This window comes from Pipistrellus hanaki (genome assembly GCF_964339955.1).
Source record: "Pipistrellus hanaki genome assembly, chromosome: 8".
Lineage (NCBI taxonomy): Eukaryota > Metazoa > Chordata > Mammalia > Chiroptera > Vespertilionidae > Pipistrellus > Pipistrellus hanaki.
This window is the reverse complement of record NC_140510.1, coordinates 67,755,368-67,827,456: the sequence shown is the minus strand read 5'-3', so window position 1 is coordinate 67,827,456 and position 72,089 is coordinate 67,755,368. Positions and strand designations below refer to the sequence as shown.

At 43.8% G+C, this 72,089-nt stretch overlaps 1 protein-coding gene across 4 annotated transcripts; it reads right to left on the bottom strand.

Annotated features, from left to right (window-relative positions):
- Positions 1 to 15,786: 15,786 nt before the first annotated feature.
- Positions 15,787 to 53,454, bottom strand: NAB1 (NGFI-A binding protein 1). Of its 4 annotated transcripts, XM_084892164.1 has the most exons (9): positions 53,146 to 53,454; positions 44,384 to 44,474; positions 42,808 to 43,645; positions 36,289 to 36,422; positions 32,722 to 32,773; positions 25,449 to 25,538; positions 23,501 to 23,663; positions 20,657 to 20,773; positions 15,787 to 18,304 (listed from the first exon to the last, which is right to left on the bottom strand). In XM_084892164.1, exons 3-9 carry the CDS (start codon positions 43,624 to 43,626, stop codon positions 18,216 to 18,218), a joined length of 1,464 nt encoding a protein of 487 aa, XP_084748290.1. In that variant the 5' UTR covers positions 43,627 to 43,645; positions 44,384 to 44,474; positions 53,146 to 53,454; the 3' UTR covers positions 15,787 to 18,215. The 4 variants fall into 4 exon arrangements, with proteins under 4 accessions (XP_084748290.1, XP_084748289.1, XP_084748292.1 ...); XM_084892163.1 differs by lacking the exon at positions 44,384 to 44,474; XM_084892166.1 differs by lacking the exon at positions 44,384 to 44,474 and having other exon boundaries at positions 23,501 to 23,660.
- Between the last annotated feature and the right edge of the window lie 18,635 nt (positions 53,455 to 72,089).

Genomic DNA, 72,089 nt, shown 5'->3' with positions numbered 1-72,089 from the left:
CTGAGACTGGGAAAGTCTCAGTGTTAAAAAATTAACATTGAAGCATTCCATTTTGTTTTATTTGGGGCCAAAGTGCCAGAATTAGAGACTAAATAGACACAAACATAATGAACCAGGAGAAGGTGGAGGTCTGCCAGGACCCATTCCTGCTTTGGGAATTCCAATACCCTGCTGTATGAGAGATTCTGTTGGTTTTGGAAATACTGAGAGGAAGCACAATCGTGGGAGTTTTTCATCCCAAGTTTCTAGGAAGGGTTGTCTGAAGGAAGTATAGACTAAGAATGCCCAGCCATGCATAGAGGCCTTTGCCATGCCCGGTCAGGGTCGGCCCCTTCCTCTTGAGCAAGCATTTAGCTGCTCACTGACTGCGGCCTTTTCCTCCCAAGCGAGCGAGCATGTGGCTAAGGGAGAAGACTCATTTCTCTTGTTCTCACGGGCTATACTGGTCAGGAAACCCTACTTAGATGGTCGGTGAGAGTTATCAGAGCCCGGAGACCCAAAATGTTAGGAAGGGTCCTTTCACCAGGGAATTTCCAGTGAGGTCAGCACATCTGTGGTCTCTCTCATTGATAAGCCCACAGAAACTCAGAAGTGAAAGATAGGTGTTTGCATCTGCGAGATGTAAGTGAGCAGATGCTTGTCAGCACCGCTGAAGGGAGAGAGCCGTCAGCATTTCCCCTTCCAGCCTCTCAGGTCCCCGTAGTCTCCAGCCCTTTGTAAGTCAACCATCAACCTTCACCACAAGGAGCAATTTGAGGCATTTCTTTAAGGGCTGAGAACATGTATTTTTTCAAATGATAGAGTTCAGACCAAAGTGACCTTTCCCAGAGAGCAGCAGAGAAGGGGTGTGGCTCTGAGATACACAGCACAATAAACGATTCTGTTTCCAACGCTGAAACTGGGTAGGGATGGTGTCCCTCAGGGACCATCTTTTTGAATTTCACTCAGATGATACAGAAAATTATGGGGATTCTGTAAAGCCCAGAATGTCGTTCCCCCGAGGCCCTGGAGCGGGGTAGAAGCAGGTAGCAGGGGACAAGAGCCCTGGGTTTAGTTGTCAGAGACTCCCCGATTTCTGTCACATGGCCTTTGCAGATGATCATGGCCTTTGTTGGCTTTCTCAGTGTGACTCATTATCTGCGTTTCTACGCTATCTTCTTTTTGGGGAAAAGGCAAAAGTTCAAGCTGTAATGATTACATGTGGCATGAACCCTTTTGAACGGTTTGAATGGTTTCTTAGACACTGTTGGGATCTTGGCTTTTTTTTTTTTTTTTAACAGAACAGCAATCTGTAGCGGGTTACTGTGACAAGAAGTCATGGCCTCTCCCAGGCCAGCTGTTCGAAGGTAAAAACGTCCTGCAGTGCTCGGTGTGCTTTCTCTCCAGAGCCTGGTTCAGGTGACTTGTTATGGTGGGAGTGGTTACCCGTGCCTCATACACCAGGAAGGCGGCGAGGAGAGGATGCATAGAATCGGGGGAAGCTTCTCACGGTTTCTACAGACACCGAAGATGCCGCTCTTGCTGGTGGGGCTGTCAGAGTCCTCCCACTAAGCTTCTTGCCGGCACCCTTACAGCCAAGTAGGCCATCCGTTTCTTATGGTAACACATATGTGAGCTTGATCAGTTGCATGCAGGCCAGTGAACTGGATCTATATGTTTTCATTGCACTAAGTTCTGGGGTGTTATGGCCACAAACAAACATTCTGTCCACACAGCACAAAACCAAAATGCTTAATTGCAAAAATAAAGGCTCTGATGGTAACTCCCTGGCAGTGTATTTGTGAAAGCTGAGTGAAATAGCAAGTTTTAATGAGGCAACCAGCTTTGCTATAATAATACTAAAGCATTTCACAAACTCATTCATTTCAAGAAAGGCCAAGTAATTACTAGAACCAGAGGTGCTTAGGGTTGTGAGGAATCTGCTTGGCCTCAGGTGTTGGGACATTCTTTGAACTCCAATGACCTTCACCACCTGCTGGGTGCAGCCAACTCTTCAGTGACTCCATTCATTTTCTCATCATTTGGAAGTGCTCCGCAGCAGAACTCTTAGATTCCAAAGTCTTGGAAAACAACCTCCAAACATTTCCTCTCCACAGCTGCTGCGGCTTTTTATTTATGTTTTTTAAACCATTTGGCTCGTGACCTTCCATGATATCTGCAGCCTCACTGGCACGCCTTACCTTTCCTTTTGCATCCCACGCTGACATGCCTGCAGTCTCCCACCTAGTGTGTCTTCAGGGACTTCGTCCATGCTGTCATTCAACTACTAAACAAATATTGATGTGTCCTGCTGTGGGTGTTGCTTCTTGGTCCCTCTATCTGGAATGTCAGCCTCCTCTCAACCACCTATCTTCTGATTATCCCCTCCACTTTACTCTTCTCCTTCCATTATGCTAAGTCACGTGCCCATAACAGTCTGTGCATATCTGCATCAGTGAATTATTCTATAACTACAGGCCCAGTGCATGAAAATTCATGCACTAGAAGGGGGAGGAGGGTCTCTCAGCCAAGCCTGCCCCCTCTCACAGTACAGGGGCCGGAGGCAACCCAGCAATGAGGGAAAAGTGACACTCCATCACACCTCTGCTGCTGCCACTGCCAGCAGCGCAAGCCTCGGCCAGGCCTGATTACCTGAGCCTTGGGCAGCCCTGGGCATCTGGGCAGTCGCCATCCAAGGCTTGCCTGTGTCTTGGGCCAGACCTGGGTGGCTGGGGGACTGAGGGGACTGGGCACTGCCATCTGGTGGCTGTGAGGGCGTGACAGTCAATTAGCATATTCCCTCCTTATTGGCTGTGGGTGCCGCCACCTTTGAGGGAGGGGCAGCAATTAGCATATTCCCTTCTTATTAGCTGTGGGTGCCACCATCTTTGCAATGACACGAGGGTCAATTAGCATATCCCTCTTTATTAGATAGGATTTCTCAGCCTTCCTGACTAGATTAGTGTGCTCAACTAGTCTACTCACTTTTGGAGGAGTACAGGTAGTGTTTAGAGTTAGACAATCTATCTCTACTGCTTAGTAGCTGTTAAGACCTCCAGCAACTTATTTAACTTCTAAGCAGCAGGTTCTCCATCTATAGAACTTGTTATTAAGCACTTAGTATAACTTTCTATTCAGTAAATGCAAAATAAATACATGTTGAATAAATAAATGTCACAGAAACACCCTTAGAAGACTCCCTAAATGGAAAATATTTATACTTTAAACACTTATAGTGACAAGAGCTCCTTCCATTGTTGAATAATTCTAATTATGGTTTAACTCAAACTATATGGCATGACTCCCACTAGTTTCATTGACATAAATTACACCCTACCCCCTCAGTGTCCTTTGCTATGCTTGGGAATCTTGGTAATCTCTCAGGGTTCCCTGTCATGTGTATCAGAGGCCAGTCCCTCGAGTATCTGGTTGCGGTGGAATGGTCACTCCTAGGCAAAGCTCATTTCACTAGAGCTGCTGCCCCCACCACTGCGGCCTTAGAACAGGAGTCACACCCTCCTCTCTACTGCTTTTCCCAGAGTGTGGTTGATGACTTTTTTCCCACAATCCCTCAGGGCAGTAGGAGTCAAAATTTGTGAGGCATTGATCAAATCTTAGTGAAGGCAGAGGGACAGCAAATGGGAAAGAGCACAGCATGAGTCAGTGCCTGGGACAGGCTCCCTCCCCTGCAGCAGGAAGCCTGCTATTCCTGGCAGCTCCCAGCCCCAGGGGGCACCTTGGGGCCTCAGGGTGCCCCCTTCCTGGGAGATCTAGGAAGCCAGACTCCAGGGCCCAGAATGCTCATTTCCTGCCCCAGCACTGACCTCTGCTGAGGACAGCCGGCAGGGAGCCTTTCCGTTCTTCAGGGGAAACCCCACCCTCATAATCACAGTGATTCATGACCAGTGCATTCCCCCAAAGCTCCATCATTCGGTCTTGCCCCTTGCTACTTGGTTGTTAATGAAAACAGTAGCTACCGCATCTGGTTTATCAAACAAGCCCAGTTCACAGAAGAGTCAAATACGAAATGCTTTTATTTTCCTACAGTCACTGCCCACAACTCTGCTGTGTTCACAATCTCCCTGTGTGTCCTCTGACAACATCTTGGGCAGGTCTCTAAAGTCCCCGTCACGTTGCGGGGTAAAAATCTGAATCCAGTCTAGTCTAATTTAAAACTTCAGTCTTGCCCAGCCAGCATGGCTCAGAGGTTGAGCATTGACCTATGAACCAGGAGGTCACAGTTCGATTCTGGTTAGGGAACATGCCTGGGTTGCAGGCTCAATCCCCAGTGTGGGGTGTACAGGAGGCAGCCAGTCAATGATTCTCTCTTATCATGGATGTTTCGATCTCTCTCCCTCTCCTTTAAAAACAATAAATCAATCTTCAGTCTTACTGTAATACACTGAGTATGTCCCCTTTTCCAGGCGTGGCCAGTTTCCTCACAGGAGGGACTTAGAGTGCCTAGGGACTTTCTTGCTTCTTGGGCATCTTCCTCTTCTACCTGCTATCTTCCTTTCTGTGTAGGGCTAGGAGAGACAGACAGGTTATGTGCCTGGGTGTTAAAGGCTCCTCTGGCCAGTGATGGCTGGTTGCTGGCTCCCTCTTTGTGTTAGGCATCCAAATCTGGATCCCTTGTTGGTGAATTTCCCAAAACCCCAAGGGGGGCCTCCCACATCACCATTTCCACCATCTGTTCCCACTCTCGGTGATTCACGCCAGTGTTTCTTATTATCAGAATTCCTGTTCCTGGAGGCAAGTTCTCTTGGGTGGAATACCAGTGAGAGAGCCCCAGGCTTGACTGTCTTCCACCGTGTCCCTCTGATCCTGGTGAGAAAATTCACTTGGCCATGACCAAATGCTAGCTGCTGGGCATGGAAGCTGCACTCTCCTACTTCTCTTCGCTCTGCCTCCTCCTTCTAATTGTCTTCCACATATCAGATTGGACAGAGGGAGACCAGCCTCTCTAGGGTATAAGGAAACACCCAGTTTGTGAGTGAGAAGGGAGCAGGAAAAGCATCTTTCACAATGTGGCACCTCAAGAATACAGGCGACTTCCTGGAATTCTTTCCTCCTGGCTTTTGTCTGCTTCTAGGGACTGGAAGCAGGTGACAGAGATGAAGGCTGTGGAGGCAGAGCCAGTTCAACCCACTTTTTGATAAGTCCTGAAAGGGATGTCTGATCCCTGTTGATGGATTATTATTTGTTTGATACCAACTTTGCCCTCAGCGTTGGTTTCCCAGAAAACTTCCTTAGAATGTTGTGTTATCATTACAATACCAGACATTGTTTTGGGGCCATGATATATATGATCTTCTGTGAGCCTTAAATCCCAATATATTATTACTTACTAGGGGCCCAGTGCACGAATTCATGCACCTTGAAAGGAACTGTGGGCTGTGAGGCTTCGGCGGGCACAGGGGCACGTCTCGGCCCACCCTCCACATCCCACCCGGCCTCTCCCCTAGGGCCCCGGTCCCCTTTCTGCCGGCAGCCCCGCTCCCACCACCACTCCCATGTGCTGACAGCGCTGGCCCCACTCACACCCACGAACAGCATGGAGAAATTGGGGCCAGGGCCAGCTGTGGGTGTGTGGGGTCAACACTGTCAGTGGGTGCTAGTGGTGGCTGCTGCCCCAATCGCCCCTCAGGAGCAGGAGGAGGTGGAGAAGCCCTTGGGATTGGGGCCAGCAGCTACCATTTGCACCTGCTGATGATGCTGAGCAATCAGGACCGGAACCAGGTGCTGGCAGCAGGTGCCAGTGCCCAGTGGGACCACGGCGCACAGGATCCAAGAATTTTCAGTATCCACCAGAGGCTTGCCCTGATGATAGTGACCGGTGACCCATCTTGTTCTGGTGCCCCTGCTCACCTATTCCACCATCCTTCTGTGGCCAATGCCAGCCATGTTCTGCTCTTTGCCACCTGCTGCCAATGCCTGCTATGTTCCACGTGAGCCCCCTGGTGGTCAGCATACGTCATAGCAACCGGTTGTTGGGTTCTGCCATTCGGTCAATTTGCATATTAAGTTTTATATATATAGATATTTTATTGGTGAGAGGAGGAGTGTTGAGGAGTAGATGAATTAAAAACACACACCTCATAGTCACAGAAAAATATTCTTTTAAAGAGACCCAACTCATCCACCCAGGCTCTTCTGGATTCTTGGTTTTTGATTCTGCTCTATTTTAGTCCTATACCTTCACTCTTGGTCTCCCCATAGACTGGCATCCCAATTTCAGGTTTAACATCTCAGAAGCCTCTTCAGAACAAGTTCCTTGGTACTGCCACCTGGTCTCCACTATCCCAGCCACAGGTAAGAAGACATGCTTTGCCCTGAGCATGGCCACAGCCTGTGGGACCTGCCAGCCTTTGCCCACTTCCCACCTGCTAGGGAAAGGATACTGCACAGGTGTGATCAGTAGGGAAGGGACACCCATAAGCACTCCCAGTTCTTTTTCAGTCTGTTCCAGGGAGAGTCCTTGACATGGCTGATTAATGCAAGGCAGATTCTTATCCCTCTGGAAGGCTGGATCCAGTCTAGTTTGGGGGGAAAAAATTGCACTAGACTAAGATTTATTCCCATCTGGTGATTCCATAACCCTTTCTTGTCAGTGTTTGCAATGACAGAACAAAGTTATTTTGGGCAAGGGTTTGTCGTTTACAGCTCAGTTCCTTCAGTTTGAACAAGCATGGTTATTTATAGTTATCTAATTTCATGGCTTAGTTTATGTATCTGAAAGGATCTGCACTAATTGTGGGCAATTATCCGGAGGAAAGTGTGAGCTCCTGCCCCTCAGGAGATCTGCTTGTGGGCCGATGGTTCTAAAAAGCCCACGTATTACCTAGTGGGTAGAAAATCAGTTTTATGGATCTTTAAACATGCATAGTAACCATTGAATAACACAGTTAAATATTAAAGTGGTAGTAGCACACTTTACATTTTTCTAGCCATACACAGTTACCTGTGTTCCTACTGTATATTTCCAAGGGTATTTCTAATGTTACACAATACCAATAAGGGCTTCGACTCTTTGCATAGATTACTAGGAGTAATCAAGAGTGGTCAGTGGCACAGCTGGGGGACGCAGGCCTTAGCCACAGAGAAGAACTTGTAAGGCATAGAAAGGATAGGACTGGATTCGCTGAGATGCAGATGGAATGAAAAAGGCATGCTATGCCCAAGCAAAGCTCACCGTCCCTTCAGGTATCTGATATGTATCTTTCTAATCCTACTCATTGGAACAGAGTTCCATTTCTTTATCAAAAGCTAGATGAAGATTCTTCTAAAAAACGGGAGTGCATTTTTGTTGCTAATAGAATACAGTTGGAAATTACTAGCTGCATTCCTTCCCCACTCTATTCCCCCCAGGATGCCACTTCCTCTAACATTGGGGGCCTGGGTTCCTTTTGAGACTTGAGCAGGTGATCTCAAAATCCTACACTCTTTCAGTAGAAAAGGTTCCTCTGATTCTTCCATCAATATGTGTACCACAGCCCAAGTGGTGACATTAACTCATGGGATGCTGGTACCCCATCTGCAGACAGACGGGCAAGAAATGGACATTTTGTGAGAGACTTGGAGAGAAGGAAGTTAATTTTGAAAACTACTTTTACTAAGTTAAAAACAGCACATTACAAAGAATAAGGCTAATTAGCCTAATTTCTTTTACTGAAGTTTTTAAAAATAAGTTAATTACCTTGCACTTGAGCTCAGGAATTGTCGGTTACTAGAATTTTAATTTTTGTAGCTCTTTACTTTTAATTCCTATGTTCTTTGAGTTTGGGCAGATTCTATCCTCCCAAACTGTACTATTCCTTTTAGACTATACAGTCACTCTTTTTGGAGCAGAAGCAAAGAACAGTTGTATTAAGTTTACTTTCATGGAATTAAAGTCATCAAAGTTCGTCAGTTCTGTAAGATGAGGGAGAATATGTTTAGGTCAAACTACAGCTACTAGGTAGGGTGTTCTAATCATATCTAATCAAAGTCACCCTTAACACAGCATGAAGAAAACAGGTGCATTTCAGAAGTTAAAACATACTTTAAATCTTTAAAAAATATATTCATTGCTAAATTCTTATTGTTTTCTTCTAAACATTCTTGATTTTTAATATATATATATATTTATTGATTTTTTACAGAGAGGAAGGGAGAGAAATAGAGAGCTAGAAATGTCGATGAGAGAGAAACATCGACCAGCTGCCTCTTGCACACCCCCTACCAGGGATGTGCCCGCAACCAAGGTACATGCCCTTTGACTGGAATCGAACCCGGGACCTTTCAGTCCGCAGACCGATACTCTACCACTGAGCCAAACCGGTTTCGGCTAAACATTCTTGATTTTTGCTACCTATTTTTGAAGTCATAAAAACTGGAAATTAGCAATGATCAAATAAATGTAGTATTTGAAAACAAAGAAAACCAAGTTATAAACAGATGTTTATCAGGGTGGCTGGGCCAGCATGGGTCAAGAATCATCAGTATTTTCTAACTGAAATATGTAGAAAAACAAAGAAAAGAAAAGAAAACAAAAGCCCCACAAATGTTCTGTTTTACACAGATCTGCTGTGGTCTGCTATGGATTCTACTCCAGCCCTTGGAGACACAGATGTGAGAGGGTGGGAGGAGGCACTCAAGGTTTCTAGGTGCATTGAATTCTGCTTCCCTAGTGAGCGTGGGCGTGCCAAACAGCTCTCAGCAAATCTGTCTAACCTTCCATGATGAACAAGGGATGCGGTGTTTAGCAAGGAACAGGCAATCCTTTGATCTCAATAAGAGGTGCAGATCCATTACTAATTTTCATACTCTTTTTGTTTACTTTTATCAGCAAATCGCATTTAAAAAGCACATTAACTCTTCTTCCCAATTACTGTGTTTGGTAGCACTCTCTTAAAGGTTAACAATGTCCTCCTTAATGTCACAGTCCGACAGCCAGCTCCCATCCTACTGGCTCTTACTGACATTACTGATGACCTCTACTCAGTGCTTCAGAGAGAGGATATCTCTCTCTCTCCCCCCCCCCCCACTCTAAACCCCTCTCCCTCCCTCTTCCTCCCTCTCCTTTCCTCTTTCTCCCTTTCCTTCTCCCTCCCTCCCCCTCTCTCCCTCTTTCTCCCTTTCCATCTCTCTCTCCATCTCCCTCTCCCTCCCTCTCTCCCCTCTCATTTTCCTTTCTTAGTATCTTTGGCAGCACTTGTCATTTTGCCTGCTCCATGAGTTAATATTTCCCAGGAGGCCATCTTTAACTGTCTTCTATTTTTTACCATTCTCATTCACTCTCTTGGCTTCAACCACAATTTATGAGGCACCCATAATTCCCAAATCTGTGACCCCATCTTGACCTGAGCACCAGGCTTTCCCCGATCTCCAGACTCCAGTTTTCAAGTAAATCCTACCCAGCCCCACTGAGATTACCTCAACAAGCCAAGTTCCTCGTCCACACTCAGCGTGGAGCACCTCCTCCAGGATGGCTGCTGAGGGACCCTGTCCCGAATGTGCACCCCTGAGAGAGGCAGAGACTAAGTCTGGGGGGTGGCACAGGTGGTAGTTCCTTCTCTTGTTGGCATTTGTTCGGAATATCATACAATTTTATATGACAAATGTCTCAAGTGCAAGGATCAGCCCTTAATTTGCCTGTGATTACCTTGTTTTCCGGTGAGCCTAAAAATGTTAGTGATGGTAATTTTTGTTGTATCAGAAAACCCTTGAATAAAAAATGTTTTAACTGCCGAAGCCGGTTTGGCTCAGTGGTAGAGCGTTGGTCTGCGGACTGAAAGGTCCCAGGTTCGATTCCGGTCAAGGGCATGTACCTTGGTTGCGGGCGCATCCCCGGTGGGGGACGTTTCTAGCTCTCTATCTCTCTCCCTTCCTCTCTGTAAAAAAATCAATAAAATATATTTAAAAAATATGTTTTAACAGAACAACATGTGATTTCTCCATCTTAAAAAAGACCTGCATTTAAGAACCAGATAAAGCACAATAATTACATTTGTTTTTGAATGTATCTGCAGCTATCAGTGCTCCTGCTGCTGCTTCCTCAGCCTTCCACAGCCGTCTCCCAGAGCCCTCACAATGGCCCACTCAAAGGAGCTGGTACAACCTATGTTTTTAAATGTACATAGGTTGATTTGTCCTTCCACAGCAAGGACAGAAACCAAAGCTGAAACCATTATCACCTGCAAACTAACTCCTTCTATGGGTATCCGATCAGTGAGTTCCTACATCGGTGCTGTTTTTCTCTTTTCTAAAATGAGAAAAATAAAGCCAAATATGCTGGTTTGTGAAAAGGATTAATTAGGTCAGTAACAGTAAAGATAACCTTGAGAACTTTAATGACAGGTGCTTTTTCTAGAAATTTTCTCAGTTCAGGAAAGCAGAACAGACTAGATCGCAAAATTAGGCTTTTCCCGCCTTAATTAATAAATAATTTGTGGGTAAAATGTGAAGATGCAATTGAAGGTAAATGACCCATGGTTTGAAATCAAGCTAATTTGTTTCCTTCACTGAATACTTTCTCCCTTTCAACAACACACATAAAACTCGCCTCATCCTTTAATCAGGGGATTCATTAAGGTTTATTTATGGATTATCAATTTATCTGCAACTCCTTCAGGGAGATGATTTCAAATTCTCAAGAACCCCAATTCCAGCTTCGACCTTTTACATTGTCACTGGTTCAATCTTTCTTGCTGGACAACTCTACTCATATAAACCAACAAGCCCCCAAAATGAACTTTTCTGAAACCAAGTATTATTGAATATCAAGCTCTCTCCTCCCAAGTTCTCTTTTTGGAGAGTGTTGCTAGTATTCGATATTCCCTCTTTTACCCAAAGGTCACAGCATGGGTGAAGTTTATCTCATTGGTCCTTCTGTTCCTTTCCCATGAGCCAGACACATACTTTACCTGTTATCAACTCCTGCCACTTCATCATCAACAGTCACTGACTTCCTATTAGACAGTGGCCCTTGAGGACAGGGATGATATCTTTGTATCTCCAGTTCGTCGTGCCTGGATATTTTCAAGCAGGTGGTTTAGCAAATGTTTGCTGAAGGAATGAATGAATGAATGAACGAACGAACGACCAGCCTTCATTCTTATTCCCCATGGTCCTTATTGTCACAGCTCTAGTTCAGATTGACCACCTGAAGGCTGGGCACTGCAACTGTCTCTACTCACTTTTAAATCGTCCCAATGCTTCTTCCTCCTTCATAGCCAGAATCAAGCCCCTTGGGAGCTGCTGGGAACCTCGTATATTAAGGATCCAATTTGTATTACTTGGTCCTCACATTCCAAATGTTTTTGGACTGTTTCACTACCCTCCTCAAAAGCTTCTAATTGCTTCCCAAATTAAATGAGAACTTTGCGTTTCAAAAGATTTCCTCTGGTGGGCATTCTCTTCTTGATGTTTCATCTCCAATTCACTTACCTGAAATCTCTGCTCTAGTCCATTCAACTTCCCAGCAGTACCTACAAGTGGCCTTTCTGCTCTCTTACCTGGGCCTTTCACACACGCTTCTCCTCAGGCAGTGCCACATTCTTGCACTGCCTGCGCACAGACCTGCCCTGGCCATGGCCATGGAACGGTCCTCACTTCTTTGAGGAGCATCGGCTGGAATCTAGACACCACTATCAACTAACCGGTGATCAAGACTCACAGAGCCTTGTGGTTTCTATGTTGGGCTATTGTGAGGCTTTATGTGCCTGTTCAAGTGTTCACCATGTTCAAGTGTACTAGTAAATGTCCACATGGTGCAGGCAACTTGGTTCAAAGGCAATCTTACAGGACAGGGTGCACGTGGACCTTGGCATCAAACAAGTGGACTGGACATCACTACCTGCTGGCAGTGTGTTCCTCACTGCCCAGCCGGAGCCTCGTCTTCTCTTCGGCAACACGGGGTGAGAATTACCCCCTGGGGCTGCAGAGGAGGAAATGTCAGCCGTTTGAGAAAGGGAGGTTGGACAGTTAGCCTCTCTACATTCACTCCTACGGGAAGAGGGTAAGCCTCCACTGGAGGCCATCCGCTTTACAAAGAACTAGTTCTCATCTTAAATAAGGGAGCGGAGAAGGACTTATTTCTCCTATAAACTACAATCTTAAAATCTTGGGAAGTGAGATCCTTATTTCTTCTCACTTTTAAGTATATTTTTTTCTTTTCTTTGAATAAATTAGGTAACCACAAATTATTTCACTTTGAAATGCTTATTTTTTTTAAAGTGTAAGTTGCTTTTTTAAGTACCCAGAGCTAAGTGCTGTCTCTTCATGATATGAGCTGTCTTGTCTTCTCATCATTATAAGTCATAAAGACATGGTCTAATTTGAGTTAGCCACTGCATGCAAGAGAAATTCACTCAATCAATACATGAGCATGTTCTTTCTGATAGAAAAACTGGCTGAACTCGAAAAGGAAGAGGATATCCAATCCAATTTAACTTGATAGGAAACATCCCTCCAATATGTTGTCAGGGATCCGAGGGTAGAAAGTGTGTACAGTTGGCCCTTGAACAAAATGGTGGCTAGGGGCACTGACCCCTGTCATCAGAAATCCACATAGAACTTTTGACTCCTCAAAAACTTTACTAATAGCATACTGTTGACTGGAAATCTTATTGATATGATAGTTGATTAGCACATATTTTGTGTTGCATGCATTATATACTGAATTCTTACAATAAAAGTAGGGAGAAGAAAATTGTAAGAAAATACATTTAGTATTTATTGACAAAAAAAAAATGTGTATAAGTGGACCCACATAGTTCAAACTAGTGTTGTTCAGGGTCAACTGTATTTTTTTGGAAAGAACTAAAATGAGATCTGGAGGGCCTCCAGTCTGAGAACATGATACCAAACCAATCACTGTGTCTTCTGGGAAGGATAACAGATAGCAGGGCCTGGGTCTAGACCATAGATGCTTGGTTTAACCGTTCACACTGAGGGCGGCAGGCAGTCTCAGAAAATTATAAATTGCCTCTGCTGAGCCAGTTACCGGTAAGATCCCACCCACGTGTGTGCTACTTACACGTCTGCCCACAGACTGGAGCCTGAGTGACCCGCCAGCAGGGGTGTCTGTGACAGTTACGCGAGAACGCCGTGCTTGCTTAGCGTTGTGTGTGGGCGTGAACCTGGTACTTCAACACAAATTTATGAGGTGCAAACTTGCAATGCAAAGATGACTCACAAGGTTTCAGAATGTGTCAATCTGAAGCAGAGGTTAACTTACCCCGTCATTGGTGCTCACCCACAGCAACACTAGCCTGGGTTGATGCCAAATGGTTTGGACTACCAGGAAATTCACAAAACCTGTTGATGAGAACAATTCTGGGGCGATTTTAACAGTCGTGTGCACACTACCATCTTGAGGCAGTGTTATATGTACTTAACCTGCATTCTGCGACACTGTTTGATGGCGGCATTCAACTAACTGCTTCTCCCAGAATGTGAAGTCAATTCTTTTAAGACATAACATTGAAAAATTTACAAGCAGCAATTGTATAATAAAAAAAACTAGACAGAGGCACTTTCTCACTCAAGGGTCTTGAAAAGGCAATAAAACAAACAAACAAAAAACATTTTATTTGAAGGTTGCAGTAAAATCAGGATGAGGACTTGGTGCGATTCACTGCCAGTGTCCCTGTTTGACTCTCCTTCACCTGAGAGGAAGTGCGAAGATGAAACCGTCGGCACTGCTGAAGTGATCTGGTGGAAGGTCATTGGTTAGCTATTGGAGGGATAACCTGGGGAGCTGTGGCCACACAGACACAGCCAGGAGACCCAGAATTCCACAGGATATTTTAATAATTAAAAACTTCCTGGCCCTTAAAACTGGAAGAATATGAAAGAATAAAGAAAGGAGCTTAATTAACCAATTTTGTAAATGGAACAAATCATTATTCATTGTTCCCATAAAAGTAGTAGATAAAATCTGCTAAACTTATAGGTTTGTAAGTTGAGCTTGAAGAATAAATTTCTGAATTTTTTCTAAACAAAAAAAATAAAACACCTTTGAGGTGGTTTTTATTTTTTTGTTTTCCTAGGTCAGCAGAAACAGATGCCAGAAAAGAGGTTTTAAAATTGCACCTGCTGCATACTCAAAATAATGAATTTTAAAAACCTTAGCCCTACCATTCAGCCTTTGACTTCTGGGTAGAATAAGGGTCACCCCACAGAGTCCTACATGTAACAGCAAGGTTTTTGAGACTGAATGTATTTACAATAAAAATAAATTTCTGGACATTATTCTTTTATTAATGTTGCAGGCCCACTTGAGAATCTCATTTACGAAGACACCCTAAGAATAAATAAACTTGGACTCCCTGAACCACCACCCATGCACACAGCTGGACCATTTGGTGGTTTTGAGTTAAATAGCAGCTACCATATTTGGTCATATGCTTCACACTGTTACACACACAGAACACTTGTGCAATTCACTAACTGAATTCATTTCCCATAAGAGATAGACCTCCAAGTTTCATTAGGTTAGTACCCTGGTTCATCTTCTCTTCAAGACTCAGTATTAAGTAGTCATAAGCAAAATGGGCATCGTGTCAATAATGCTTAAACATTTGAGTAGCCAACCCGCAGGCAACAGGCTAGGAAATTCCATGCATGCATAGTTAGGTTTTAAATCTTTAGTACCATCCTATCCTATATAAAAGGTTAATATGCAAATTGTTCCCTTGACCAGGAGTTCAACTGGGGGGTGGGGCCAGCCGGACAACCATCTGTGGCCCCACCCCCTGGCCCAATCGCCTCTGATCAGGGCAGGCCAGCCAGACCCCACCTGTGCATGAATTTGTGCACTGGGCCTCTAGTCAACTATAATTGTAAAGGTCTGCTAGGTGCTAGCATTCTTAAGCTAGTGGTTTCACTAATTAAGGACAGGAAAAAGCCCATTTTTTCCCCCCATCTTGTGACAGGTTCAGTGAGACGATCAAAATAATTACTATCCTGATATGAAGATCTAACATTCAGCTTCAAAATAAAACAGCAATGATTTTCTCTTAAGTGGCCTCCAAGTGAAATGCACAACCACTATGGATTTAAATCATACCCTACAGCCTTGTGTTAACTATTTCCATCCTGATTCCTCTTTTCCAAGTCTCACTCACTCACTGTGCTTTCTTTCACCTGCAAAGTGCCCAGACACATCGAATGCACTGATGTGTCAGCTCCTATCCATCCCAAGCCCAGGGCACACAAACATCGGTAGTTTCATCTGAGTGGTACTGGTTACAATCCTACCAGGTAGAGTTGTCAGAGGGCAAACATCATGTCTTATGTTTCTTTGATGGCCCCACCCTCACGACACAGCACCTAGCACAGTGTTTGACACACTGCAGCTCTTTAATCTATGAAGCGCATCAATTAAATCTTCGGTGCAAAGCTTTTGCTAATTTCCCAGCACAGGTTAGCTCAATTTCATAGAAGTAGCCTGTAATACTGAAGCCAAGCCACAGTAACTCTTTCAACAGTAGTATATCATAAATGTTAAATCCTAGTGTTCCTCTCGCTTATTAAATACTTAGTTGGTTAAATACAGTATAGTTTTTTTTTTTTTAATGCCTTTATAAACTTCTTGTGAGAACAAACCGAATTCTCCCTGACAGCCCAGAGCCGACTGAGCACCTATTGGCCACATTACTTTCTGGCCGTGTCAGGCAGTGGAGAATGACCTTTAGTCTTGACTGAGACACAGCCCCTGATCCCTACGTCCCAAGCCCAGACCAAGTACCCAGAGAGGGAGGCAGAAGAGCCAATACACCTGCTGGGGACAGTGCTGTGCAGAAAGTTCTAGAAACATACATGTGTGAGGCACAAGACCTTTATTGCCACGGGAAGCGGGGGCACTCACCCTGCCTCACCAACAGCTGAGAGTCACAGACACGCAGACTTCACATAATAAAGTACAACGCAACGGAGGGAGAAATGGCCCCTTGGACCGTATTGGCTGTAATACCGAGGTAACCAATTGACCTTGTTCAGTGAAAATACCTCTAACACAATGGGGAAAAAAACAAACACCAAACTGTTATAACATCCAATTCATATATACAATTCAAATAAAAATATATATTATTTGCTTCAATGTATAGCAAATTTAATATATTAGTGTTTATACAATAAAAACTGTATTCTACTGAAATTTTTCTTGTGCTTCCCTCTTATCACTAAGCTTGAAAGACCAGAAACGTCTAATACTTAAGGAAACTTACTTATGGACTTAAAGATGCAGTTTGCTTGGCCATGAAAGATAAATATTAGTTGGAAGATTACAGCATCTTTAAAAATTGTTGCTTATTAAAATGTACAAACTTCAACTGTAAGACACAATTTTTAAAAAAACCTACACAATTTCTCCAAATAGATTAGAATACAGGAAACGTTTCATGAAACTACTGAGATACTAACCAGTTCTATGGCTAATATTAAAAACGGAATAACCTATTTAAATCGTACTCGTACTATTTCTACACACAGTGAACAAGACAAGCACAGCACTCAACCTCCAGCTAGCATCGGAGCTGCCAGGTCCACGAGAAGCTCTTCAGGGGGGAAATGCTCTGGTTCAATGAACTCATGGGAGGGGCAGCTTCGGATAGGACAGGCGCTGTTCACTGGTGTTTCTGTAGAAAGCCAGTCTACAAACCAAAGTGAAAAAGCAGCTGTACATGTGACAGTGACCACAACTCCAGCACAGACATTTCATCTAGCATTGGGCTGAGGAGTTGTAGTATAACGGATTATGCCTTAATATAATATTTTTATGCAGTTATGACCTAGAGCAGAACTGAAACAAAAACCACACCTATTCCAAGTCAATCTGCTCTTCTTAGCAATATCGGGGTTTACATGAATCTGGAGGAAGCAGGTAAAGCTGTCTAATACCTTCTCCTCCTAAACCAACAGAAAAAAATGTAAATTTCTTACAGTATTTGTTTTCTTAGTATAAGCTCCAATGTGAAATTCTCGTAAGTGTGCAGGTACATTATAAACATGGAAGCACATCTCCCCCCTGCCCCCACGCATATACACACAGCCCATTAATTAAATAGGGGGAATTAAAACAGAATTTCAAGTGAAAATGAATTTTAAAGAAAAAAACCTGCATTCACAAATCTGAAAGTTGTACAAAAATGAAATTATAAAATAAATAATTAATCGACTAAACCGCCACAGAAACATGCCTGCACACGTGGATGTAGTGACTCTGCCCTCCTGGGAGGGGCTGGGTGGGGAGACCTCCCAGGGAGAGTCTAGTTTCCCCAACTGCAGAGTGTCGAGAAGAGCTTCTGGACATAAGACAGTACTTCCTTTATTATGTTACAGCCTTTGTTAACAGTCACCATCCGGGTCACATTTAGGGTTAACTTACTATGTCTTAATCTATTTCACACGCTCAGAAACAGCAATGTTTAAATTGAGGCTTGTACCCATCGTCAGCTTGTTTCAAGGTCTCTGTCCCAGTAACAGCTTCCTATGTCTGCCACAGTTTAAGTAGCGATCATACAATGCAATCTGGCAACAAGGCTAAGAAAGATTGCCTTCTGTGCTTCTCGTCTTTTTAACTTTACTCCAGTACTGATTATGTGTGTACATGTGCCTGATTAAGCCAGCAAAAAATGACACTTTACTACTCTAAATGACAGTTCCTACTAAACAAAATCAGTTTCATCAAATATTAAATCCGCAATATTTTCCTTGGTTTAAACCAGGTGCTTGCTAAATTCCATTTCTCCAAAGTCACTGCTACCCTGCCAATAACTACATTACTTAAACTTTCTTTATGACTGCAAAGATTCTAAACTCTGACATATAAAATTTACGCTAAGTACGCTTAAAGTAGACAATGAAATTTCAAGTAAAATAAACTGTATCCATATCTACTGGACCGAACAGGTCTCAACATCTACATTTTACTTCTATAAATTACACAAACACATTGTACATTCTTAAATAAATGCTTACAATATTACTTTGTAAGCCTTTCCACATAAAATGAATTACACAGGAATGTGAATGGATCGATATTTCTATTACAACATTCTCTCTATTTTCTCTGTTGTGGCTGTTGCTTTGTCTTCCTGGCTTCCAGAGCACTGTGTCAGTCCTTACGCTTTGGCTATGAAATCTGTTTGAGCTGAATGAGGCAACATTGGTTATTAAGGCTTATTTCTATGATGGAGCATTATCCTTAAAACTGATGCCGTTTCCAGAGAACAGTGGGGAAATCACAGCTATCTTGAATCTTCAGGCTCTGTTTTGATGACTTTCTTCTCTAAAGTAAAAGCGGAGTGAGGGTAGTCTTTTAAAATCCCCAGGCTCTCTGCATAAAGAGGGAAACACCAAGTGTAAGAGACTTTAAATCAGTGGATCACAAAACAAACTCAAACAAACGTGCAAAACAAGCCCCCAAAGTCCACAGCAAACAGTATTAATAATTCATAATTCTGCAATTCCATAAAACTTTAATGTTTACAGGGAGCTGTGAAGAGCTTGGACTCTATATTTAAATTCCATCTCTGCCATCTCAGGGCAGTCACCCCTCTCTCTAAGCCAGGGGTCCTCAAACTTTTTAAAGTGGGGGCCAGATCACGGTCCCTCAGAGAGCTGGAGGGCCGGACTATATGAACTACTAATTCCTACTGTAACACCTCGGCTGCGCTCACTGCCCAAAAAACCTGGCGGGCCGGATCAGACTCCTCTGCGGGCCGCATGTGGCCCGCGGGCCGTAGTTTGAAGACCCCTGCTCTAAGCCTTAGTGTCTTCATCTACAAACTGGGGATAATACCTCTATTGGGCAATGTGAGAGTTAAGTCAGCAAGTGCACGTAACGCATTTATCATACAGAACATACTGGCTTTCGTTTAATGCTTGGTCCAATGTGGTAAGTAAAATATATAAAATAAAACCAGTCACTCATACACAACTAAGTTAATAGCCAAAATATTTACTGTCAATGAAAAAAAAAAATGAAACAGAAAAACATCTTTTGTGTTTAAACATGAAACTATTTTTAAAAGTTTCTCTAGCCATGAAACATTTAAGTGGGAGAAACAGGAATAAAAGAATGAAAACGCATTCATAAGAAATAATTCCTTAGAGTTAAGTGTGTACAGTTATTTGAATCTCACACAAACACTACAGAATGACAATAAAATGTAACAGTTATACAAAGTACTAATACTGGGGGCTATATATACACACACACACACACACACACACACACACACACACATCTGGAAAGGTAACCAATACTCATAGTTTATCTGAAATTAGGTGGTTCCATTTATGAATTTACCCTCCCTATACAAAGAAGTGGATTTTAAATTCAGCAAAGAGAGTGATAAAAATAGTAGCTACCATTTGTCGAATTCCTATCAGCCAGGCAGTTCATGTAACTGTCTTGTCTGTCCTCATAACCATTCTATGAGGTGAAAGAATTTCTGTTTTACAGATGAAGCACCTGACTTCAAGTGACTCTTAATGTTACTTTACCTCAGAGACTGAATGATTCCTTTGCATGGTATCATCTCTAGCAATATAACTCTGCCCAACTCACTTCACTTGGGCAAGAATATGTAAACATCTACACTAATAATAGGGTAATATGCTAATTAGACCAGACGTCCTTCCGGACAAAGCCATTTTGGCGGGGCCAAGCCAGAGGCAGTTAGAGGTGATCAGGTAGACAGGGAAGAGCAGTTAGGGGGATCAGGCCGGCAGGAGAGATCAGTTAGAGGAATCAGGCTGGCAGGCAGGTGAGTGATTAGGAGCCAGAGGTCCCGGATTGTGAGAGGGATGTCCAACTGCCGGTTTAGGGGACCAGGCATCCCCTGAGGGGTCCCGGAGTAGAGAGGTTGCAGGCCGGGCTGAGGGACACCCTCCTCCCATGCATGAATTTTGTGTACCAGGCCCCTAGTCTAACTATAAATAAGGAACAGCTCATCCTTTTAAGGAGTTCAGTTTACTTCCAAACTACGAACGCCATCCCCACGATGTATCTGCATGGCAAGTTTAGCTTCTGATACACAAATTTTCTCAGCGAAGAGCAAACATGGAATCCATCAACTTCATATTGTGAAAAGCCAGAAAAAAGACAGTTATGAAACTCAAACCAGCCATTTATAATTCGGTATAAAATTTTGTATTAGAGTCACCATTCATGTGATAGCTAATCAAAATTATATCAAGCCCTGACTCAAGCCCAAACTGGTTTGGCTCAGTGGATAGAGTGTCGGCCTGTGGACCCAAGAATCCTAGGTTCGATTCCGGTCAAGGGCATGTACCTTGGTTGTGGGCACACTCCCAGTAGGGAGTGTGTAGGAGGCAGCTGATCGATGTTTCTCTCATCAATGTTTCTAACTCTCTATCCTTCTCCCTTCCTCTTTGTAAAAATCAATAAAATATATATTTTTTTAAAAATCTCAACCTTCCTGAGTGTAAAAATCAATAAAATATATATTTTTTTAAAAATCTCAACCTTCCTGAGTTGTTCCCTGTCAACTCTTTGGAAGACCATGGCCTCAAGAAGACTGGCCATTATTATGGCCATCTCTTACTCCCAAGGGGAGAAAAACTGACTAGTCACATTGTTAGGGCTCGCCAGTGGGAGGTGAAGAATAGAATTTAAAGATGCTGTATTCAGTGTTTCTCTCTAATCATATCCTGTTCTCACCTGACGAGTGGGACTTGGCCTCACTGGGGTAAAGTCTACTCAGCTCCCCATCCATCACAAAATGCTGGGGCTGTCTGTTCTGTAGGTTAGGTATTCGGAGATTCAAGGGTCTTTCTCCTAATGGGAAGAAAAAGAAAGCAGCATGAGTAATATTAAAAACACACCATGGTTTTTCTTAAAAATAACTTCCACAAACTGCCTCAACACTCCTTCAGAAAGGAGTAAGGAAAAGTCCACAGGCAGGCACAGAAGAATCCAGTAACAGTAGATATAGTCTGTGAAAGAATAGGGGAGGAAAATGGTAATTCTTACTAGTCCCAAGTTTACAATTCTGCCAGACATTTTTAAGAACCAATCACAAACTAAACAAAAGACTGAGATTCTGAGTAAGCGCTCACCTCTGGTATATAATACATCCCCTGTCAGGCATTTTCTTACTAGTGTGACCATTCTGCCATGGCCTATCGTGAACTACATAATAAATACTAGAGAGACAGAGATGGCTCTAGCCAACTGTTTATAATTAAAAACAATAACAGGAAAACCTATTGCAAATCTGTGAAAAAATAGAATTATCACAGACATGGTGAAAATGCCTTATATAACAAATATATCCTATATAATAAAACCTTAATATGCAAATTGACTGAACAGCGGAATGGCCGGTTGCCATGACACGCACTGACCATCAGGGGGGCAGATGCTCAATACAGGAGCTGCCCCCTGGTGGTCAGTGCACTCCCATGCTTAGCCAGAAGCTGGCAAGTGCAGTGGCAGTGGTAGGAGCCTTTCCTGCCTCTGCTAAGGACCCCTTGGGGGGGTGTCTGCCAGCGGGCCTAAGCCAGCAGTTGGACATCTCCCAGGGTCCCAGACTGCGAGGAGGCACATGCCAGGCTGAGGGGATCCACTGCCCCCCCCCCCCAGTGCACAAATTTAGAGCACCAGGCTTCTAATCCTGTCATAAACCTAAATCTATCACACTTAGCAAACTGCCACCCCCACTGAATTATCCTGGTGTGACAAATTAGTCATCAAAATCTTTCATGAATGCTTTTGCTTCTTAACTCTGAAGTCTTCACTGTCACGGATGACTGGAGAGGTTAAACAAGACCTCAACTAGAAAGTTTCTGTAACATTTAAAAGGGGAAGAGCATTCTCCTCACCATTGTGACCTGCTGACACGGTAATATTTTATTCAACAGTGAGATGGTGCTTCACATGGCTTTCCCACTCAGAAGGAAATCTTATCTTCCTGACAATAGTAACCACTCTCCAGAAAAGTATAACAGTAACATATAAAAAAGAAGGTCCTAGCCCTAGCCAGTCTGACTCAGTGGAGAGAGCACTTGCCTGCAAACCAAAAGGTCCCAGGTTCGATTCCAGTCAAGGGCATGTACCTCTGTTGCAGGCTCCTCCCTGGCCCTGACCCTGGTTGGGGCTCGTGCGGGAGGCAACCAATCGATGTGTTTCTCTCACGTAGATATTTCTCTCTGTCTTTCCCTCTCTTTTCCACTCTCTCTGAAAATCAATGGAAAAATATCCTCGGGAGAGGATTTAAAAAAAATAAGGCCCTAGAAAATTACCGTTTCTGCTCACGCACTACCGCCATTTGAAAGTAGGGGCCCTAGACCCGCACTTTCGTCCCGTGATCTCCCTCCACTGGTTCGATCCCCGAGCAGCAGGCCTTCCTTGCTCCCCGCTGCCGCTCAGTGCCTAGGAGCGTGCCTGGCACAGGGGAGACACTAACACACATGTTGAATGAGTGGGTGACAGTGACCTGAGATTTTCTTCATGTGCCAATAAGAAAAGAGTGAAGTAGTTTTAAAAATGGTAGCTATACTCATAAACCGTAGCTTCCTAGGCCTAAACGATGAAAAGGACACTTCCCAGAGGGCACACCCCACACGGCTCCCAGCGGGCCTGCGGGACAGGGTGGCACGAAGAGTGGCAGGACGTCTTCTAGTCTCTCCATTCTCATCCCGTTTCCTCAGCGCTCGGGGCTCTGTCCCCTTTAGGAAGCATTCACCACATTCTCTTAGGAACCCAACGTCACACATTCCACAGACAAATCTGCTCTTCAGCCATAAGAAACAGGAAGTTGTCATCTTTAAAAAGTGATAGAAACCCCCCATGGAATCCACTTCTTTGAGAACAATGGTCAACGCAATCAGTCCTCTGCACCCAGGGGTTCCGCATCTGCGGACCCATAGCAGGTCACAAATATTTGGAAGGGAAAGGTGACGCTGTTGCTGACGTGAAGTATGTAGTTCGATTTACATGGATGCATCTGTACTGCACACATGAAGCCTTTTCATCATGTCATCATCCCCTAAACATTAGCGTGTGACAACTATTTACATAGCATTTCCATCATATTAGGTATTATCAGTAACCTAGAGATGACTAAAAGTAGACGGGAGGGAGGGTGCACGTAGGTTATATGCCAATACTGCGCTGTTTTATCTAAGGGACTTGAGCATCCAGACTCTGGTGTCTGCAGGGGGACCTGAAGCCAATCCCCCTGTGGGTACCCAAGCTACTGCACTATTCACATCTCCCATTCACACCACCCTTCACAAAATACAGATCAACTCTACGTGCAGCTGTTATTTAGGGATGATAAGGTTAAAAAAAAACAAAAAACCCACACAACTTTAAAAATTAGATTTGCAGAGTGAATTCCTTCCCTTTTTGAAAAAAGGGGCAATTGGTAAATTAATTTTGGTAGAGAATCTATACGATGATCTCTTAAAAATATCAAGATTTAAAAACCAGCAAGGTTTTGTCTCTCTTTGAAGTGCACCAATAGCAGGGTCTGAAGGTGTGGCCGGGCTAAGCAAGCACCTTGTCCGTCGGAGCTGTCGGAGGCCAGGCCGTTGGGGCTGTGCTCCTCTGAGCTCTGCCGGTACAGCCCCGCGGACAGCCGTCTCTCGGCCTGCTGCAGCCGCTCGTAGCCGGCCTGCGTGCACAGGAACTCCATCTGCTTCGTCACTCCCTTCTCAGGCTGCTAGTAAGAAAGCAAAAATAAAATCAGTAACCAAAACATTCTAGATTTTTTTAATGGTCTGAAGATGCCAATTTCAGACTCCCGCAGATATATTTAGAATTCATTAAAATTAGTTCACACTTCATGTGGCATACATGTTCCATAAGTATGCAAAAGAAGAAAACCTTCTTGCTCAATCCAACAGAGAGATTTCCAGTTCAGCTCAAAAGCAAAATAACCTCAGCTCTGTTTTCCCAAGTGCCGAGTTCTCTGGAAGGGCTTTTGAGAAAGGAACCTCAGTGCAGCGGCAGCGTCTGCTAGAAGCTGCTTCTAACGGGTGGAATCTTGGCATTTTTATTTTAGGATTTGGCGCTACACAGACTCTGGAATGATGACAGTATTTTGGGGGAGAAAGTGTAAAACGGCTGTCTAGAAAAAGAAGATGCTTCCCCTAAAATTCACAATGCGGATTCTGCAGAAAAGCATCAGTGCCAACGAGGACCTTCACCTTCGTCATGGAATGAAATGGCAGTGTTTTCCAACTAATCATAAAATACATGTTTTCAAACTCGCAATTAGTTGGCTAAAATAAAAGTTTATCTCTGTGTGTGTTTTATAAGTTCCTTCTCTTTGTACTGCTCTAAATTATATAAATGTGATATTCAGAACAGTGTATTGATGATATTTTGCTAAAGAGTAATAGTCAAAATATAGACTTAAGCCAGGCGAGTGTTGCTCAGTGATTAAGCATCAACCCATGAACTAGGAGGTCATGGTTCAATTCCCAGTCAGGGCACATGCCCAGGTTTTGGGCTTGATCCCCAGTAGGGGGCCTGCAGGAGGCAATCAATGATTCTCTCTCATCATTAGTGTGTGTGTCTCTCTCTCCCTGCCCTCTCTCCTTCCTATATGAAATCAATTCATGTCTAAAAATTATAGACATGAATCATTACTATGCTATATAAAAGAGTAATATAAGGAAACTGCTGTATAAAATAATTTACAAACAATCCTGATTCGCAATGGTAAAAATCAATAGGTGAAATATATTAATTCATAGAATAGGATACAAGTTTTTCCTATTTTTCTGAATGCTCATAAATCAGATCAAAGGAAATCATAACTTCAATTCGTTTGAACTTGTTATTAATTAACTGATAAAATTTCAAAAGAATTCTGAGTAGGAAATGTATTTTTCATGCTCTTAATGTGAAAAACAAAACTTGGCACCACTAAATCTGACCAGAAGCAGTCATTGGGGAGAAGATCAGCAGGAATAAAACTCACAGTACTTTCCAAAAGGTGCTGTCTGCAGAAATGACGTTTTAAAATGTTAATTTCCGTGTACAGAATGAAACAATAGCAAAAGTACCTGAAGCTGCATATTAATTTAACAACTTTTATTACCCATTAATTGAAATGACTTAACAAAAGCTACAAAGTCGACTATTAATATTTTATTGAAAACTAGTACTATTTTATCTCACACATAATCAGCATGGCTGTTTTACTGGTATCAAATTACTTCTTTTGGGTTTTCTTAGGTAGAAAATCTATTTTACTTCCTACAAAACTACAAAGAAGAATAAATAAGTATCACTGTATCGGATTCTGCTCAAAAAGATTCTGCTCATAACCCAAAGCAAACCAAGTTGTTATTGCTATCTTGTTGACACAGCTGTGATTGGATGACATTTTAAGAACCAGAAATTAATTCAGTCCTTGGATGCTTAAAACTGGAGCCAGTTGAAGCAGCCGTTTACTTTCCAACCCACAGCTCTTCTTACGAGTGTTAACGTACGTTACCTGGGAACCGAGCGCAGCGAGCTCTTCGCCCTTAGCTCTGGCCTGCTGGAAGAGGGTTTGCACGGAGTCCTGGAAATCCGGAAACCCATCCTGTAGATCAAAGAATGAGTCCATTCTTACTTAGGATTTGTAAATAAATAAACATATGATCTAAAGCTCAGAAAATAAAGCAAAGACAACCATCTTAAGTAAGATTTCAATGTACAATGTTTCGTCTCAGTCTTGTGTGGTAGAACTACCAAAATTCTTTTTGTAACCCAAAAAAAAGCATACATGAAAAAAAAGATTTATACATCCACATCATTTTACATTGGAAGGCAGAATTCATGACCAATGATGATAATGGTTATCTAACTCTTCATATAACATTTCATCTAGCAATCTGCTTGCTTAACCACTATCCCCATATTGGACATTTAGATTATTTTCCTTATTTTTGGTTTGAAAAACACTGCAAAAACCTTCCCATGGAAATAGCATTTCACATAGTTCAGAGATTCCCACAAGTGGAATTACTGCAGAGATGAGCATTTTTATGTTTTCCACATACTTTCTACAGGGGCCTTTCACTGATTGCCATATCATCTGTAATAATCTATAATAACAAAAGCATAATATGCTAATTAGACTGGACAGCCGAACAACCTTCCGGACATCCTTTCGGACGACCTCCTGGACAAAGCCAGGGCTGTGAAGGCTGAGACGAGCCACCATGGACCGGCGGGCTGCAGCGGGTGGGCAGGGGGAAGCCCTGGTCCGGGTGCTGCCAGCAGCCAGAGGAAAGCCCGGTCCAGGGTCCGGAGGGAACGAATTCCAGGCATTAGGTCTCGAGTAAGAATATATGACAGTTCTGGCCAGCACTAGGTGGTGTTGCTTTCTCAGTTTTTGCCAATTTATATTTTTGTTTTGATGTTCAAAAATTTAAATTTTATATACTGTAGCTGCAAATAATTATTTTATTTTGTGATTTCTTCTAATGCTATAAAGTTTAGAAAAGCATTCTGCTTTAGAGATTTGATATTCAAATCTACCCTCTAGTTTTTCTAAGCCTTTATTGTATGTGTGTGTGTTTAACTCTCCAACCCATCAGGAATTTATTTTATTAAATGTAACATGGTAAAGATCCAAAGTAAGTTTTCTTTAAGGTGCTACCCAATAGTCTCCATCTGAGTTCTGAAGGATTCTTCCAGGTCGAGTGTGATTTCTCCTGTGCCTTCTCCGCCAGGCAATGGCGCTTTGGAATTAGAAGGACCTGGGTCCATGTTCCAGGTCCACCACTTACCCTGTTTCCCTGAAAATAAGACATCCTCCGAAAATAAGACCTAGCGCATGGAAAGATAAGACATCCCCTGAAAATAAGACCTAGCGCAACTTTGGGAGAAAAAATTAATATAAGACACTGTCTTACTTTCGGGAAAACAGGGTAGTAGCTCTGTGATCCAGAATGAGTGCCTTAACTTCCTGAACCTTCGTTTCCTCTTGAAAATAAAGACGAGGAACACCTGAGCCCAGCAGTCCAGCCTTCTTGTGGTCTCCCACAGCCTCTGGCAGGCAGGCAGTTCACTGTGGTGGGAAACTACAGGGTGGAGGAGCCACCGTCACTCATGGCATACTAGGCAGTCCCGGGGACCCAACAGGAATGGCTCAGAAAGGAAAGGGAGGCCAGGCCCAAGAAGCTGGGCTCTTGGAACCCTGTGTGGGGCAGGTCTTCGGTTATGTCTCTCAAGTCTTTCCCCAGGGAACCAGAGTACCATGTTGGAGCCCTTTACCTTCATGTCCTATTCTTGGCTGCTGCCTTAACCACAGCACTCCCTCTGCGTCTGAGCACAGAAGACAGGAGATGCAGGGTGGGACGCTGCGTGTGACCTCACTACTCTCACCCGCCCCCCTCCAACTCCCCACTGAGAACTAGCAAGCTGCCTCTGACTCGCTCCAGCAGATGTTCTCAGCCTCACACGTGCATTTTCCTTTTTTCTACTCACACTTTCTATATGAATAGCAGATTGTAAGGCTTCTGTTTTCTGATCCAGAGGGGAAGAATCAACATCAAATTAGACCAGCTTCCTCTTCAACAAGCTTAGTAACAGCGTAGGTGGGTTCTGATCCTCTTCCTCTCCCTCAGCTCCCCACCCACCCACCCACCCACCCATGGGAGCTGCTGGCAGATGTTTCCTCTGAGTCTTTCTTCTTTAAGCCCCAAGTCTCTGACTTTCTGGCCTCGATGAACAAACTTCATTTCTTTCATCCACTTATCTCTGATGGCTCTGCACTCCCAGCCCACACAGGATCAAGAATGCGGTCCCCTCCCATCTCTCTGCCTGGTCTCCAGCAATTTCGGTGGAACAAGAGACCTCACAGATGAGATATGAACAGTAACAGCCCATGTAGTCAGCTACCACACCGGTCCCGAGACCGGCTCTTACATGTTCTTCCCTCTTCCTAAGATATCGCCTGTAACACTGGAGGCAATGTGTCTTTATGTGTCTGTTATGATGTTATTTCTATTTTATCAACCACACATAACATTTCTTTTTGTTCACTGTAAAAATTATAATTTTAAAATGAAAAAAAGTCAGCAACTTGGCATGTATGTTTATTCGTCATTGTCAAAGACTTCGGAAAAATAAAGATGAAAAGGAAGACAAAAAAAATTCTCATTAATTTGGACCCAGTAATTAGGACTGTTGTATTTTACAAAAAACTAAGCTTATCTTTTTATTACTTTTGTTAAATAGAAAACCAGGAAGCTAAGAATCCCAAAAGAAATATTCAAATGAAATAAGATTAACAAGTTTGTTAAAGAATTCTAAAATCTAGTTTTACTTACCAAGTCCTTTGTGTCGGTCATATATTCTGGACAAACTGGTCTCAATGTTCTCTAAGCACTCAGTATTTTCTTATCTCTCTGTCTTTGCCCATGTTAGTCTAGCTCTGTAATGCCCCTCCACTTCCAACCCACATTTCTACCCTCTGAAATCCTACCCTTCTTTCTAAACCCAGCTCAAATGATATCGCCTCAATAGAACTTTCCCTAATCTCTTCTCATGCCAGAAATTTCCCCCTCCTCAGCAGCCACACAAAAGGGAGATACAAACAAAGCACTAATACATGGGAAAGTCTTAGGGGAGTAGTAGTGATCCTATAAAGCCCATACTACTAACTCAGCCTCAGCTTCCCAAACCAAATGAACAGTTCTAGCACCTCTAATTTGACTTAGAGTACACAGAAAAATGTAGGCAATGACTTATGCCAACACTGTATATTTTGAAAAGAATCCTATATAATAAAAGTCTAATATGCTAAGTGTCCAGTCCTTTGTTCAACGAATCAAAGCATAATATGCTAATGATATGCTAGGGCTCCTCAACTGCTTGCTATGACATTCACTGACCACCAGGGGAAAACAGTCAACCAGTCACTATGACTTGCACTGACTACCGGGAGCAGATGCTCCAACCGGTAGGTTAGCTTGCCGCTGGGGTCTAGCTAATCAGAACTGAGTGAGACGGGCCAGACACGCCCTGGAGCCCTCCTGCAGTCCCTCCTCAGCCAGCCAACCTTCCGCATCCCTCCCTGGCCCTGATCATGCATCGATGGAGTCCCTTGACCTGGCCTGCACCCTCTCTCAATCTGGGACCCTTTGGGGGATTATCAAAGAGCCAATTTCGGCCCAATCTCACAGGCCAGGCCGAGGGCCCCCACTAGTGCACAAATTTATGCCCCAGGCCTCTAATTACACTATATGTGCATGTAAGTAAGCACACATATATACAACACACATGTGCAATGAAAGATATTGATATCCTACAATACACGAGTAGAAAAAAATTAAGTAGAAAAAAAATTAAAACATATAGCCCTCGCCAGTTTGGCTCAGTGGATAGAGTGTCATGACACCTGCAGACTGAAGGGGCCTGGTTCAATTCTGGCCAAGGGCACACACCCAAGTTGGAGGCTTGATCCCCAGTTGGGAGATGCGGGAGGCAGCCAATCAATGATTCTCTCTCATCATTGATGTTTTCTCTCCTTTCCCTCTCTGAAGTCAATAAAAATATATTTAATAATAAAAAAAACAACAACAACAAAAAAGTAAACTACTGTCCTAAATTCAAAGCTAAAGTCCTTATTTATTTCTGGGAAACAAAAATCAAGAGTTTAGTGTCTGTAAGAGCATTTAAAGAAGCTTGAGACTGATTAGTCACATGTTTTATTTAGAAAGGGTTAGGATTATTATTCACAGTAAAGGAAACACTGATTATCTTAATTCTAAAATATATTTTTATGGATTTCAAAGAGAAAAGATAGAAAAATCAATGATGAGAGAGAATCATTGATCAGCTGCCTCCTGCATGCCCCACACTGGGGATGAAGTCCACAACCCAGGCATGTGCCCTGACCAGGAATCGAACCATAACCTCCTGGTTCAGGGGTCGACGCTCAACCACTGAGCCATGCTGCCCGGACGGTCTTAATTCTAAATTCAAAACTATTCAAAGAGCTTTGTGAACTGCAGTAAATCAATCAACCAACCATACAGAACTCTAATTCCATTACCTCTAGCGGAATGCTTTTAAAGGGACAGAAGGGCCACATCTACCGCTATGTCCATACTCCAAACTCCTAAAAGGAAGCTCAGCTCTGGCAGGTATGGCTCAGCTGGTTGAGCACGTCCCGGGCACCAAAAGGCTGCCGATGGGCTCCTGTCCGGGCGCAGGCCTGATGGCAGGCTCATCCTCACAGAGGCAGCAGATGGATGTTGTGCTCTTATCATTGGTGACTTTAGAAGTCAAAGAGGCTTATCCACAGCTACTTCATCTAGCAGATTTTATTAAGTGCCTATCAAGTGTAAATCACTGTTCTACATTCAGTACTAAGATATACTGGATAGACAAATAAAAGCTCTATTCACATTTAATGGTGCAGACTGATAATAAATTTAAAACAAATATATACTACTTCCAGATACTGGGAAGAGGTAGGAAAACAAATTAAACAAACCACGAGAACGAGTCTATGTGATTTTGGGGCTAGGGTGTTCCTTTTAGAAAGGGAGGCAGTGGAGTCAGAGGAACAAAAAGAGCTGTGGTAGGAGATGAGGTCAGGGAAGCCAGCCAGAGCCAGACCACGTAGGGTTTTAGATGCCTAAGGGAAACATGTAGATTTTATTCAGGGTATAGTAGACAGCCATTGGAGAGATGTACGCACAAAAGGATTTATTTTTAAAAAACATTTTATTTATTTATTTAAAATATATTTTATTGATTTTTTACAGAGAGGAAGGGAGAGAGATAGAGAGCTAGACACGTCGATGAGAGAGGAACATCGACCAGCTGCCTCTTGCACACCTCCTACCGGGGATGTGCCCACAACCAACATACATGCCCCTGACCGGAATCGAACCTGGGACCATTCAGTCCGCAGACCGATGCTCTACCACTGAGCCAAACCGGTTTCGGCAGAATTTATGTTTTTAACGGGTGACTGTGGCTTTGATATAAACGAAGGACTGTTCTAATACAAACGGATGCTCAGTAAGGATAACTTGATGGTAGATATTTAGGGTGGTCAAACACAGCTTATTTGCTTTAACTTGAAATTCAGTAACGGGTGGCTCCGAGCACCGAACCCTATCTCCTACCCAAGAAAACAAGGAGGGTGCCACTGGGCTTCAAAATACTCCTCTGCCACCGGCTGACCTCAGAAAGGACAGCAGCCCCGCCCTCTTCACAGGGAACACATCACAAGACCCCCAGCGGGTGGCTGAGAGCAGATAGCACCGAATCTTATATGCTGTTTTTTCCTACATATACATTTCCTTTATCAAGTTTGTAAATCAGGCACAGTAAGAGATGAACTACTAATAAAGAACAAGTATAACAATATCCTGTAGTAACGGTTATGTGAATGTGGCCACCTCTCCTCCCTCCTTTCCAGTAATTTGTCTATTTTTCAGCCTAACCCTAGCCCGCAATCTGATGACCATCCCTTACTTGCAGGAAATGGCTGGTGTGCGTCATTTCAGGAGACCCCTCACTGAAGTCTTCGTGTTGGCTCAGTGCTTTCTGGTGTGACACTGCCATCAATTGAAACACATTTTCTGCTCATGTCTTCCACCCACGAGTTTAATGCCTTTTCCGTCTTATCTAAGCACTTATCTCGCACTGTGGCCATAACGTTTGCTGCTTAAGGTACAACAGCAAAATTAACACACATTTCTTTTTCCTACCCACAATTTCACAGGTAAAACAATTTGTTCTGATTGTAGATCTTAGCAACATCAGCATAGGATTTTTTTTTTCTTTCCTATGAAGTTGAGAATTTTCACCTTTTCACTTAAAGAAAGCTTTTTTTTAACTGCTTCTCTTTGGCGTATCTGAACGGCCAACCTCACTACCCTTGCCTTCAGCTTTCATTATTAAGTCCAATACGGGCTCCTTGCACAGAAGCACCGAGATGCGGGCCCATGACTAATGGGCAGGAGGATACACAGCCCGGGTGCTCTGGACAAAGGGACGTCTCTCCTCTCCGGCGGGAAAAAGCAACATCTCACCCATCCTCAGAATGGTGCAGGATTTAACACTGTGAATGGTTATTTCTGGGATTTCCCACTTAATATTTCTGGACTGCAGCTGGCGGTGGGAAACTGAGACCATAGGTAACTGAAACCATGGAAAGTGAAACCATGGCTGGGCACGGGGGAACTACTGCATTCGACCCAAATTAAGGAACAGAGTTCTGAGACCATCTGAGAGTTCTGAGAGCCCGAAGAGAAGCACATTTTTCTTGCTTACCTCCCACCTTCCCACTGGCAGGTCTGAAATCAAACATGGCCCCTAAAAGAGGCTTTAATTACAGTAAAGTGTCTATAATTTACACCTACTAACTTGTCATCTCCCTCTATAGTTAATGTAAAGAAATGAAATCTTAGCTCCTTTAAAAATATTTAATAAGGTGACTTACGCTGTAAATAAAATTAAAAAAGAAATAGCGTAACCTGTAGAATTTAAAACCTGTAAAAAACACCTATTTACAAATCAACCTTTGATAAACCAACTGGACATCAATTTGATCATTGTTGTTTCCTTCTAAGAACTTCCTTAGGATCCTAGTTAATGACCATAGATACGTCAAAATAAAAAATTATATATTGCTTTTAAGATACTATATTTCATATTTTTCACTAGTTTATGGGACCATCCTTTTTTTTTTTTTTTACTTTAAATTACTAAAGCAAACATTATTAACATAAGAAAAGAAAAGAATATTATCATACCTCCACTTTAATTCTCTTCGGGGATAATTCATCTCGTTCTCCACATTTTGACCTGAGAGGAATGGGGGAGCGAGAAAAACTTGAGAAGAAATTTTATTCTAGAGACATCTTAATCTATAAACTTCCAACCTGACACCAAAAATAAGACATGCATAACGAATACTGAAATGAGGAAAACTAGGTTTTTCATTTCTAAATTAACATTAAAATATGCAGATGCAATTATATTATACATTTTTAAAGACCACCACTTAGAATTTCCCACATAGAAAGTACTCAATGAGTATATAATGATTATCCCATAATGAACAAGGAGAAAAAAATTGAGGATTGTATTCCATAATATCCCTTTATGGGTCAGTAGAAATAATTTAAGACAAAACGACAACAGTGGCCATTTAAGATGAATACTTGAAGCTACATGAGATTAAAATGCTTTTTATCTACCTCCCGACACAACAATGCACTTCCCTTGACCTAGAGACCCCTGTGCTGGGACCTAACCCTCAGAGGCCCTCCACAGACATGCCACTACTACTGCCACTTAAACTACGGCAAGCCATCAATTCTGGTACGCTTCCAGGTAAAACAGGGGTGGGGAACATCTGGCCCTCGGGCCATATGAGGCACAAGAAATCATTTGGCCTGGCCCTGCCAAGGCATCGGGGTGAGTTAATTAAATGTATGACCAAAATTAGCTGGCTAATTTTTAAGTTGATAATTTTGTATGTCCCACAAATGATGTTTTAAACAACCGAATGGCCCTGGGCAGAAAAAAGGCCCACTCCTGATATAAAAGATGTTAAAATGTCAAAAAACGTAAACTGCAGAATAAATAAAATAAGATATGCATAATGCTATTTACTGAGGTATTATTTATAATGAAAAAGACTAGAAACAACTCAAGTATCCATCAATAGGGGACTGGCTAAAAGAATCATGATACATCAATGTAAAAAATAATGAGGAAGATGTAAATGTACTAATATATACAGAGAAAGACCTCCAAGACATCCTATATAATAAAAGCCTAATATGCTAAGTGTCCGGTCATCTGTTCAACCAATCAAAGCGTAATATGCTAATGGTATATTAAGGCTACTCAACCATTACTATGATGTGCACTGACCACCAGGGGGCAGACGCTCTGACCGGTAGATTAGCTTGCTGCTGAGGTCCAGCAGATTTAGACTAAGCAAGATGGGCCAGACACACCCTCCTGCCTGCCATCCTTCCTGCTGTCCCTCCCTAGCCACCCCGATTGTGCACCTCGGCCTGACCAGTACCCTTTCGAAATCCGGGACCCCTCAAAGGAAGTCAGAGAGCCAGTTTCAGCCCGATCCCGCAGGCCAAGCAGAGGGACCCCACGGGCCTCTAGTATTAAAATAAGAGCAAAATACAGCCGAAACCGGTTTGGCTCAGTGAATAGAGTAGGGGTGTCGAACTCAATCAGAGAAGGGGCCAAAATCTAAAATCCAGCCTAAATCGCGGGCCGAATGGTTTACTGAACAGTCATAAACTGACAATGTCATAAACTGACAGCGGAGTGCAGTGATGACAGCGCGGTGCGGGCCACATTGCAAGGCCTGGCGGGCTGGATTTGGCCCGCGGGCCTTGTGTTTGACACATGTGGAATAGAGCGTCGGCCTGCGGACTGAAAGGTCCCGAGTTCGATTCCGGTCAAGGGCATGTACCTTGATTGAGGGCACATCCACAGTAGGAGGTGTGCAAGAGGCAGCTGATCGACGATTCTCTCTCATCAATGTTTCTAACTCTCTATTCCTCTCTGTGAAAAATCAATAAAAATAAAATAAAATAATAAAATAAGAGCAAAATACAGAATAATGTAGACACATGCTACCTACTGTGTAACATAGTGAAAAACGAGAAACTATATATTTTTTTGTATGTACATAAACAAAAACTGCAAGGTTATAAAAAAAACATTTAAAAAGCTATCTACATGGAGGAGAAAAACAAGGTAAAATGAGACAGGAATGGGAGTGCAACTTTTTTGTATTACCTATTTACATAATTTTGTCTTCTAAATTATGTAGAAGTGTTATGTATTTTGAACTATATTTAACTTAAAAAAGAAATACAAATACTACAAAACAAAAACAAAAAACAAAAAACAACAGCTAAAAACTGTTGAAGTAGTTGCCTCTAGTAGCCATCCATATTAAGAAGGGGAAAGCGAGAAAGGGGTGAGCAGGAGAACTGCTGAGTTTCATTGTAAACCTTGTGCACCTTATGACTTCTTAATTCATGGACACGTATTACTTTGATTAAAGAAAATTGTTTAAATCAATCAGAAGGAAAATTTTGTATAATACAGTAAAGAAATTTTAAAAAATCACTAAGTCAGCTCTTGATGAGCCAACTCCAAAAAAAAAATTTTTTAAAATCTTGTAAGTAACCCTATAATATCGCTGTATTCTTTCCCTGTTCATTTAGTCTGCATGATTTCAGTTGTCCCTGTAAATGTGTGAGCTCCAGGGGTGGGAAGCGCTCTGAGTTAGGAATGACCACAATGCCTGTGAGGGGGTATTCAGACTCGGAGGCGTGTCGTCTGAATTCCAAGGCTGCATCCCCAGAGACTGTGACGGATCAGGGCTGAGGAGGTGGCTTTCCAGCACAGGCTCTGTCACTGTCCCGTGGGTGGCCGTCTGCAGGTGCGCAGCAGCAGGGGCATGCACCAAAAATGGGCTCTGGGAACCAGAGCCCACGGGGAACCAAGGGGGCAAAGTCGAGGGGTACGGCACCCAGTGCTTAGAGCTCAGGCGAGGAGTGCTTACATTACATTTGAGAACCACCATTGTTTTGTAACATTAGTGGTTTTTTTTTTTCTTCCAAACACATGTTCCATATACCACTTGCTAGTAATAAAAGCATTTTCCAATTTCCCTTAAATCCTGGTCAATGGATTCTTTTTACTTATTCATCTAATTTCAAACATCTTGCAAGAGGAACTAATCTGCTTCTTCCTCTGAGCTCAATTTCATATAGTGAGTGGTGTACAGATCCGTCTATAAATGCTGACTGACTAAACCCCATCATCACACTCACAACCCAAGCATATGCATGAGAAAATGTCTGAAACCCGGCAGAACAATGCCAGGGAACTACTGTTTTTAAAGAAAGATAAAACAGAATTAAACAAAACAAAATAAAAAACATTGGCAATGTTTTTTGTTTTGTTTTGTTTTAATGTTTTTATTGATTTCAGAGGGGAAGAGAGAGGGGAGAGAGATAAAAACAACAATGATGAGAGAAAATCATTGATCGGCTGCCTCCTGCAGCCCCACACTGGTGATCGAGCCTTCAATCCAGGCATGTGCCCTGGCCAGGAATCAAACCATGATCTTCTGGCTCGAAGGCTGACACTCAACCACTGAGCCACGCCAGCCTGGCTGGCAATGTTGTGAAAAGTCACTTTACTACTTAATTCTATAGAACTATCATCACACTGTTTCAGAAATGCTCATTTATGTACTATCAATGGGTTGGTATTCAGGCTCTACTTCTCTAAAGCAATGCAAAAGTGCTGCAGTGAGTTAGACTTACTTGGTGGTTCTGTAAGTGTATTTATAGGTGACTTCTCGAGAAATCTGCCTCGCCAGTGCAAAAAGTTCATCCCTTCTCGTCAGGAGGGCATTATCCTTCACACACAGCTGAGCAGCCGCTTCGTTAACAGTGAGCTGCATATCAACACAGTTTTCAAAATTAGAAACATTTCTATTTCAGTTTATCGACATATAAAACATTTAACTTAAGAATAGACTATAAGCATGTCATATCATTATATAATAAAATCAGAATTTATAAAAAAAAATCAAGGTCTTTATTCCCAATTAGTCCTAATGCCTAATTTCCAAAGAAAATCAAGAATCGATCATCTCTCAGAACTCAAAGTAGTCAATAGTTGCCATAGGTTTACTTGTTTACGTGCTTTATTTATTTTTGGTCAGATGTGAGAGTTTATGGGAAATAAGGTAAAGCAAAATAAAAAGTATAAGATGTCCTGCAGCTCATTTTTCTTATGAAAAACCAAGGGATATGACTGTGTGATAAGGTGACAATATTCCCCTAACTAAAAGGGCGTGTGCATGGTCTAGGAGATTTTTTCTCAATGTGAACTGACATAAAAATTCCTCAAGGAATAAAAATTAAATGATTTTAGTTAAATATCTACCAAATCACTTAGAATAGTTATCACAAATTAGGACTATGGTGGAAAAGCAAGGTCTTAGAGTTGCTGACAGTCACCTAATTCTATTCTTCCACCTAAGAGTTAAACATTGCCAATACAGAGTTACTAGTTGACCAAAAACACTGTAGTAAAATTTAAAATAGCAAATGTTATCCAAAACTTAAACCCTGTAATTGTTTTATAAGCTAGAAAAATTGTTTTCACATAACTTAATTTAAATAGATGTAGGGAATTGCCAAAGGTTAACATTAGATTTATTTTAAAAGCAAGAAATATACTTATTCAAGGCATGATTGGGGCAAAGAGAGAATAGGATTTGCAGGCAGACAGGTCTGAGGTAAGTTCTGCTCGGTCACTCGCCAGCCATGGGGGTTTGGACATGTGAAAACTCAGAGTCTCAGTTTCCCCAGGGCCCAGCAGGGTATAGCACCACCTCAGAGGTCAGGGCGTCACCAGGAGGTAAATGAGTACACACAACCAAAGAAAATAACTCTTCTTTTTTCTTTTTCTTTTTTTTTTAAATATATATTTTATTGATTTTTTACAGAGAGGAAGAGAGAGGGATAGAGAGTTAGAAACATCAATGAGAGAGAATCATTGATCAGCTGCCTCTTGCACACCTCCTACTGGGGATGTGCCCACAGCCAAGGTACATGCCCTTGACCGGAATCGAACCCGGGACCTTTCAGTCTGCAGGCCGACGCTCTATCCACTGAGTCAAACCGGTTCTGGCAAGAAAATAACTTTTCAATATAAACCGAAAACAATGTTCTAGCATTCCTTCCATTATCCTACCAGGAACTAAGAAAAACAAACATAACATTCTTTGTTATTGGATTCTGGCTCCAATAAACCAAAAAGGTAGACTGAACTTTCTAGGCCCTCAGGGAGTTTTCTGGTAAAAAAAAAAAAAAAAAATGAGGCTAGAGAAATAACTGTAGCTCAGTCCAAGTTGTAGTAAGAAGATGATCATCAAACTTCCCTATCAAAAATGTATTTTCTGTTCATGTTTTATAGATTACATGCTCCCAGGCACTAATAATTAAATCAACAACGATTCTATTTTAACAAAATGATACAAATACCCCCAAACAGTAGTCGCAGACTGGATCACAATGCTAATTTGTTTAAATTCTAAGTTTCTAATTTTGTTAAAGTATGAAGTAAGATATTCTCCCTAATTGTTTTACTTACTCCTCCGCTTCCTCTTTCCGTGGATAAAAATACCAAAATTCCATTCATAACTTCATGTAAAAATTTTCTTAAACTTAGCTTTCTATCATAACCAGACTTAAAAACTCTCTTTGCTGGGAGTTAAAATTATAACCTTTAACAATCAAATGATTGTGTCTTTGGGTTCAGTGTCGTCAGCATAAAAAGCTGGGTGAGTGCTGGGTGACAGGGAGGCTCTCCAGCACACAGGGAGCTGGGTACCACGCCTGGCCCCTCTCCCGGATAACAAAAATTTCTGGATAAGACAAAGGGGAGGAACATGATCTTAAATACATCGGTGGACCAGTAAGACAGTAAGGATGATTCAGGTCAAAATGAATGAAGACAGTATCTCAAAGGAGTACATTAGGGACAGTTACTAAACCAGATGAACTTGAGCTTCAACTTTCACAGCCTTGTGGGGCTGGTGAGAGCGGAGGGAAGAGTGGTGAGAGGAAAAGTGAGTGTGGAGGGTACACTCAGGACCCATCCAAGGTGAGGAGTTCAGCCCTCTCCTCCATAAAGCTGAAATCACTAAGCACTGTACACCCAATGAAGGCTGGCTTGGAATGCACCTGCACCCCCAGGGACAGGGCAGGGGAAATTACCTGTCTTGAACCATGTTACAGAGAGGGAGAGAACAGCGATCTCCCTCGAGGCTTCCTGACCTCAAATCAGCCCTCATATTTCAGCCCTAATTCACACTACAGAGGCTGTGATTTTTTCCCCACAGGGTCCCAGGGTTGTAGTGTGCAGAGTACAGATGCCTGGTAATGTCAAAAGCAAATAACCTCTAGAAGAATCCATTTTCCTCCCAGGCCTCAAAATATTCCCACACTTCCAAGAAAAATGAGTTCATCGACAGAAATCATAAAAGATCCAAACACACACATACACACCACACACACACACACACACACACAAAAACACACACACACACACACACACACACACACACACAAAAAAAAAAAAAAAAACACCAAAGCATCAAAAGCAAAAACCAGGAGAAACAACAGATAACAGGATCAGACCCTTAAATACTTCATTTAAAGAAACAAAAGTTGAAAATATGACTAAAGGGTACTATAGTAAAACAAACAAACAGGAAAATGGAGAAATCAGAAGGAGAGAAGAAATTGGGGCAGAGGCAAACAGAAGATTTCAAAAACAGTCAGTAGTCAGATAACCATTAAACTTCTAAACACAAAAAAGAAAACCAAAAGTCAAGGAAATGTTATCTACAATTACTAAGGGAAAATAACTGACAATATAGAATACCCAGGATAAATGTCAATTAAGAATCAGGGCAGCCCTGGCCAGTGTGGTTCAGTTGGAGCGTCGTCCCTTCACGGAGAGGTTTGAGGATCAATTCCCACTCGGGACATATACTTAGGTTGAGGATTTGGAAAAGCAATCAATCTATGTTGCTCTTTGACACCAAAGCTTCTACCCACCCCCCCTCCTCTCACTCTAAAGAGTCAATAAGCATGTCATGGGGTAAGGATTAAAATAATAATAATAATAATCAGGGCAAAATAAAAATAATTTCTAGTGGATGGGGAAGGACGGAGTTTGCCATCAGCAGACCTTCATTAAAGGAATTCTACATGATGCACTTTAGGCTAAAATAAACTTATTCCAGATGGCCAATCTGATATGAAGAGTTGGGAAGGGGAAGAGATACAAAACAATTCAATGGAAATAAATTCAAATATTAGTCACTATAATAAATGTAAATGAACCAAATGTTCTAGTTAAAAGACAAAGAATATAAGACTGGATTTAAAAAACAACTACTACTGGTATTTATTGTACTATCTAAAAGGCACACTTAATAGTACTTTCTTTTAAATCCCTCAGGATTTCATAACTTCCACCAAGTTTTTGAATGGTTACTACTTTGGGAAAAAATTCTGATTTATAAACGTCTATCCTGAACTACAATATTGGATCAGATTCATATACTAGAGTTGCAAGTAACTAGTGGTGTAAGTTTCCAAAGCCCTCACCCCACATCTCAGCCTACTAGCATTCATTTTAAGTGCCCCCTTATTTTGGGAAAACCACCACAGTTTTATTACTTAAGTACCATCTATACCTCTTTATCTAAAGCAGCAAACAGCCCCTTAGCAAAGCCAACTGTGAAATTATTTGTTTTGGATATTTTAAAAAAGGTTATAGTGGGTTCTTTTTTTAAAAATGTGAGGTCGATTTGGTTTATTAAAATCATCTCTTTCACATACTTATGCTCTGATAAAAAATACAAGCCTTTCATCAAAACTTTGTGTTTCATCTGCTGTTTTAAAAACTATATGAAAGCTGGATTAAAGCATAAAATAGAATTGCCAACAAGTTATGCTCTTTGTTTTCTAATACTGACAACCATATAGCCTTTTAATAGGCTCTTTTATTGACTCACAGGGAATGAAAGTGTCCAGGTATTTCCAAATTATAAACTAAGTGTACTTTCTAGCTCTACTTACAAGTTCTCGAGAGTCAGTTATTGTATGGCAACAATAAGGCATAACATCTGCGAAAGGATACGCCCAAAATAGATCAAATCACAGGTTCACTGTGACTAAGTACTTTTGTTAATCAATTCTCTGATCTTAAGCTCCAATATACACTCATATCTAAATCTGGAGAGTATTATACTAAGTTAAATAAGCCAGCCAAAGAAAGATAAGCATCACATTTGGAATCTAATGAATAAAATAGACCCAGAGACTTATTGTGGAAGCATGGAACAGTCGGAAGAATCTCAGAGGGAAGGCAGACAGGGGAGTGGGTGGGAAGAGATCCACCAAAGAACTTATATTCAAATGAGAGGCCCAAAATTGGTGCACTGGGCGGGGGGAAGGGGAGGTGGGGGGTGTCCCTCAGCCCAGTCTGCACCCTCTCCAATATGGGACCCCTAGGGGGATGTCACGGGAATCAGGCCTAAATCAGTAGTCAGACATCCCTCTCACAATCCAGGACTGCTGGCTCCCAACCACTCACCTGCCTGCCAGCCTGATCACCTCCTAACCACTCCCCTGCCAGCCTGGTCAATGACTAACCACTCCCCTGCTGGCCCAATCACCCCCAACTGCTCTCCCCTGCCAGCCCAATTGCCCCCAACTGCCCTCCCCTGCTGGCTTGATTGTCCACAACTGCCCTCCCCTGCCAGCCATCTTGTGGCCACATGGGGGTAGCCACAATTTGCATATTATCTCCTATGTAATGGTCAATTTGCATATTATCTCTTTATTATATAGGATATGCAAAAATCATGGACATAGACAATACTGTGGTGAAGGCCTGGGAAGCAGTAGGGGTGGGGACAGAGGTCAATGGGGGAAAAAAGGGAGACATCTATAATACTTTCAACAATAAAGATAAACTTTAAAAAATAAAGTCATTTATTTTAAAAAAAGATTAGATAGTACAGTTGCTGCAAACATGATTAATATACAAAAATCAGCCAATGAGAGCAATTTTTTTTTAAGTGGGAAAATTTTCATTTATTATTATATTATTTTTATATCTTATACTAGAGGCCCGGTACACTAAATCCGTGCACTGGGGACCGGAGAGGGGGGGTCCCTCAGCCCGGCCAGCACCGTCTCGAAGTCTGGGATCCCTCTTGCAGTCTGGGACCCCTCGCTCCTTACCACCCGCCTGCTCACTGCTCCTTATCACTCTGCTCGCTGTTCCTTAGCGCTACCGCTGCCACTGCGCTCACAAGCCATGAGCACAGCTTCTGCGTGAGGGGCACTCCCCCTGTGGGAGCACACTGACCACTAGGGGGCAGCTTCTGCATTGAGCATCAGCCACCCTGTTGTCAGTGCGCCATCATAGCAACCAGTTGTTCTGCTGTTCGGTGATTTGCTTATTAGAGTTTTATTATATAGGACTAGAGGCCTGGTGCATGAAATTTGTGCATGGAGGGGGGTTCCCCTCAGCCCAGCCTGCACCCTCTCCAATCTGGGACCCCTCGGGGGATGTCTGACTGCCGGTTTAGGCCCAATCCCAGGGATTGGGCCTAAACCAGCAATCAGACATCCCGGATCAGAGTTAAGCTTACGCTTGAGCTCAACCGTAAGCCGGTGTGTGGCCAGATGGGCAAGAGACAGGGAGTAAATGCAAATGAGATGCACAGGCAACTCACACACAAGCGGAGCATTTCTAGATAGAGTGCTGGGAAGAGGAAACAACCAGGACTTTTAATGCCCAATATCAAACCAAAACAATAGAAGTCCAAATAAATGAAACCAAAGTTATAATAGTTCTTCCAACAGTCATCTAATTTGCTTTCTATGCTCGCTGAAAATTGCTTTAAGTTCTGGTTATTGCCACAATTTTTTTTTTTCTAAAAAGATGTCTACAAAAATGATTTTTAATGAATGGTTGCATTCAAATCCCATTTAATGAAAACAAACAAACCACCACACAGTGCTTTGTAAATGCAAAGACTTGGTGCTTTCGCTGTTTAAATTCTGGCATTTTTCTCAGTTATCCTTCACTGCAGTTCCGGAGCGCATGTTTGAGCTCAACATGAAAACGCCCCAGCACAGGAGACACGGTCCCTTTCCCGAAGGCCTCCCCGCCTATCGCTGCTGTCAGGGGGCCCCTGGGCGCTGTCCCCTGGCTCTCCTCCCAGCAGCACAGCCCCCCCTTACCTCGTGCAGCGTGAGGTGCTTGCCATCCTTGCGCTTGGAGTCGAACCTGCCGTAGATGGCGCTGTACTTGCGGATCTCCTCCTCCTTGCGGGGGTCCTCGTCGCTCATCTCGAAGATGTGGCCGATCATCTTGGCCAGCTTCTTGTTGGCTTTCAGCAGCTCCTTCGCCTCGCCTGGCTCGCTCCGGGGCAGCGAGGCGGCCATGCGCTCCACACACTCGGCCACCGAGAGCGCGGCCGCGGCATCCAGGGCCTCGCTGCTCTCCTTGGGGGACGCGGGGGAGCCCAGGTCGGCGGGGGACAGGCTGTGCTCGCTCTCCGTGCCGTGGGGGCCCTGCCAGAGCCGGGGCTCCCCGACCCCTTGCAGCGCCAGGCTCCCCGCCCCGTCGGGCTTGCCGGGGCCCGGGCTCTGCACGCACGTGATGGCCGCGCACTTGGGCACCTTGACGTGCGGTTCCCGGGCGCCGCTGCCCCTGTCGTAGCTGGCACAGGATATGCCCAGCCACGTGGGCGACCCCTCGGGCAGCTTGTAGATGGGTATGCTGCTCACGGGCAGGGAGGTGAGTGGCTGGTTGAAGAGGCCGGGGTTGGTGACCCAGTCCCGCAGCGCCTTCTGCAGCCTCCGGACATGCAGGGGCTTGCTGGCCATGCCAACGAGGGCCATGATCTCCAGGAACTCCTCTTCTCCGGCTTCGCAGAGCTGCTGGACGTCATCGCCGCCTTGCTGGATGAAGGCGTCAAAGTAGGACAGCAGGTTGGCCTTCTGCAGTATTCTGTACAGCTGCAGCTCCCCCAGCGTCCGCGGCAAGGCCGCAGCCATCCCTGCGGGGGTGCTTAGCCTGCAAGGGAAGAGGGACAGGCTCATCACAGGGCCCCAAACTCCTCACCCAGGACTCGCAGCCACTCCGGGATCTGGGCATGGGGGTGGGAAGTGCAAAGCCAGATGCATCAGCACAGCCAAGGACTGTGAAGGAGCCGCGCCCTCCGTACCCTCATCTCCTTCTGCTCTCCCCACAAGCCTATGGGCCAGTGTAGCTGTTTCCATTTTAAAGAGAGAAACCCAAAGGCTCAGACTTGCCTGTGGCCTCACTGCTAGTTGAGCAGAAGTCTAGGGACTCCAACCAAGGTGCTCAGGGCGCCGTAGCCCATCTTTCTATCTATCTATCTTTCTTTCTTTTTTTTTTTTTTAATATATTTTATTGATTTTTTACAGAGAGGAAGAGAGAGGGATAGAGAGCTAGAAACATCGATGGGAGAGAATCATCGATCAGCTGCCTCTTGCACACCCCCTACTGGGGATGTGCCCGCAACCAACGTACATGCCCTTGACCGGAATCGAACCTGGGACCTTCAGTCCACAGGCTAATGCTCTATCCATTGAGCCAAACCGGTTTCAGCATCGGTGCCCATGTTTCTGATACTCACTTCGCTGCTTCCATGGTGTGCACACCGAGGGGAAGCAAGGAATACTCAACTTCAGGAGGAGGTAAGAAGCCTGACATTCCACCATTCGCTGAATACTTACTTTGTGCCAGGCAATATGATAAACACTGTACATTACATTCATCATGTCTAACCTGCAAGGTAGGTTTAGTTATTCTCATTCTCCAAAGAAAAAACAGCCACATCAGCCTGGTAGGCAGAGGAAGAGAGAGCCTTCAGCATGAACTGCAGGTGAGAAGAGAGAAGACAGCATCTTAGGAACAAGGAAAAAAGGCAGGAAGACTTCCAACAAACCAGTGACAAGACCTGGTGATCCTTCGGCCTACTGCGCATGCCCAGGAAGAAAGGAGTGATGGCTGACCACAGGAGTCTAGACCATGACAGGCCTTGGGGACACAGACAGATCCGGACGACGGATGTCCTCTAAACACCCTGCACTTCATGGCACAGCGCTGGGGTCTCAGGGTGCACACGGGTTGGAGATACAGGATGACACCAGGGAGGGCGAGAGAGCCCAAGACAGAGCCACAGAAGAGACAGAAAGGGCAGAGCCAAGCAAGACAGAGGAGCCGCCTTAGAAAGAACAAGACCCAGCAAAGCACTTCTTGACCTCTCAGCAGCCTTCACGTTTTTCGCCGTTGCCTGGAGACCTCCCACATACAAAGGTGTGGGCCAAGTGCTTCCATTTAAGAGAAACAAACTTGTAATAACGCACCCTCTTAGGATTAAAAGGACCCTGCAGCCCTCTGTGGAGAAAATTACAGAAGGCGAAAAGAATGCAGAGGAAAATGGAAGCTCCGCTCTCAAGTGAAAACTCTCTGGAGCCGTCATTCACTGGGAGACCAGGCCAGCAGAGGAATGCCAGGGGCACCCCGAAGGCCAGACCAAACCTGGGACTTGTGCTCCAGGCCATCAATCAGAATGCTCCCCCGGATTTGCGTCTCGGCCACCCTTTCCCTCTCCCTGCCACTCTAAGGCCGTCTCCTGGGAAGCCCCACTCCTGGAACCCGTCACCCATAATGTGCTTTGATCAACTAGCGACTCCTCAGCTTTTAAGGCTTTTTCTTTGACAGGGGTATTGCCATGTGAACTGATGACTTTCCGAGAGACTTCTCCGGCAAACCACAGAAGAAGATCCCTGTTCAGTTTCCCCTCCGAGCACCACAAACTCCTCTGTGTAGTGATCATCCAGGCGCTTAAGGTCCGCCTTCACCACCACGTCACCTCAGCCCACTGGACAAAGACAGTCTTGCATCTTCCCGTCCCCACAGGATGGTCTGCTGGCCCTCCCCGCCTGCGTATCACCCAGCTGGAAACTGACCCACAAAAACGTGGCTCTCAGGAGTGACAGACAGGAGCTCAATTCTGTTTCCCACCGTTACATCAAAGGCTTCTAAAAACTGTCTAAGGCGGAAGGACGGGAACTTACTCTCCCATCATACACCTAATGCAATAGCTTCACAGGCTATCAACTCAAGAGCATACAAATACACACACACACACACACACACACACACACCAAATCCTTTTTATAAGAGGGCTGTAACTTCGCAAGGTTTATGATACCATCAATTATGTATCTCATCCTATGTACTCCCCAGGTTATGGAATAGAGGGGAGAGTGTTTGAGAAAACCTAGAATGGAGTTTTTTAATCTTTTTATGAGCTATAAGAAAAAAATGTTAGGCAAATAAAATTTAAAAAGGAACTTAAAAGGAGAACTAAAGACCCAAGCTTAGGTTTTATTCTTCTGAGAAAAGGCAACGATTTTTAGAATATATTCATTTTCAACTGTTTATTCTTTCTCATCTTTACCCAGAAATAAAGGAAACTCCCTAGCTCACAGGAGAAAACGCTCAGTACTGGTGAGAAAGTAGTTGTGATCATAAAGCTCTGTAAGGACTGACAGGGCAAGAGTGTATTTCCGAAGTCAAGATACCCGCTGACAGCGAAGGAGGTGAACTTACAGTCCCAAGGGGCTTCCTGAGGCCGCACTGCCTGCTGGGAAAGGAGTTTTTCCCCTGAGCTCTGGCAGGAGGAGAGTGCTTCAGTGTCCCACAAAAGGTGTGCTGTGACCCTTTAAACACCCACCACTTCACATACTAATTAGATTTAATGTAAAAGAAAATTTTTATATGATGAGATTTTCTGTTTTTACAAACTCTACTCATGCTTCAACATGAAGGTCAAACACACCAAGAGAAAGCCCTAACTGCATCTCTCCTCACACACCGTGCACAGGGAGCCAGCGGCACGGCACAGCCACCCGGAAGTGCACAACTCCTCCCGTGTGCCAGCCACTTCACAGCATCCCTCACCGCGGCGGTGTGGGCCAAGAGCTTCTCCAGGCCAGCCCACCTTCCCTCCGAATCCCAGGACAGCTCAATCGCTGGCAGACTTCAGTGAGAGCGAGCATACCGTGGAGCTCGGAGAAGGAGAGCATGCCCCACAGCCCTGGTGTGGGCGGCTTTCTGGAAAAGGCCCGGAGGTGTGAGGGGAGAAGGCTGCCTGGCCTGGAGCGGGGAGCAGGAGGCGCGTGAGGGACGCTCATTGCACCTGGCTGGTAGGAGCGCAGGGCATCACAGGGGCCAGAGCGCTAGCGAGCTGGGGAGCCAGCTGTGGATCTGGGATGCCCAGATGAGCCGTTTGGACTTCTTCCTCTAGTGGAGACATTGGCACAGGTGAGCCAAGAGCCACCCTGTGCTCCAGGAAATGGAAGTTGGCGCTGCAGAGAGGAGGTGAGAGGGTTGTTGGGACAAGACGCTTGAGAGCTAGAACTCGGTGCTTTGGGGGCAGAGGAAGAAGAGGGGTGTTGCTGTGGCTTGAGGACACAGATTTGCGGAAGGAAGAGGAAAACACAAAGATGCAACCCTGCTTCCGTTAATTCAGGAAACTGGGAGAGCAGTGGTGCCACTAGAGAAATAAAGTGGAAAGAATGAACGTGGGAGTCTGGAAGGGAGGAAGGGAGGAGAACATCCCTGCTTTCAGAGTCACCCATTCTGAGATTTTGATAACCCCCAAGTAGTAGTTGAAATGCTGAATCAGAAATACGTTTTGAGCAATGGTTTTCAAACTTGTCAGGTATGAGAATCACTTTAAATACAAAGTTGCAAATATTGATAGTTCTGCTTGTAGCATTTGTTGATTGAGAATGTATATGACAATGACTACTATGACTTTGGTTATACTTTTAATTAAGAGACTGTATTTTATTAAGCCATGAAGTACTAACTTTTCATTTGCAAACCCGACATGTGTGAGAGGCATCTCACTCCTCAGTCAGTGCTTGTGCACCTGGGTCTGAGAGCACTTGGCAGTAACCCTGGCCCCCGACCCAGGGGCCCCTCCTCCAGCTGCAGTTACAATCTGGACGGCCGTCTCTTAGAGGCGTGACTGGAGCTGGGGAGTGGATGTGCTCATCGAGGGGGAATATCAAAAGGCAGTAGAAAAGAGATCGAATTTAAAACTTTGAATTAAAGTTTGGCAAAGAACTGCTAAGGGAAGGTAGGGCAGACACCGTGTAAGTCTAGGTGAAAAGCATTTCAAGGACTGGCGTCAAGCCGCGGAGAGGTTAGAGAGAGGCCAGCAGTTACTGGCAAGTTTTGAGAATGAGCTGTGGGGCCGTACCACGGGCTGGAGCTTGGAATAGACGGAGGCAGGAATGAAGAAATAGCTCTTTTCCCCAGTGGCCACGAATGGCCTCTGTCCTACCCCGAATCCCCACGTCCCAGCCTGGAGGATGTCAGGGAAGTGGTTTCCCACAGCCTGCCAAGGGCTTCCTTGTGGTTCGAGGACTAAGCAGGAGTGGTCAGGGCTGAGCCCCCCGAGGGCAGGAACGTGGTCTTATCATCTTCTCTCCCCCTCTGTTCCTCGAACAGTGTTCAGTACCATCTCCACAAAGGCTGCTGTTACATGAAACCCAATGTCCGAGTTAGACTCTGACCAGCAGCTTCCTTCGTATCCAAAAGGGATGCCTTCGGATGATCGGCGTCCCAGTGGATTAGCAATCTAATAACCTCCTGCTCCTTTACAGACCAGCCCTCTTCATTCTCTCATCCTCAGGAATTCCTCTTTCTTATCAGGCTGTATGTTGAATTCTCATGACACAGATATTTCCCCCAAGAGATCGAAGGCTCCTCTCCCAAATATAAGAACTCCACCTGGTTAGTGTTATCATATACATATGTTTTGTTTTGTTTTAAATATATTTTTATTGATTTTTTTACAGAGAAGAGAGGGATAGAGAGTTAGAAACATCGATGAGAGAGAATCATTGATCAGCTGCCTCCTGCACACCCCCTACTGGGGATGTGCCCGCAACCAACGTACATGCGCTTGACCGGAATCGAACCCGGGACCTTTCAGTCCGCAGGCTGACGCTCTATCCACTGAGCCAAACCGGTTTCGGCATTATATACATATGATTAGTCATGAGAGATCCTAGGTCTTTTTCTTTATGGTTCCTATAAATTAAAACACAGTATAAACTATCCCCAAACAACAAATATCAATCTTGCAAATGATCGTTATATTCAGATGGTTTCGTAATCATCACTCTTAAATCCTCCTCTTCATGATGTAGGAAGCGTATATAGACATTTCACGCATCTATATCTACACACACACACACACACACACACATAGTGTGTGTATACGCACACTTTTATGAAATCTATGGCATTCCAAAGAGACACTCATCCAGGAGTGGAGAGAAACCTGGGGCTAACTCCAGTAAGATGTGGTTTACTTATGCAGAGAACCATCAATTCCTGCCTCCCAATGCTGCCTGAAACTCTTACTTTAAAATTACCTAAAATTAATTAACAGCAACCTCTTACAGACTCATAAAAAATGTGAGGAAACTTGGGAAGAGTCAGCTTATGAGTCATTACAGATTCAGGTGAATTAGTTCCACTGGTGTGTCTTCCTCTCCACATCTAGATGCACACCAGTGGGAAGAAAGACAGCGAGGGCCAGGAGGAGGAAGGGCAGGGCAGGGCACTGCGGGCAGAGACTACATGGGAAGGCCCTGAGGTGCCACCTCTCGCTCGGAGGAGGGGCCCAGAGGGCCTGGGAGAAGGGGGCAATGGGTAGGTAGACTGAAAGGCTGCAACTGAAAAGGTTTATAAGGAGAATTTGACTTGGGGAAGGATGGGCCTTAAGCCTAGGAAATGGATTCTTCTCACTTCTTCCTAGGTCTAGAGCTCCGCTAAAGTAACAAACGTAGCTCAGTTACATCGTGACTGAGGGGCTGGCCTGGGTAGTGAACTCCTGTGTATGTGTTTCAGGTACCAAATGATTTACCCAGAGGCACTTGTAAGCTAAATCAAGATGTTTTTGGATTTTAATACTGTCATAGCTATGAATTAAGCATTAGCTTCCAGTAAAATTAATGGTAATTTGGGAAACTTAAAAATATTTTTCTCTATTGATTCTTTTCTGAATTCTGAATGACGCTGCGGGGAAAAATTCTTTCAGATCCCTTAAAGTTCTAATGAAAGCGTAAGTTTAAAATGATCAAAATTAGAAAGAAGTAAATCAGATTTATTTTGCAAGTAAGCCATAACTATGCATTAACCTAACTATAATACCAATAGGTAAATATCAGTATCATACAATATGACTGGAAATTCTTCAAACAACCAACAGCCACGTCACTCATCACACCAATATGTGCCCTCCAATCATTTAGTATACATACAGAATATCTAAATTTCATCTTTTCCAGAAAGTTCTCTTTAAAAAGTACAAAATTAACATACTGTTTATATTAATGTGCAGCCTCCTAAATAAAACATACTGAGAAATGACAAACTATCTGAAAGCTTAATGGTATTTTTAGCTGCGAGAATTCTGACAAGGAATACTGTTTTCCCCAGCATCAATTTCTCTAAGTTCCATCATTAAGTTTAACAGAGTATATTCTATTGTACTAGTTTTTGAACATGTCAGTTCAGAAAGGAAATTTGCATTTAATATAACTGTGCAATTCTTCATTCTACTAAAAAGAGTAAAAGAAGTAGGTAAGGTAAATCCAAAGCAAAGGGGCTAGCTAACATGTTATGCTTGAGTGGTATTGTACTAATTCCTTAAAATATTTTAAACACTCCACAATGAAATGTATGTATGCAAGTTAATTATACATTAGCAAGACCTTAAACTGTTCAAAACATACTATAAAATGGTCATTTCCATGTAAATAAAACGTATCATGTTTCTGTGGCATCCAGAATATAGACTCACGTTTAAAGGTGTTTTTACAGCCTTCTCATTTCCAATAATGTCCATGAATGGCACAAACAAAAACAATTAGATTTATTACAATGGAATAGATGAGGCCCTTAGGACAGTGTCTGGGTCAACAGACACAAAAATCTGACATACTTCTATTTCCATCCAACTATCTTTTGCTTTAAATATTTCAAGTTTATGCAATAAATCCTTCAAAGGTTTCAAACCCCCATTTTGTAATACATGTAACTTCTTATTTCAAAGAACCCACAGTGCCACGCTCCAGAATCTTGAATAACAAACCAATATGCCTTAAAGTGGTATTAAAGGAAAGCATCTGTGCCTGGCCTGGGTGGCTCCGTGGCTGAGTGCAGACCGATGGAACCATGAGGTCAGGTTAGATTCCCCGTCAGGGCCTATGTCCGGGTTGTGGGCTCATCAACCTCATCGGTGATTCTCATCATTGATGTTTCTCTCTCTCTCCCTACTTCCCTCCCTGAAATCAATAAAAATATTTTGTAAAAAAGAAAAAATATTTAATGCTTTAACTCAGTGGTTGGCAAACTGTGGCTCGAGAGCCACATGCAACTCAAGAGCCACATGCAGCTCTTTGGGCCCTTGAGTGTGGCTCTTACACAAAATACCTGGGCGAGTCGATGTTGGAAGAAGTGGCGTTAGAAGAAATTTAAGTTTAAAAAATTTGGCTCTAAAAAGAAATTTCAATCGTCCTGTTGATATTTGTCTCTGTTGCTTTAACTTATTCTCTAAACAAGGAGAATGAAGATCTATTAACTTTCCTATTGAACAATGGATGTTATTTACTAGTCACAAAAAGGAAATTTTAAAATGAATTTAGCTTAGATTACTCAATTTTATCAATAATTCTGAAATAAGCCAGGATGTAAAGTATTTATTAAACATAGCAAATTATTTACTAGACATATAAGCTGACTACATTTCCTTATATCAGCCATAGTATGCCTAAGGATTTTTGTCATTTTAATCAGAGACAGAATGAAATAAAATAAAACATACGCCGCAGTGTTTTTATTACTCCTATTCTTCTCATTGATATTCACATATAACAGAAAAGCATAATAGCCAAGGAAAACACTTTTCTAATACCAAGATGCATGTTAACGTTTGTGCAAGATGCTAAAAATAAAATTAAAATAAGGAACCTTTCAATGGTTCCTTGAAGTAATTTTTTGCCAGACCCAATTTTCCACTATCTTACACTCAAACAAGAATAAAGGTGGCTGACCTCATCAGACATCTATAAGGACCCATACATGCAGGATCGACACCCTTAAGAACAACGTAATTTTAAAAAGTTAATGAGAGGACAATATTTAATGTCTTACTACTGAAAAACGGAGGGGAAAGGATCCCCTTGAACCCACCCAAAGGCCACTCGCCTGGCATTTAGATTAGAAGCAGCTCTTTCAAGTCTTCAAAGACACCGGCCTCCACCAGAAAGAAAGTAAATCCTATGCATCCTCTGCCAGTATTTCTCCAGAAACCCACACGTACGTTATGACATGTCATCGTTTGCTGTTTCACAGGGAGGAACTTGCAAAAAGTGAAAACCTGAGAAGGTAATTCACTGCGTGCACTTTTCTAACAAAACAGCCTAGCATTTCCTGCGTGACTAATCCATCTTAAACTGCGTTCCTCTGTTCCTATGCAATCTAATATCACCTATTAAAACTGCCAAAATGTTTTTAAACAAGACCCGAGAGTTTCCCTTGCAGCTTCTGATCTTTGCACTCCCTAAGTTTGCAAGTTTGCAGACACATCACTGGCAAACCAACTAGTAGTGACAGGTTAACTCGGATGAGATTTTAAAATGACAGCTATCCCCAAATTCTGAACGCTCCCAAGGTCTGCTGGTGCGAGAGGTCAGTACAGTCTATGCAAGTTAAGGAATCCTCCAGATCGCCAGCTGCAGAGCTGGGCTGGGTCAGCGAAACTGAGAGGCATATTCCTCCTCCAGTCGCCTTCCCCCCAGACCTCTGCAGCTCGCTGAGGGTCCTTTCCCATCCCCAGCGCTCTGAGCCCTGCGTTTGCAGACCCTAACCCTCTGATGGCACTCGCAATGTGTCTCCACGAGGAGGGTCACACACCTCTGCGTCCGAGCCCTGAGCGTCCCACGTGTGTTTGCAAATTCCACGCTCGCCCTCGGCGCGCACAACGAGCCTCTCGCCTCCCCGCGCCCCGGTGCCAAGTTTCTGAAGCCACTTCCCGGCAAACTCCTTCCGCTGTGCAGGGCGCTCCGCTCGGGCGAGGATGCCCAGGTCCAAACGAGGACGGTGCGCCCGACTTCCACAAAGTAAACAAACCGCCGAGAGCCTGTCCCGGAGGCCCTCCGGGCGCGCCCCCACCGCCGGGAGGGCAGGGATCGGCGCCCTGGCTTCCCCGACCGGAGCCTCCCAAGCCAGGCCTGCCGCCGGGCTCGTCCTCGCCTCGCGGCCCCCGCGCCCCGCGTTTCTCCGGGAATCGCCCACACGAGCCGGATGCCGCCTCTCCCCCCGGCGGCGGCGGCGGCGGCGGCGGCGGCGCGGGGCCTGCTCCCACGGACGCCCGCACCCCACCCCGCCACCCCCTCCTACCCCACCCCCGGCGCCCGCGCGCCCCGCACCCGCGGACGGCGCTCGGTACGTACTCGGCCAGCGGTCCGGGCGCGCGCTCCCCCGAAGGCTGCTCAGCCCCGACTCCGAGGTGCCGGCCCCCGGCTCTCCCTGCACAGACTGCGGCGGCGGCCGGGACGCCCCCGCTCCCATCGAGGGGGGCAGGGACGGCGGCGGGCGCGCGCTCAGCTCCCCGCCGGCTCCGATCGCCCGCCTCCCGCCCGCAGCCCCGACGGCTCTCGCCCGGCCGCGCGGTGAGGGGGCAGCTCCTCCGCTTCGGGGCGCGCGGGCTGCGGCCCTGGCGCCTCCCCCGCGGGACCCTCCCTCCTGCTCCCCCTTCTTCCTCCTCCTCCTCCCACCCCTCCTCCTCCCGCTCCTTCCCCGCCTCCCTTCCCCGCCTCCGCCGGCTCCTCCCGCCCCGCGGCGGCCCGCCCTCCCCGCCGCCCCCGCGCCGCCCCCGCGCTGTCACGTCGGGAGATTCCGCTCCGCCGCCAGCGCCGCTCCGGCGGCCGCCCCCGCGCGGCCGAGTGACGCAGCTCGGCGTGGGCGCCGCGGCCCCGAAGGGCGGCCCGTTCGCACGCGGCAGCTGGGAGGTCCGCGCGGGCGGCGGGCGGGGGCGGCTCGGGCTCCGGCTCCGGGCGGGGGCAGCGGGGAGGGGACGCCGCCTCGGGCCTGCTCTCCAGCTGCCGAGGGAGCCGGGAAGGTTTGCAATGGAAAGAAAAAGACTCATTTATATTTATATATTTTTTATTTATTTATTTTTTAATGTGTGGGGTTCCCGATATAGTATTTCAAAGAGCAAGCCCGCCAAACCCGACTCACCCCCACACACAGGCTTAAAACGTACAAACAAAGAGCGCGCGGGGCCCACGGATCCAAGCGCCGGGGCGCCCCCGTCCTCGCCTCTGGAGGCTGGGGGGCCCCAGGAAGGTGGCTGCGACCGCGTGGGTGGGGGCGGCAGGTGCAGGCGCGGGTGGAAAACCGGGGTTCACAGAGGACCTGCCTGGCCCATGGTGCCTCCTCCCCACCGCAGCCCAGGCCCTGCGAGTCGCGGAGGCGGGGGCGATAGGAACCCACCAGCCCCAAGTACAGCGGTGACAAGGGCCTTGCTGGCTGGTAACTTAATTCCAACCTTACCAACCCTCCTCAAAGCCTGCCTGCTGGTTTGCCGGTTAACATCTTCCATGTCAGGCCTGGGGTGTGCTAAAAGAGAGTGCCCGCGACACGATACAGAAGTGTTGAGGTTAGCCTGCATGAACTCTTCTAGCCAAAGAAAGTATTAGAACACCTCCAAAAATGCACTTGGACCATTGCCAAAAAACCTACTCCTTTCTTTGCAAAGATGGGAAGATGAGAGAGTTCCCCCGTGTTTGGCACCGCGTTCTGAAAGGGCAGGGAGCTTCGGTAAACATGAGACCAGCGCAAATGCAGGTGGAGTCTGCTTAGCACACACGGAACACCCGCTCCACGGGCGGCCACGCCCACAGCCTGGCCGGCCTCTGGGGCAGGCCCACTTCGCTCTGGAGACACAAGGCATGCTTTGAGATGGGGAATTCTTCATGCCACATCTTTATGTTGGAGCACTGGGTGGTGTGATAACATTGAAAGAAAACAAGCTTATTAAAGTGCCAAACCTCTTTTCTTTCTGGAAAAACGTTATAGGAATGAGCAATGCCACAATGGGACATACAGAATGCCCCCCCCCAAAATGTATACATTTTTAGCTGATAGCGTTAAATGCAAATGAAGTGTATTTTAATAAGCACCGCCTTTATAATTACATTAAAAGTGTGTATTTTTTTTTGGGGGGGGGGGGGGGGAATAGCCTGTATACGTACTTACGCCTTTCTCCAGTGTTAGTAAAAAGTTCTGTCCTGGGCAGTTGTGTTGATGTTTCGAATGAATAAGCATGTTTGCTTCACCGGATTCCTCTCCTGAAGAAATAAATCATTCCTGGAAGTTTGTCTTAGCATAATTGTCCTGGTTTTGCATCTGTGGACCTTGTTCTGTTAAAAGAAAGTTGCTACAAAACAAAGACAATTTCTTGGAAAGATGAAAGTTAAGTTGTCAGGCAATGAAGTCTGAACTGTCTTCTCTTCCGGTTATTCTCTGGATTCCTGATGTTGTGCAAACATTGCTGGTTATGAGCAGCTAGGGGAAAATGACTTTCTTCCGCAAAGATGAACCATCAGTGATTCACGATTCATGAAACGCGTCTCTGTACCTGGACTGAGCCTCCTGGGACATTTGCCTCTGGCCTCGGGACAAAGGACGTTCAATCCTCTCTGCCAGTTGTCTGTGTCTTCCGCTGCTGACTGCGAGGCTGAGAGGAAGGGTGTGGGGGCAGACACCCTTTCTTCTGCCTCTGGCTGGTGCTTTCTACAGGGAAACGCTGAAACTCTCCTGTTTGTTGGTTGGTTGCTTTGTTTTCTAAGCACATTTAGATAGAATGTTTTCCACATTAAGAATGGCATTGTTGCCCCTGGTTGGTGGTGTTCAGTGGTTAGAGCCTTGGCCCATGCACGAAGGTTTGAAGGTTCCATTCCTAGGTTGCAGGTTTGATCCCTGGTTGCCACCCCTACCCCCTACCCCCCTACCCCCATATCCGGGAGACAATCTATATCTCCCTCCCTCCGTTTTAATCTCAAAAATCAATGAAAAAAATATTCTTGGGTGAGGATGAACACACAAAAAAGAATGGCATTCTTGGCCCACTCTGTGTCGTCCTTAGTGTCCTTTGGTGCTGGGGCAGGTGTTGGGAGGAAGGAAAATGAAGAAAAGATAAAATGTTAAGCTTGTAGGCATCCAGTTGTGTATGTCTATATGACAACACTTTATTCAATATGGCTGCTCAAAAAGGGGCCTTCACCTGTATCAGATACAACTAGGATTCTTACTATCTCTTACCACTTTTGTCACCCATCCCACCCCTAAAAACACCACCTCCATTCCTACACACATACACACACACATACACACAGTCTTCTCCCACTGCTAGACTCGTGGTTTGCAGAGGGAAAGTATTCCCTCCTGGAAGAACGGTTATGGTGTCTATTCCATATTCCATTCCATCTGTAAGTGCATCTTATTCTCTTGAATTCAGAAAATATGTTTAATGGGATTTGAAAAATATTGTTTAAAATACTTCAATTATTAGTGCTTTTGCAAAAATAAGGAATTATTTAGATTAAATAAAAAAGCTTTTCCATATTGTGGAACTAAAAAAAGTTTTTAGTAAAACTAATAATGTAGAAAGTTGGTAGTGGGTTCTGACATTTGAGCAGAAATTTCCCTGAAAGAACATTAATTTACTACTTTCAGAAAGTCATATTACTTTAAAATGCTTCAGTGATTCAAAACAAAAGAACTCATAATTGACTTAAAATGTTCTCAGGAGAGAGAAAGAATTGCATGGTTTATGACCTACAAGGTCTATGGTGCGGTACAATTCTGTTCTCTTGTTCTGTTATTCCCTTAGAACAATTCTACACTTAACGGCTTTCTGCTCTGTGTGGTGGAGGCCCTGCAATTAACTGAGTTATGTTCAATATGCATATTACCAGAAATATAATTTAAAATTCTCACATTGTGCAATATGGAATTTAAAGCTTTAGATGTATATTGTAGATTTAAAATATTCAAATGTAGATGGTTGGATGTCGACCTATGAACCAGGAGGTCATGGTTTGATTCCTGGTCAGGACACATGACCAGGTTGCAGGCTCAATCCCCCAGTGTGGGGTGTGCAGGAGGCAGCCAATCGATGTTACTCACTCATCATTGGTGTTTCTATCTCCTTCCTCTGAAATCCTATCTAATAAAAGAGAAACATGCAAATTAACTGTATCTCTGCTATGCCCACAAGCCACACTCACCAGCCAATCAGGAGTGAGTATGCAAATTAACCCAACCAAGATGGCAGTTAATTTGCATATCTAGGCACAGAGCAAAACAGAAGACAGCATAGAAGGAAGTCAAGCGCTGCAGGAGAAGCAAGCAGGGCAGTAGAGAAGGAAAGGAAGCTAGGAAAGGAAAAAATATATATATTTAATATAAAATATTAAATATATATATTTAAAATATATATATAAGTATATATATTTTAAATATATATATTTAAAAGGGAGCAAGGCTATAAGAAGAGAGCATGTAAAGAGAAGAGTCTTAGAATAATTGGGCAAGAGTTGGAAGAAAATGAGGGGAGATCAAAGGATGGAAAGAAGACAACTGCACTTGTGAGAAGCTGACTGCAATGGACATGACTATTCAGAGAGAAGTACTAAACCAAAGAAAAAGTACCCAAGTATAGGACTGTCCCAAAGAGGGAAAAAGAAGAGGCAGAAAAGAGATCATCTTCACTTAAATTCATCCGGGCCGTGAAAGTGTGCTCTTGACTGGGGACAGGTGGCAATGCTGGGATGGAGTGGCTGGGTCAGATCTGCAGGAAGAAGGAAAGAGAATAGCAGTCAGCAAAGCCTCTCTCACTGGTGGAGATCCTGCGCATGCCCTTCAGTTAGATGGGAACAAGTGGTGCGTGTATCAGGGGCATGTGCACATCAGGAAAAGGAAGACAAAGGGTTCAGTGGGTTCAGAAGCACCAAGTGCTTTCACCATGCAGCTAAGATATAAAGAAGGTATGTTAATAAAGAGTTGAGCTAATTGTCACCACAAGTTACTCAACTCTGCTTGCCTTCTAAGAGCAGACACTTTGGAAGGACAGTGCTTATATTGCGCAATGAGAGATGTGAGGCTATTGAAGCAAAGGTAAATCAAAGATGATTCTGTTCTTTTATAACTACTGCCAAGTAACATGTTTACAATTTTAATTATATTTTTGTGCTTACCCAGATTTAGACATCGTGACTCATCAGCTGGCCCAGGATTGGCGATAATATGTAATAGTCAAACATTTTAAGGATCTTTCCATTGATTGCTATACTTTTTACCTCCTCCTCTAAGAACAATCTCTATTAATGAGAGTGAGAGTTCTTTCCAATCATAAAATATGTTCCTTAGATAAAAGTTCCCAAATTTCCCTGTTGTTGGTAAGGTTAGGGGCTGCTATGCAAATTGCTGGTAACAACCTTTAGAAGGGCAATTGGTAAATTGAACTATGAGTTTCAAAATGTTCATATGATTTGGTCCAACAGATTCACTTCTAGGATGTTATCCAAAGTTTATTAACATATTAGAAAAGGATATTTATCACAACTTGATTTATAAATTGAAAAACTAAAACATTAAAAATTATGATTGTTGATTTATATTTCATCTTTATGATGGAATATATTCAATTAATATTTAATAGTGTTGGGAAATGCTCATGATAAAATATTATTGGTCAAAACAGAGCAGAACAATTTATAATCTCTCTACCTATAAGTAAATATGGCAGGACATTTACCAAATGTTACCAGTACTTATCTCTAGCTGATAATACTATAGATAATTTTTATCTTCTTTATGCTTTTTTAATTTTCAAAAATTTCAACCATAAATATGCATTAGTGTAAAAATCAGGAAATTTTTAAACATTATTTTTAACAAAGATCTTACTTTAAAAGTGGCTTACAATGAAATGGAAATTAAGACAAAATTGTACTATATTTATCTACTTGTTTGAAGAGGACAACAAAAATCGGGAACTCGCCCAACAAATAAATTAAGCCCACGTGTCTTGAGAGTCAATCACCTGCCAGGTAGATACAGATAAAGTTTGCCTGAACTGTTTTAATTTGTCATTACAAATACAGCCATATATTTTTCTGACTAGTTGTTCAAGCATGCATCCACTTCTATCTTCTTGCAGGTGCCCCTGCTCCAGGGCCTTGCCCAATCCCAAGCCTTTGTCATTCAGCATGGCTTTAGTTCCTTGGGCTCCCACATCCCAACAGTGACAGAACTGGTGTCAGGCCAGCCTCTGATGTCACTGTTTCTCACTGGTCCTGTTTTGCCACCAAACTGACCGCAGTGCTGGTTGATCCTGCTGGAGAGAGACCCTTCCCCTTCTTTAGGGGAAGACAGAGGAGCCACTGTCTCCAAGACAGCGCCTGTGGGGCTCAGCTCTCCTTATTTCACAAGCACAGCCATCGCCCTGTGGGCTCCCTGCTGGCCTTGCTCACCTCCCAAGAGTGTGGGCTCCCTGCTGGCATGTGCACCTCCAGACTCAAACCACCCCTCTCCCCAGCCCTGGGATTCAACCATCAGCAATGGCTCTCTTTCAGAACATGACTTGATTGATGTTGATTTTGCTTTACAGTATCTTTTCTGGACTACATCCATTTTGAGTCATTCTCATTCCTGTTCTTCCAATCTCTCAGTTTGCCTAACAGTCGAGGCTCATTTGTGCCAGGACTGTTTGCATTGCTGCGAAGGTCCCCGTGGCAGGCTGCCCAGATGCTTCTGATCCAGATCCTCCGAGCACCAGGGCAGCCACACAAGGCCCTCTGTGTGTCTGGCTGTGGCCCTGCCCTCCCACGCACGCATACTGTGGATGGGTAGGAGTTGAAAAACTGAACGCACCACCTTCCTTGTGTGCTAAGGTCAAGAAATAGGCAGGTTTCTTATAAGGTGGCATTTTTCAAGCAAGAATGGGCACTCACCAGCACACAGGCAATCTGAGGATAATTAGAGGCAGGGGAAGATGTAAAGAAGTCAGAACAGTCTAGGCTTCCCACACAGCACAGTGGTCTGATTCCTAGGGGTCCTATCTGAGAAAGGAGGGAGGACCAGGCGAGGCAGGCCCCACAGTGCTGCCTGGAGCAGTCGGCGCTGCTTTCTCTGCAGGCCCCGGGGTCTGGGCAACGTCACTCTGGCCCCCCACTGCCCTTTTCTTTTCCATCCCACTTCCTGCACCTGCTTTCACCTCACTTCCAGGCACCCCACGTTCTCCTAACGTCCAAGTTTGCTTCCCAACAAGGAAGGGTGTGATCGGATCCAAATAGGCCTGGAGGTGTGCTGACTGCACGTGCCACGTGTCTGAAGATGTGCATGCTTGGAAGTGATTTGTTTGTTCAACTGTTAAGCACCTACTGAGGGACACAGCCTAAGCCTATGTACTCAAGAGAACTTTAAAGGAGACCTCTCAGCCCTGATTTCTGGTCTAGAAAATGGAATGGTCTGTAAAACAACAGCTGCTCCACATCATAAGAGGTTCCTGGTCACACGATAGAGTGATGGTTCTGCCTTGGATGGGACACAGGTGAAAGTCATGAGGCTTATAAGAAAGTGGCAAATTGATCTGGCTGGTGTGGCTCAGTGGTTGAGTATCAACCTATGAAACCGGAAGTCACAGTTCAATTCCCAGGCGGAGGCCCCAGTTGCAGGCTCTATCCCCAGTGTTGGGCATGCAGGAGGCAGCCAATCAATGATTCTCTCTCACCATTGATGTTTCTATCCCTTTCCCTTCCTCTCTGAAATATATATATATATATATATATATATATATATATATATATATATATATATATATTTTTTTTTTTTTTTTTTTTTTTAAGAAAGTAAAAAGTGGACAAGTCTTGAGGGATGACCTTAGCAAAAAGACTCAGGAACGAGGAGCATCTCCAGCGAGTACTGAGTCAATGACACAGCATGGGGCATGAGCAATGCATTAGAGCCATATTGTAAAAGATACAACTGTTTCCAAAGGACTAGAGAATGAAATGTGAAGAGGGCAGAGGTGTGAGGTGACATTGCAAAGAACAAGTTAGGCAATGGCCTCGTATGACACCCGCAGCAGCGTGGATTTCACCCTGTCAGTGTGGTTCCGTCTCCAGAGAATGTAAGCATCCAGCTGGTGGTGTTAGACCTCCGCATAGCAACCTGAGTACGGGGGGAGGGGGTTTGGGAAGGTTTCTGAAGTGCCCTCAGGGCTGTCTTTCTCGTCCTCGGCATGGTTACACGATGCCCTCTCTGTAAGAACTTCCTGTGCTGCATGTTTATCTTTCCACTACTTTTTTTCATGTGCGTTAGTCTTTTCAATTGTTAAAAAAAAGTTTTTAAAAAAATCAAGCTGGGAAATTTCTTGAAAACACAGATTGCAGGGCTTCACACTCAGTCATTCAGGTTGAGGAAGCTGGGTCTAGGATAAGGAATCTGACTTTTTAAGCTATTATGTTAGAGGAGCTGAAGCCACAAGGGACCCCTAGACCACACTTGCACAACACTGCTGGGGCTGGTAGGGAGTTACCTAAAAGGTTTAAGCAAGAAATTAAGAACAAAAGCTCTGCCTATCCGCCTGCGCTGGATGAGGGAGAGGAAGCTGAGGATGGCCACAGTCTTACAGGACAGCATCTGCATGCCCTGGGTCCCCTCCCCGGTGTGCTCTTGAAGGAGTGGTGACAAATAGGTGCAAATGGGTTATAAGAACTAATGTATCACTTGAGATGTGTTTTCATTTGGAGATTCTTGAAATAGAAAAAAAGATTGACCCAAGTACACTCATCCTATATAATAAAAGCCTAATATGATAAGTATCTGATCATTTGACCAGGCACTATGATGCTCACTGACCACCAGGGGGAAGATGCTCTGACTGATAGGTTAGTTTGCTGCTGGGATCTGGCCAATTGGGGCTGGGCAAGAGGGCCAGACATGCCCTGGAGCCTTCCCAAAGTCTCTCCCCAGCTTTGATAGGCCCTGATCAGGACTGGACAGGATGGGCCAGACACAAACCTGGAGCCAGCCTGCTTTAGTCACTCCCCGGTCTCTAAAATATTTATTCTAATTAATTTCCTTTATGTGCACAAATCTGTGCACCGGGCCTCTAGTTTCTAATAGTTGGATTTAAGGCATGGAACAAAGCCTTGGAGTAGATATTTTTGGGCAAGGAACAACTTTCTAGAATTTTTAGATGAGGGCATTCCCAGCCTATGAGTAATGGTTGTTCAGCTCCTGACCTGCCATCATTATGCCATGTGCTTAGTGATGACAGATTTGCAGGAAAGCGGCTAAATTCTTTTCCTTGTGCCCTTTATAATCATAGGGATATTTTTGTGACATAAAGCAACGGACATGGTATTCTCCCAAACTCTAATCCCGAGGGGGCACGGGGGATGACACATTTTGTTGCAAAGTTGTTTTTTCTTCATGTTCACAGAGTTGGAAAGAGAAAGAGGAAACTACTTGGCCTTGAACAGGGAATGGGAAAGTCCACAAATCTGACACCGAGTTAGCACAGACTTTTCCCTCATGACCGATGGCACTGAGGAAATGCCATGAGGCTTTTTAGTTGCCATGGTTACTAACTTCTTTATAACCAGAGTGCATCCATTCACCAGATCAGCAAAATTTTTAAAGTCTGGCAACACAGTGTTGGCTAGGATTAAGAATATAGGGACTCACATACTTCTTTTTATTTTTTTAATTAATCTTTATTGTTGTGATTATTACAGAAGTCCCTCTCCTCACCTACCCCCACCCCCCACCCCCATAGTTCCCACCCCACCGCAGGCTCTTGCCACCCTTTTGGCTGTGTTCATAGGTAATGCATCCATGCATATAAAATCTTTGTCTAATCTCTTGCCACACCCCCCTACACCCTGTTTCCTCTGAGAATCATCAGTCTGTTCCATTTCTGTGCCCTGATTCTATTCCATTCACCAGTTTATTCTGTTCATCAGATTTTTTATTTGTTTGATTTTTAGATTCAGTTGTTGATAAACATGTATTTGTTGCCACGCTGTTGTTCATATTTTTTATCTTTATCTTTTTCTTCTTCCTCTTCTTAAAGAATACCCTTCAGCATTTCATATAATACTACTTTGGTGATGATTAACTCCTTTAGCTTTTTCTTGTCTGTGAAGCTCTTTATTTGACCTTCAATTCTAAATGATAGCTTTCCTGAGTAGAGTAATCTTGGTTGTAGTTTCTTGCTATTCATCACTTTGAATATTTCTTGCCACTCCCTTCTAGCCTGCATAGTTTCTGTTGAGAAATCAGCTGACAGTCGTATGGGCACTCCCCTGTAGGCAAATAACTGTTTTTCTCTTGCTGCTTTTAATGTTCTCTTTTTGTCTTTAGCCCTTGGCATTTTAAATATGATGTGTCTTGGTGTGGTCCTCTTTGGGTTCCTCTTATTTGGAGTTTTGTTTGCTTCCTGAACTTGTAAGTCTTTCTTTCACCAGGTGGGGGAATTTTTCGGTCATTATTTCTTCAAATGGGTTTTCAGTATCTTGCTCTCTCTCTTCTTCTGGCACCCCCATAAGGTGAATGTTGGTATGCTTGAAGTTGTCGTGGAAGCTCCTTACACCCTATCTTCATATTTTTTGTTTCTTTTTTCTTTTTGCTCTTCTGGTTGGGTGTTTTTTGCTTCCTCATATTTCAAATCATTGATTTGATTCTCAGGATCCTCTAGTCTACTGTTGAATTCCTATATATTATTCTTTATTTCAGTCAGTGTATGCTTAATTTGACTGGTCCTTTTCAACTTTTTTTTTTGCATTTTCACTAAGATCCTTGAAAATTACACTAAGTCCTTGGGAGGTTTCTAAAAGATTCTTGAGTAACCTTATAACTGTGGTTGTGAACTCTATATCCAGTAGTTTGCTTTCTTCCATTTCTCTAATTAGTGACATGTTTGTCTCCACATTTTGGCTGCTTCCCTGTGTTTGTTTCTATGTATTGGATAGAGCTGCTAAGTCTCCTTGAGTTGATAGAGTGGCCTTGCATAGTAGGTGTCCTATAGGGCCCAGTGGCTCAGCCTCCCCAATCATCTGATGTGGACACTCTAGGTGCACCCCTTTGTGGGCTATGTGCACAGTCTTGTTGTAGTTGAGCCTTGATTGCTTTTGATGTCACTGGGAGGAATTGATTTCCAGGCCAATTGGCTGTGAGGACCAGCTGTGACTACATTGGGAGAATTGTTGTGCAGGAGACACCCTTATGGGGCAGGACTTGCTTCAGTGGGGCTTTGGTGCTCACTGAGTCTGCCCCTTGAGTGTGTTGCTTATGGATGTGAAGAGTTGTAATCTGGTATGGTCTGACACTGACCGCTGGGTACACTGGCTCTTGGGTGACCAGGGAGGTGCAAAGTAAGCCACTGCCTGCAGTCACGCAGCAGGAGCTACAGAGAGATCTGCAGATTCCTCCTCTTTGTATCAGGTTTGGAAGTGTCTAGACGAGACGCAGCTGTGAAGCAAGGCAGGCTGATGCTCCTGCTGGGTCTTGGGCCTTTTAATAGGTTTAGGGATCCCTGACCCAGCTGCAGCTTGTTTGACAGGTTTTTAGCATGAGAAAGGACAGGCCATTCATATGCAAAAGCCATTGCCCACAGCTTGGGTGGGGTTGTAAATTGGTTGGTATGGGGTCTCAGGATATCACCAGGGAAAAGTAAACATAAATGGCTGCCAGTCATCCCTGCAATTGGGGAGGTCCCAGCACAGGAACAATGACTGCTGGAAGAAAGTGCCTGCAAGTTCCTGCCCTGATGCCAGACAATCCAGTTTCTCCTTGTGTGAGTCTGGGTCCCCCAGAGCCTCACCCAACACTAGAGCCCAGAGGAAGCGGGAGCTTGTAAGTTCAGTTTGTGTACCAGCCTTTTAAGAGGAACAACTGGGTCTCCAGTAGCCTGTGTGTCACTCAGCTCCAATCCGCACTGGTTTTCACAGCCCATAGTTCTTACTGCCCGAATGGACTTCTTTTCCCAGCTCTTTGACCCTTGGCTAGGGGTATGTTGTGGGGCTGGGACCCCTTGCTCCTTCAGGTGATCTCCACAGAGATGACCTCCCTCCTGATTAAAAAGCAACACACTTGGGTGCATGGTCACGTCAAAGTTGTGTGACCTGATCCACACAACCAGGGAGGGCAGTTAAATTGTGTGCAAGTCACTTGGTTGGGTATGTAAGTGTCTGAGAAGACACTGTTTCTTTTTCATCTGGAACTCTGCGACCTTCACCCAACATCTTTGAAAGAATTTAAAGTCAGTCAGACCTTCAAAATTCTTGAGATTTTTGTAGTTGACCATCATGCTTGGCCTCTTGAAATATTAAACCAATAAAATGTGCCAAGGAGTATTATCATTTCGTCATCAGCCTTGAGGTTCTCACTGGGAGCGATGTTGAAGAAGACTGGGTTCTTTCGCCAGCTGCATCGGGGAATATGGTCCATTCTGCTTACCTGAGCTCCCCACCCTGTCCCCTATGCTGACAGCTCCGGGAGGCAGGGGCAGTGCTCTGAGGGCTTTCCAGCCTTGAACGTATGACCTGGCCCAGAGCATATAGCCGCTGCCCACAGGCATTTGGTGCATTGCTTTTTGTTTGTTTGTTTTTCCAGGAAGGGGTAGTTGGCAGGGTCAGGCGCAGCTAGGAGGGAGGCTCTGCATCATCCTGGATCAGAAACAAAACTTCTACTGTCGGGGATGTCATATGATTACTCCTGGTTCTCATTTCTAGTTCAGATTCTGAGAGTTTGGACAATTGACCTTGACGAAAGGATTATGGTTGTGCTTGTTATCAGGAGACTTGTGAAGTCAATGCTTTAGGAAAGACTTTTGCTTATAAGAAAAATGAACTTCAGGCCAAGGGTGGAGGCTGCCCAGTCTCCTGAGGGACCAGAACCAAGAGCCCAGGAGCCCGTGGAAGCCAGGAAGCATGCTCTTCTCTCTGTAGACTCGTTGTTTCCCTCTCTCTCTTTTGCAGATGTTTTCACTGCTTCGGGCACACAGCCCCGAACACTGCTGATCTGGATCCCAGTACACAGCTTTCTGTCCGAGAAACCAGGACAGACAGAGGTGAGCCTTTCTGTCTCCGCCCCAGACTTCTGTGAGAGAGACTCTGATCAGCCCGGCTCAGGTACGGGGAATGCTCTTCACTCAGTATTTCATGTGGTAACAGGTGGGAGTTAACAGGCATTACAGAACTGATGTTCTATTAAAAAAAAAAAAAAAAGTGTATTATATACATACAGGGTGGGGCAAAAGTAGGTTTCCAGTTGTTCGTATGGAAAATAATATAGCTCTTGCCGGTTTGGCTCAGTGGATAGAGCGTCAGCATCTGGACTGAAGGGTCCAGGGTTCGATTCTGATCAAGGGCACATGCCCAGGTTTCAGGCTCAAGCCCCAGTGTGGGGCATGCAGGAGGCAGCTGATCCATGATTCTCTTTCATTGTTGATGTTTCTTCCTCTCTTTCTTTCTCCCTTTCTCTCTGAAATCAATAAAAAATATACATTTTAAAAAATAGTAATAATACAATAATAATATAAGAATAAACTGTGTTTCACATATTCACAGCTGTAAACCTACTTTTGCTCGCCCCCATGTAGCCCATGCTCTTGGAACGCGTGGTATGCTGTCGGGCTCTATGTTCTCAGAAGCGCTGGAGGTCTCCTTCCTTGAAGGGCGGAGAGCAGGGACAGACAGGCCTCCCCCATCGGTTCTGGTTCCGTCTCTCTAGGCATCTAGAACACTGCTCCTGACCTCCACTTTCAGAGGAAGCTGAATCTGCCCAGCATGCCTTGCAGCTGGACCTGCTGGTCCCAGCCTCTTCTCCAAGCCCTTCCAGTTAGTGAAGGGTGAAGTGTCTGACAGGGAGTAAATAATGTGCAGGAATTCAGTGGTGCCAGAGGAGCCAGACCAATGTCAGGCAGTGACACTGTGACTTTAAGGACAACCAGGAACACGAGGCATTGCAGCTGCCGGATAAGCAGCTGTGGGCTCCCAGGGAGGCCGGGGGCAGCAGGGTCCCAGCTGGGAGATGAGTGCCAGGGCAGGTGGTGGTGGCCCCCTTCTCCATAGGCTGTTTCTTCTTCTTATATTTTTATTGATTTCAGAGAAAAAGGGGAGAGAGAGAGAGAGAGAGAGAGAGAGAGAGAGAGAGAGAGAGAGAGAGAGAGAGAGAGGAACATCAATAATGAGAGAGAATCACTGATTGGCTGCTTCCTACATGCCCCACACTGAAGATCAAGTCCGCAACCTGGGCATGTGCCCTGACCAGGAATGGAATCGTGACCTCCTGGTTCATAGGTCGACGCTCAACCACTGAGCCATGCCGACTGGGCCCCAGCAGTCTGTTTCATTCTGCTTAATAGGTTGTCACATGGATTGAAAAATGTACGTCTAAATCTATTTTTGGCTTTTAAATGTGCAAAGGAAACACGTCACTTTATTTTTTCATTTTTGTTAGAGACAGAGACAGATGCTCTACAAATGTATGCATACCATAAGGAGTTCCTATTCCTTGGTTGTGCATCTTTGGAAGCAAAAATCAAGGACAAATAGGTCATCCCCCTAAGTTTCCCGCAGGACTTGGCAATAAAAACACTAGAATCAGCACTGGTAACTAATAGAGACGAGAGAAATAAACCCAGAGAAGATGTTCAATTTTTTTTTTAAGAACTTTTAAAGGAAAAACAATGAAGTAAGCGTTGATGTAACATAAACATTATGTTAATGGTTAAATGTCAAAAGTACTGCAGATATAAATAATCGTTTAAAATAGAAACATGTGAACACTTGTACAAATTCCCTCCCCAGAGGTGTTTGGAAATCTTCAAAGCTTAATATCCTTTTGTGAATGATCAATCAGAGTACATTGGGAATGAAGGAAATCTGAAAAAATAAGGATACATTACCAATCCCAGACATATTCCTGGGAGGGAGTGTTAGGATATATTTAACTTCAACTTTAGTGATTCAAAGAGATATAAAAGAAAATCTTATAAAACAAAATGCTGTAGACATGATTTATTAAAAATATATTTTTGAGCCCAGCCTGTGTGGCCCAGTGATCATGGCTCAATCCCTAGTGTGGGGCATGGAAGAGGCAGCCGGTCAGTTCTTCTCTCTCATCATTGGTGTTTCTATGTCTCTTTTCTTCTCTCTTCCTCTCTCTGAAATCAATAAAAACATTTTGAGTGCATCCTATTTTCCAGCTGGTAAATAAGATGGATGCTGTCCTCACATATACTTCCCTGCCCAAATAGCTATTAGATACATGGGACCCAAGAGATTAGTCAAGACTTTTATTTTACAAATAAGGAAACTGAGGCCCAAATGTCAGATAAGTGAAACTGACTATGTTCTTGGCCTTGCCATTTTTGCAATCTAAAAGAAGCATCTCTTGTCTTATAGATCTTTCTAAAATTCTCAAATTGTATCCCATATAACAAATGTAGCTATTAATTCACTTCAAAAATACTCTTTATATAGATTTTCAATATCCCTGTGCGTTTCTGGAAATAAAACAGGATATCGAGTGAAAAAAAAAATAGCAAGGTCCAATTTTCAGTATCTAATCCAGTGGGGGGGTTTTTGTTTTGTTTTTTTTTTGTGTTTTTTTTTTTTTTAGAAAGTGTTAGCCATATGATTCCTGTTACCATCCAAAACAATCATACTGTGTGGTACAGACCATCTGTTTAGGATATGACAGACACACTTGGAAAATCCAGCATAATGGGATCTCAAAACCATCATTTGTTAGAGAGGTTATTGGTCCAAGAAGACGCCCTTTGGGTCCGATGTGCTGAGGCATCGTTAGATTCACCATCCAGACCTCACACCTTCCTGTGCTCTAGATTTCATGTCATAACTGTGCGTCCCTGGGTTGTGCTGCGCTGTTGGCACAGTGTTGGCCACCCACAAGGGTGTGGTGACAATTGCTGAAGTCACTGCTATAGAGCGTTCTGAGCAGTTCGAAAGAGGGATGCTGGCTCACTACCCAAAATCATGGCACACCCACAGGTACCGCTCCTTTTAAATATACTCTTAATATGGCAATACAGAGGGCATTCCTTGGGAACATTTGAATGTCGCTGTGTGTTTCATTCCACTTGTTATTAATTCTACCTTTTCTATTATTTTCAGAATATTAACCTGGCACTACATGGGGCCCATTAGCAATTTAGTAATTATACATATGTCACCATGTTTGAGAAGAGAAGTATTTGGGTCTCTAGAGATTTCCTGTCTGTTCATCTCTGACAAAAATGAATTTGGTTATGATTTCCTATCCGAATGTGAATCATTTGGCCATGGGCTCAGATACGTTGGTAACACATGTTTGAGAATCTATTTGGCTGGATGACTTGGATTGAAGCCTCAAAATTAAAAAAGAAAAGAAAAGCACAGCTAAACACAAGTTCATCAATGCAACATGCCTGTGGCATCGACACTGTCAGCAGTGACGTGACCTAAACCATCCCAGATTGGCTTCTGCACAGTTCTCTCTATTTCTCTTCCTCTTTTCCTTCATTTTTTTTCTTTTAAATAACAGGTTTATTGAGATGTAATTCACATGCCAAAAAATTTACCTTGTCCACATGTTCAATTCGGTGTTTTTCGTATATTCACAAGGCTGTACCTCAGTATACACTCCACAGCATGTTGATGACCCCAGAAAGAAACCCATTAGCAGTCATTGCCCATTTTCCTCCCAGACCCCTTGGCAACCACTGATCTTCCTGTCTCTGTGGATTTGCCTATTCTGGACACTTTATGTAAATTGAATCATGCAATAGGTGTCCTTTTGTTTGACTTCTTTCACACAGGATACTTTCAAGGTTCATCCATCACCATTTATTTTTATGGCCAAATAATGCTCTATTTTATATATATATATCACAGCACATTTTGTTTACCATTCATCAGTTGAAGGACATTTGGGGTCTTTCTCCTGTGTAGCTGTTAGGAATAATGGAGCTATGAATATTTATGCACAGGTTTTGTGTTGACGTATGTTTTCAAGTCTCTTGGGAGGGTATCGATGACGAGAATTGCTAGGTCAGATGGTACTCGATGTTTCACTTTTTGAGGAACCGAAACTGTCTTCTGAATAAACTGTGTCATTTTCATTTCCACCAACAAAGAATAAGGGTTACATGCCTTTACCTCCTTGCCCACTTTTGTCCACATTTTTTATGATAGCCATCCTACTGGGTGTGAAGCAGTATCTCATTGTTTTGATTTACATATTTTCTAATGATTAATGATTGTTGGTCATTGGTGCATCTTCTTTAAAGCAATATTTATTCAAGTCCTTTGCTTATTTTTAAGTGGGTTATTTTTCTTTTTATTATTGAATTTTAAGAATGTATATTCTGATTCAAGTCCCTTATAAGATATGCGAGTTACAAATGTTGTGTCCCATTCTAAAGGGTATTTTTTCATTTTTTTGAAAAAGTGAAACACAGGGGTTTTGGATTTTGATGATGTCTATCTTCTTTTGTTTTTATTGCTTGTGTTTCTGGTGACATATCTAAGAAACCATTGCCTAATCAAAGATTTATTCCTGTGTTTTCTTCTAAGGGTTTTGTAATTTTTAACTTATCCATTTAGATCTTTGATCCATTTTGAAGTAATTATTCTATACGATGCAAGATCAGGACCAAACTTCATTCTTTTACATGGAGATAGCTAGTTGTTCCCTTGAGTATATTGTCTGGCTCCCTTATAGAAAATCAGTTTACCATAAAAGTGAGAGTTTGTTAATGGACTTGTAATTCTATTTCATCGATCTACATGTCTATCCTTATGCTACTACCAAACTGTCTTGATTACTGTAGCTTTGTAGTAAGTTTTGTTGTTGTTGTTGTTGTTGTTGTTGTTGTTGTTTTAAGTATATATTTTATTGATTTTTTTACAGAGAGGCAGGGAGGGGAATATAGAGTTAGAAACATCGATGAGAGAGAAACATCGATCAGCTGCCTCTTGCACACCCCCTACTGGGGATGTGCCCGCAGCCAAGATACATGCCCTTGACCAGAATCGAACCTGGGACCCTTGAATCTGAAGGCCAATGCTCTATCCACTGAGCGTTGTAAGTTTAGGGCTGTAGTAAGTTTTGAAATAGGGAAGTGTGAAACAATTTGGCGGGGGGCGGGGGAGCCAGCTGGGATTCTGATGTATATTACATCCAATCTGTAGATGAAGTTGGGGAATACCACCATTTTAACAATATTAAGTTTTCCAATTCATGAACCTGGTGTGTCTTTCCATTTATTTAGGTCTTGTTTAATTTATTTTGATGATGTCTTAGAGTTGTCAGTGTAAAAATCTTTTATAATACTTATTTTGTTACACTTATTTCTATTTTATTCCTTTTGATGCTGCTATAAATGAAATTGTTTCTTAGCTTCATTTTCACATTGTTTATTACTAAATATATAGAGAAATATATTGATATCTGTATATTGATCTTATATTCTTCAATCTTCAACATTATTTATTCTATTATTTTTAATGGATTCCCTAGGATTTTCTATAGACTAGATCGAATAAAGATAGCTTTGCTTTTTCCTTTTCAATCTGTCTAGAGTAGGGGTGTCGAACTCAATCAAAGAAGGGGCCAAAATCTAAAATCCAGCCTAAATCGCGGGCCGAATGGTTTACTGAACAGTCATAAACTGACAATGTCATAAACTGACAGCGGAGTGCAGTGATGACAGCGCGGTGCGGGCCACATTGCAAGGCCTGGCGGGCTGGATTTGGCCCGCAGGCCTTGTGTTTGACACATGTGGTCTAGAGCCTACAGTACAGTGTTGAAAAGGAGGTCTTCCTAATTTTAAGGGGAAAGCATCTAATATTTCTCCATCATGTATGATGATGTGGGGTTTTTGTAGATGACTTTTATCAGGTTGAGGGAGTCCCCTGTATAACTTTCTTTTAATGCCACTGATGGATAGGGCTTAATTATGAAAACTAATGTGATCTGAAAGCTCTCTTAAGACTTCCTGTCCTTTTCAATATTGTAATAGGATGTGGAAACAAAGCCCACTAGAGACAGGTTGTCTATTCTTTCCTTTGGAAAAGGCTGCATGTTGCAGAAGCAACTTTTCTATCTCTTTTCCTACCCCCCAAGCATTCTTCCTTACCTCCCACCAATGATAACAAACAAATGACTGTGGTAGATAAATCTAATAGCTTCCTTCCATACTATCCTCATGGTTGTGGGACACAGTACATTTGCCCATAAATTCCAATGCATGTATGCTAGGAATGTTAGATAAAAGCTGTAGAAAGTCAGTAAAGGTGTCAACTCCCGAAAACCA

Excerpts from the sequence above, each read along its gene's own strand:
- NAB1 (XM_084892164.1), bottom strand. The coding sequence starts at position 43,626 with ATGGCTGCGGCCTTGCCGCGGACGCTGGGGGAGCTGCAGCTGTACAGA. Across the intron at positions 36,423-42,807 it reads AGCACCTCACGCTGCACGAG|CTCACTGTTAACGAAGCGGC; the intron begins GTAAGGGGGGGC and ends GTTGATATGCAG. Across the intron at positions 25,539-32,721 it reads CGAAGAGAATTAAAGTGGAG|GATGGGTTTCCGGATTTCCA; the intron begins GTATGATAATAT and ends TTTGATCTACAG.